This window comes from Pieris rapae, chromosome 3, assembly GCF_905147795.1.
Source record: "Pieris rapae chromosome 3, ilPieRapa1.1, whole genome shotgun sequence".
In the NCBI taxonomy this organism is placed as follows: domain Eukaryota; kingdom Metazoa; phylum Arthropoda; class Insecta; order Lepidoptera; family Pieridae; genus Pieris; species Pieris rapae.
The window spans coordinates 6,110,090-6,178,254 of record NC_059511.1 but is presented as its reverse complement, the minus strand read 5'-3'; the positions used below and the strand labels follow the sequence as shown (position 1 = coordinate 6,178,254).

Below are 68,165 nucleotides of genomic sequence, written 5' to 3'. Positions count from 1 at the left end.
CACTGTGACTGACATTTTAAAAGGCTTGTTGATGTAGTCATGAATATCGACTAATGCAAACGTCAATAGTTCGGCCATTTTTACATCAATAATAAAACACTATCGCGGTCGAAAGTACACCACTTAACCCTACCGCAGCAACCCTTCATCTATAATTCTACAAACCCACGGGCGTTAATGTCACGCCTCTACTACTTATTAGAACAACGCTTAAGACTACCAAACAGACATAGGAAAATGCACTCTATCCTAAGGAAATAAGATTCATTTTTCAACAGCCAAAATATGGGGAGAATGGGGTAATATCGCACATGAAGAATGAGTCGTCAGGTGCAATGATTTTGTTTGTACTCTATTACAAGGTGGTAAGGTTCGCACGTTCCGATGTAAATTAAAAAAATGCCTAAGCATAGGTGACAATCGTGACGCCATGTTGTTTTAGTGAGAAGGGGGGGATGTGGGGTGTCTAAGAGGTTTAAGCCGCTAATTGGCTCGAGTTAGTTAAACTATAAATCGATACTTAGTTTTTATTCATGAACTCGACTAAGTTGACCGTTCCAGAATAGTTATTCGAGAGATTTACTGTTCTAGGTTTTAATTAACGCGGGCCTTAGTGCATTGGCGTAATTATATTTATGAAGCGAATTTATTGCGCACTTTCAGCTATTTATACTTTAAATAAATTTATGTGTCCTTTATATACAATATCCATAGTAATTGTACAGTGCCCGTCTAGTTAATTGAAGGTGTATTTTAAATGCAACTGGGACTAAAATTACAGGAGAGAGATATTCATTAAGCACCTACCTGTATAGGCGCCTTCATCTTAACTTCTTCTTATTTAACAAATTAATTCCTTTAAACAATTACTGTAAAGATTTTTTAATAATCAACTTCATTACCATATCATGTACCTAATCCAGGTGTCTGATTAACAAAGTCACAGATCATGCATATATTTATTAAAGTTAAAGAAAGTTAAAGTATGATATAAAAAAGTAATATGGATGCGAAGTATTTCGAGTACTAATTTGAAGCTCAAGTTGGGTCGGCACTTAAAGGCAATCGGCTGTGCAAGCCTCTATATTAGGCTATGTTAGCCCGCCTCACTCTCTCGACTCCGTCGCCATGACACCTTTGCTGTCCAGTCCATACTACGAATTCTCGATTTGAATATATGGCTATTCCATATTCAAAAATAGCAAAATACTAGAACTCTGAGATTTTGAATATAGAATGTAGACGAAGATCGAAAATGTTGAGTCGCTTGTGCATAAGAATATTTTTAAACTGTGCAATTGACTGGAGAAAAAAATGTACGTGAGTCTTTGTGGTATGTGCCATAGATATTGAATAAAATTAAAAACTGTCGTTTTTAATTCGTCTTATTGTAGTTTAAACGCCGAGCGCGTCTAATCGACTAATTCATAAAATGCTTAAAAAAATAACAATGTTAAATTCATAACTGGTAAAGGTTTAAGTTGTATCTAAATTTAAGCGTAATTTTTTTACGTCTATGGCATATAGAGGATTATGAATTGATTTTTCAAAGGACTTCAGAAACAGAACCCTTTTAGTGGGATTTGTTGTAGTTCAAAAAATAATGTATACTGCAATGTTTTGTTGTAGTTCAAAAAATAATGTATGCGATAGAAATGTTGAAATTCACTTAAGTGATTTTCTGTAGTTATTAAACACGGGTCAGCAGGGGGTAAGACGGGGGTGGGTAGGGGTGAGTTGTGACCCAAGGCACGGCGTTTGACAGTCCGCATTGCTGCAGAGCCCTCGGAGTTTATTGGAATTGTACCGTTAATCTTAGGTGCTATTGCTGTTATTCGCTCTTGAAGAAATCCCTATTATTTAGTGGTAATGAAACCAGTACAAGTAGTCCTTCTTTTTGCAGTTGGAATAGTGAAATTAACAAAGATATTTTAGATAAAAGAATTAAAATGTTGAATATTTCACAGTATCAATGCCTTCTTTAGCAAAGGCTAAATAAAGTGCCATCTTTCTGTTTTTTATAACTTCTTGTCTTTGTCATTTAAAGATCTTGGTGTAGGTATGTGTAATATGGGCTCATGTGTACGCCAATATTTTCAATCACCAACAACTTTACACCAATATTTTCAATCACCAACGGCTTTTGAGATTTTCAGGTTTTTAACCCAACAATAGATTTTCGGTTTCCTTCTCTTTTTATAGCATAACATTGTTTATAAATTGTTTAATAGTGACACAAAAATTTATAAGACAATTAATTATTATATGGACATATAATCAATAGGTACTTAAAGAATGTCTTTAGTCACGTTTATTCAGTTTCAATGTCTATTAGACATGTATAACATAAGCTATCAAAAAATAAGCTATATCAAAAATTGCTCTGATCACTAACTTAGGCATCCTACATAAATATATGGTATAGTTAATTTTTCAGTTAACTGATCACGGGAGCTTAGTCAAAATATCTTAACAGTATTGTATGTAGAAAATTAAAAACTAAATTTTTATGAGAATAACAGTTCGTGTCGATAAATTTTCAACGAAATTTAGTTTTCGACTTTCTACATACACTACTGTGAAGATATCTTGACTAAGCGCTCTGATTTCACATTAAAATATTGTCTTAAATCGACAAGAAGAAACGGGTATAAGTGTGTTGTGTGCTTGTAACAATTTGTTTCCATTTTTTATATATATTGGTAGGTATACTGTGTATATATATATATATATAAACCTGTACTATTCAAAGTCATTGCAAAATGCGCAATTCTGCACATTCACACAGTGCGGACCGTTTGACCTGTTAATTGTGGCAGTCAACTAGTAATTGACCGCATCGCTTCCTATTTAGCGTGGACCACCCATCCCGTCATACGTCACTCAATGCCAGATATGACATGCACTTAGAGAATACCAATAGAATAACCTAACCCGCAGATACCTAAGCTTTCACTAGAGACTTGAAATACTAATTTTGAATTGAAAAAAATCATAACAATATTTCCTACTCTGTTGCTTTTTGCGACATTTTGTATGTCTAACTAAAAAAATAAAAATAGTTTCATGGTCGTTCCAATTTTCAATGTAATAGTCAGGTTCCTGATCAGCTTCCTATGCCTGACACTTGCTGTCGACTTTTTGAGTAAGGAAAACATCACAATGTATTCCTTCTTTGTTCGAGCGAATGTTTAATGCGCACATAGAAAGGAAGTTCATTGCAGTACAGCTGGGGAACGTACCTAGGACCTCAAGGATGCCAGTCGCACGCTGAAACCCCTCGGCCAACACTGCTATATTTAATTAACTGATCTGAAATTATCGTGATTTCTATGCTCTTTTTCTTTTTCTCTGTTCGTCTATTCTATTACTTTTGTCCAAGTGATTTTGTGTTACCTATATGTAGTTTTGCACTTCTTGCGCTCACTTTATCTTATTTTTCTCGATATCGCAATTTATTAGATATCGCTCGAAATCGTTTTATTAATTTTAATTGTACTGTATGCGTGCATTACTGCATTAAAGTAAAGTACAATATACTTATTAATAAATAAAGTACATTTTAAGCTGTGTTGTTTATAAGAGAATTCATTTTTGAACTAAAACTTTGCACTAACGAAAAAATCATCGAAGAAAATAATGAAAAAATGAATAAACGTGAAAATATTATACTGAAACAATGTTCGGAAGTAATTTTACATTTAAATTAATTTACTAGAAAATTAAATTTCAAAACGACTAGTTAGTTATAAAGAACACATATCGAGCTTTTTTCTTAATTTCAAGGCCTAAGAACATAGATTTCTCATAAACTATAGAATATCACTGAATATTTTTGAATCACCGAACTGTCATTTCCCATCAGAAGTATATCAAGAACAAGATAAAATGTCAATCAAATAACCAAGTCGGCTACCAATTAAAGATAACCGGTATAGTTTACACAATCGAACATTTTGTAATAGGAAACTGTTTATGATATCCGTGATGATACAACCTTTTTTTTGGTATCTTAAGAAGCTGGAAAGATTTGGTTGACGTTTTGACAAACCAATTAACTATATATTTTTTTCCTTTTTAGATATAACCCATGTTTATCAGAGTTTATGAATTTCAGTCACTGTCAATAAATGTCGGACTGTTTTCAGCTAGACTTTATTAATGCAGTGATAATATAGGATTATAATTATTAGTTTTGAGCTAATAAGAGCAAAGATTTGTTGTGTTGTGTGTGTGTTGTTGAGGGGTCAACAACGATCGTGTTGTACCAGCAGAGAGCAGACTGTAGAGTGTTACACCAGGCATAGTCCTAAGAACTATAACTTTCCCCAAAAATGCATCAATGTAGCAAACACATTCTTATTCTACGAGTGTAATGACGTCGTACAAAGTATAACTAAACTAGCGTGTAATCACAATAATATACTATATTATTATTAAATAAACAACATGTTTTTCTAGTTAACCCATTTCGTGATATAAAATTTAACATATTTCCTTACGGTTTTGTCATTCAAAATTTGTTGTGCCTAAATGAGGACGACGTTACAGTGTTTAAAATACGTTAAAACTAAAGTAAAAAACAACGTTTGATCCATTAAAAAATTTAACATCGAAGTTAAAAAGCAATTAAAACAAACAACAGATGTATCAAAACAATGATCTATCTACAGATTAGGTTACGTCAAACGTCACCGCATCGAAAAAAAAGTATCTATATCATTGAAAGCGAACAAGCGTAAAGAGTACAAGTTTTGGTGAAAGGACCTACGTTTGTTAACAGTCGACTTGATAATCCGAACATCTACAAGATGCCGCCCTTTGATTTATTAATGAGGTTTGGGCGCCGCTTGGCGCCATAAAAGACTTCAAACTGGGAATGTCCAAATGTAAAAGATAATTTTAATTATCAAGATTTTGCTATAACGTTATTAGCGATTTCTTGCTGATCATATACCTTTAAGCTATTCATATTACTTTTTAAACTCTACATTTATGGAGTCTCAGCTCACACGGGTCACATTATTCATAATTTGTTACAAAAAGGTTAAGGTTTTAGTTGTTGTTACAGTCAAAAATAGAAAAAAAAATTAGATCTTAAATATTTTCTGTATTTAGAGTTGTATTTTTAGCAGTTTTCGTAGGAAATTTACATTTAATTATTTATGCATGTATGCAATAAAAGTAATTAGAACCTTAAACTATGAATAAGGTTTGAGAATCTCAATCAGGAACAAGATAAAGGAGATAGTTGCATTGATTCGGCTGGATCTTTTTAACAAATAAACGCCGACAAACGGTAACATTCCTACTGAGCCACGGAATGGCCGACATATTCATTAGTTCCAGCTCAAATTTGTCAAGCAAAAAGTAGTATTAGTTTAAATTCGTGTTTTCGGAAATACCTATTGTTTAAAAGAATTTACATGTTTTAGTTAAACGTTCAGTTTCCAGGAATAGAGTTAATTTAGTACGAATTCCGTTTTCCGCCTTATCTAACCAATAGATTAAGTTCTAGAAATACCTATGTACAGGTGAGGTTTCCTGTAGGGCTGTATTATGATTGAGTAATCAGTTTTAGATTATGATATATTTATATTAATCTAACGAATCTGAAAAAAAGGGAAAAAAACTGATCCAGGTTTTTTGCAATTTTATAAATAGAAAAATGTACACTCACATGCACCCTATATATGATTTAGGAGCAAATTAACAAAGGCAGGTGAGACCAAAAGTCAAATGTTCAATTTACTGTATAATTTTCTCTTACATTTCATATTATTTCAGATTAAGTCACTTAAAAGTAGCAATGTAATCATTTCGCATACAAAATATCGCTTATTCATCGGCTACAACCCAATAAATTCCATCGAAATATTCCTTCGAAAGCCTTACCATATCGGCGATGTGAGCGAGACAAATAATTTCCCCCATACAAACAAAAGAGATAGATTACATTAAATTTACCCACGCGAAAGTAGACTAAGATAGCGTTATATGGAAATTGAGGTGTGCGAATGAAATAGTGTAAACCTGGGTGGCCACCCCCCATGGCTGGCCGATGACCATAAAAATGAGTTTAAAATTGAAACATCAATATAATAAGCAATCAACGGACTCTGAGCGGACCTAATTATAGGTACAGGGCGAATATAAATTACTTGAAAAGATACATATTGATTTGTATTGTTGCGATATTTGTTTTCACTAATACGGAAGAAGTAGTAATTTTTATTATGACTTTGAATGTTATTTTTTTTCATAGCTCCAGTCTCCTGGCATATTATTACTAGATCGTACGTACGACATTAATTAAAGGCGAAATAAAAGTTATTTTGGATTATTAAGATTTCAAGAACGTTTTAAGACAAAGAAAAATATATATCTCTCATTCATAGTAATTACGATGGAGGTTGTTAGTACGACCTAATGTAGTAATACAATATGACTTATATGTTTTATAGTACAAAAAGTTTGTATATGTGATTGATTAGTGGTTCAAGTGATGAAAAACACTGTACTGTGAAGGTATCTCAAACATGGAAAACATGGATTTCAACGAAGAAAAACTATCTATACAAAAATCTTAATTAATTCAGAAGGCATAAGTGCAGGTTATCTTAACTTAACTAGAGTTAAGTGATCAACGCCGCCCATAGACGCTGGTACTCTCATCTATCTCTCTTAATAGATCGAAAGTGCCAGAGTGGCAACTGGTATTAAGGCGGTGCACGGCAAGAGGTCTCTTACTGAGCGTTCTCTCACAAATGTAAGGTAGCGCCAAATTATTTACACAGTAGATAGATAATTAATGAATATAAAACTAACAACTGCTCATAATAGCGATCTTAACCTACATTTATCCCTAAAGTTGCCAAACGTATAATCAAATTAAGAAACACCCTATAAAGTGTGGCCGTCATAACATAATCTGTATGATTTGTAACCCAGACAGTAGGTGATGTCTTTTTTCACCTTTTTGACTTAACGAACACAGAATATTGTTTGAGGTATGATTTATTGTCTTATTTCCTATTTGAAAAAACCTTTTTGGGTGGTTCAGTTGTGTAAATATTTATGCGAACTATTAATTGGTATTATAAAGGTATAACGCATTGAGGCATAACTCTGATTTAGCTAAAACGTTAACAAGCTGAGATTATTAGTTTAGATTTTATAAAAACCAAACTAGTCTCTTTGGACTTTCAACTGCAATATTATTTCACCTCTTTATGCTATTTCATTTTTTATCTGTAATAAAAGACCAATATGTTTACTATTATTATTTAATTATTTGATATATCTAACCTAAATATTAACATTCTTATTCATAGTCAAGTGAGGTAGATAATGTTTTGTTAAGTTGTGATACAAAAATTTAGTAAAATTATTAACTAATATTGTCTTATAATACGTAAATAAAACAAATATGATGAGGTAAGAGTTGCTTGGTATTTTCCGAATTATTTTAGAATTTTAAATTTCGAAATTTAATGTTGTTCAAATGTTAAAATGAGTACAATATATGCACTTATTTTATTTCGGTAAAATTTTACAATGGTTCTTTGATAGTGCCATAAACACTGATGTTAGCCATGACTTCGTTTTGGTTATGTTTCAGCGACCAACCTTGACTTCGCACTGGCAACCCATAAACATACATACATACCTTTAAAAACTATACCTAAATCTCCTCATAATATCATTTCAGGAATTCGCAAAATCGGTGGAGTAGATCCATATGATCTCACAAACGTTACCTCTTTATAATATTAGTACAGATTTGTGCCCTCACTTTAAAACATGGATAATCCTGCGCTTAATTGCGCTGGGAATAGTTCTAAATGTTAGGATTCCCATAATTTATATTATCAGTGATAATAGCACGCTTAGACCACCTCTGACTTTGAGATAAGATGCTTGATATCCTGGGTGGCGGAGCAAATAGTCTAAGAGTACTGAACAATTTCCCTATTAAATTTGTTGACAGTTTTTTTTATATTTTCTTCTTCCTTGTTGTTCCTCGGTTGAGAAGAAATGAAGAATTGTATTTTTTAACATACTTTAATAGAAGCAACAGACTGTATTTTTATGGCAAGTATTATATAGTGTATATATAACTCTTATTTATTGTAGTATCCATGAATGTCTTGAAAGTGGATGCAGTGATAGAAAAATGTCAGGACTATAGCAAGTGGAGATCCTCGATCTCTTCCTATCCAATCATTATAAAATAAGGATAACCTATAACCTTATAAAATAAGGACCTAAGGATTCAATTTATATGTCATGTTATTGGCGTGAAATATTGTATGGTGTCTGAATACTGTTTTGAGAGACTGTAGGAGACTTCGGTAGAACAAAAGACTTGCCTCTCTGCAAGTACTTGATGGAGGAAGCTTACGTCCAGATAATGATTCATCAGCCTCTTGTTTGGTCCATTTCATCCAGCCCTAGTCATCATCAGATGACTTAACCTCGAACCTCTTGTGACAAATTAAATTATTTTCGATAGTTATAGCAATCCTACTCAACCCGATCGATAAAAACGTTACAAGATAACACAAAAACCACAAAAACACCGTAGTAAAATAACATTGTCTTTGTCTCTTATGCTATCAATGAGTACCAATGTATGTCGATGGATATCAAAATTGCCGACTCGTGACTTAACCAATAGTAATGTCTCTTTTTGTATCGCGTTTACAGAGCTTCGTTTCGCTATGAGCATTCGTTATGGTTAACGGCCAATTCGAAGGTATGTGATGATGTCATTAATGAAATCATCAGATAAGGATTTTCAACGATTGTTCTAAATCGATTTGAGGTAATGATTAAAATATATTAATGAAAATTATATCTAGTACTAAAAATGTAACTGTATAATAATTTTGCACACGTTGCATCCTTCCGCCATGTTCTTACGAGCTCAGGGTTCAGAGTCGCATAACTTGTAGGCCAACACTTGGTCTTCAAGCTTGTGCGTATATAACAAGGGTGCATTTATATACCATTCACACAGTTTCAAAACTTAAATTAACTCATTCCATTCAAATTCATAGCAATATCAATTAAGTTCTTATCCCATAACCAGCTTTCTCAAGCAATAAGAGTGAATATAAAATAATATGTATATAATTAGTGCACATAAATCACGTAAATAGACGTCGATAGAGCCCACAGCGGTGGCTGGGAGTAATCAGCGTATTATCACCTGCGGGTAGAACAGGAAACATTAGGAGAGGCTAAAAGCCAAATTCATATTTATTGTGAAGACTTTACTAAGTCTACTGCTTTAATATATCATTGATGAAATAGTAATTGGGGGTTTAAGCCTGTCGAACACTATATGATATATTTATATATTATTTTAATCCTTATTTACATAATACTACGTACCTTTTAACAATAATATTGAAGTATGTAGGTATGTCGGTACCTAATAGAAATACGTTTTAGTTAATTAGAATACGAATGGTAATGCACAAGTATTTGGTGTCGATACAGAGCTTTAATCGAAGCGAAATCAAGTCCAGAGTAGAATGGAAACCCAAGATATAGACGACTCTTTAGATCAATTCGATCATATTTTACTTTTATATACTGCAGAGTGAATAGAAATTTTTAGCTTATGATGACCAAGACTGAATTATTTTTGTCTTCTCTAACATTGTCTGACAAAAAAAATTTCAAAGCTTTAGAAACGATAAAGTCGTTCATACGTAATATGATTATTAATTTGTAATAGATGCACATTATACATTACCTTTAATCATAATAAATATATTACATTTGTTCAAGGAAGTCTCCATTACTCTGTCCGCTTAAACAAACTCTCGTTCGTGACTCAAATCTCATCTCATTATAGTTTGGTGCGCGTTTTAAAAGAATAAATAATTTGTGGAGCGCGGCAAATTGACGTGTAATCATAGTGTTAGGATTGTTAGCGGGGAATACAGATATTAGAGCTTGCTAGCTGGGTGTTCGTGTGATTTGTTGTCAATTGTCGAAGATGAGATTTCACAGCTGTCATTTGTTTTTTGGATTAAGAATACCTATTACGTGAACATTTCTTTTGCTATTACAAATATGTTTAGAATAAATTATTCTATTAAACTGGACTGGAAATAATAAAAAAAGTGCCGGCAAAAGTGATAACTTGAGTATTAACGTTGTGCATTTTTGATATTTTGGAATGATTAGGGAATAATTTTGCACGAATTGCTTTAATTATCTGTATAAAAGTACTATCATTTATGTGGTAGAATACAATATTTATTTATTGCGCTATCGTACACAAACATGACAATATATATTACATTAAATACGCCGCACCAGCTCTACTCTCCATCCGTCTTACGAATTTTCGATCAGGTCACGTGTCCTGACGCGAGTTTAACATTTCTTATCCATTCCAAAAGAAGTGTACAACGCCACCAAAGAAGCTTTCACTTCAAAAAAACATTTTTATGTAAAATAGAAAGTGCCCCACAAAATTCCCTATGTCGTGGGCTAGTCTTACATTTGACATATTAATATTTTTAGTTTCAGTTAACGTAAAAAATTCTACATAACATACAATTAAATATTTAAACTACTGTTGCACAAGATGAATACTTTCAGTTTTAGCATAGGACTGGTTGAGAACATGTTGTTTATGTTTGTTAGTGAATTTTGTTTTCAAGAAAGTGGTTAGAGATGAAAAGGCTTCTGAAAGAGGAAAGCGCGTTGTTTGGGTAATTTTAATGTACGATTCCGTTGTGTATGGTGTGGTATGGTTGTCTTAACAAAATTTTATATATATTTAGTTAGAAATGCTAAATTATTAATTTTAAAGGAAAAAACTAAATATTTCAGCACTAAGTATGTTTTTGCAATGTAAAATCTACGATCTGATTTATTGTTAACTTCCTTTACTTTTTCTCAGTAGATATATAATATGCCTATATATGGCCAAGTGTAAGGTGCAAGGAGAACTAGCCGCAGGTGGACGTCTTGGTTAAAGAATCTAAGACAATAGTTTAGTCAAAGTACCAAGCCGTTATACCGTTCAGAAGCACGGTATCCCAAATTAAAGTAGTCTCGATGATCGATAACCTTTGATGATCGATAAGAAGAAGAAATATTTTTAATACAGGACGTAGGTATATCTCTTGTCCCGACTAGGAGTATAATGTGCTCCTCAATGTAAGTTTGCGAGGTCAGGGGTGGGCACTGGGCACATTGTTCGCACGACACGCACTGACGGACCATTACGCACTACTTTATGTATGGACAGCAAAACAAGCGGTTAGTTAAACATTACTAATGGGTATGAGTGAGCTCTGTACGAATATATAATTAATGACATAATTTGTAACTTTTACTAAATATGTATGTCTTGTATGCAAATATGTATGTAATGCTATTAACTTATGAATTTATAAACCTTACTTCACATTCTGTATACAATATTTAATTCAATTGACCAGTTGTACTTTGTAGGTATTATACAAAGTTATAAAAATATTTAAGATAATGAACATATTATAAACATATTACACAAATTAAACTTAAATTAGATGTAATTAAAACTAAAGGAAAAATATGTATTTTTACCAAAAACAATGATAAACTTGTTTTGCTAACGTTACCCTGCAATCGCCGCTTATTTTCACTTACATTAGTTTAGTGAAGGATAGTATAAATGAAATATGTGCGCTGTTCGCGTGACGTCTCCATCCCTTTGACGTGAGGGCCGAACCCATTTAGGTGATTGGATTTTTTTATTATCTAGTCTCTGGTGCATATGGAGCGTTCTCTATTTAAAATATTGAGGTAAAAGGTTAAAGAGGTTTTATATGTTTTATAATCTTTGGTGTCGTAATGGTGGCGCGTTTTACTTATTGACGGTTTAACGGATAAATTAAATACATATTAATAAGTTAGCCTTTCTTGGTACTAAACCTATAATTATAATATAAATTCAATATTAATAACATAACGCATGATCACTTTTCTTGTAAATTCACCTAAATTTGAACAAGTCTTTTTATTTTATCACTTTCAAATTAATATATTGTTATTCTTATTTCAAACCAAACTTCAAAACTAATATATGGTTGTTATTATTATCATATATTACATTATATTCTTTACGTCAATATACTAAACTTCGATAAAAAAGCAACATGGCGCGTAACCGAATAACGTGATGATTTTCTTACAAAATTTCTCCCATACGTCGATAAAGAAGTTTCACTTCAAAAAGATAAATTCTCTATTAACACATTTATATCAAAATTTCGCACATTAAGCTTCTCCCTAAGGTCCAATGTTTTCAAAATTATACGAAAACTAACAATAAATTATATCCAATTGTCGCAAATCCAGTTTTCATTTGTAAATATTTATTGCGTTTACAAAATGAAAGGGTGTCTGACACGTGACGCGCAAGCCCTTACCACCAGAATCACTTGACCCCTACGACCCCAAGCAAATAGTCCCAAGAACAAAGTCTACCTATGACTATCCATCAGAATATTCGAAATACCGCGATTATTTAATTATAATCTCTTGTAATCCGTTAGAATTGCGTGATTTAAAAAGGTTTGTAAAAAACATTTTTTAAATCTCTATACAAATCACAGACAATTTGCAAAATTGCAAAACTTTTGTATTAGGTCAATTTACACTGGACGGCGTTAGGATAGATTTGCTTTAATTCGTTTAAAATTTATCACTGCTTGTTTGGTTTTGGTGGTCTTTATGACAGGATAATAAAGTTTATGATTTCTGGTCGTTATAAATCGTCAATTATCGTGTTCTTGTACGACATGAAATATCCATTTGACAAATGCTTTTAAAATGTTAATTTTATTACTTTAAGTACTAATTAGTACAAGTTTAAGAAGTTGGTATGTCAAACTATCTGCTCTCTCGTCAGACACTTTATTTGGTGATTTTGATCATATTTATAATATTTCCAGGATAGTGATGTCGATAGCTATGGAGAAAAGAAGCTACCTACTGCTCTTCCACTATAAGGTCCTCAACCAGTCTGTCTTCACTGAAGGCCTTAGCCAGGGGCTGGAAGTTGTTTGATTATATACTTAGGGGTCGAAATAACTTCGATAGCGTGTTTCAGGGTATGACGTCACTGTAGTAAATGTACCTGTGGTTTGCTACGGTAGGCATAAGATCTTGATTTGATTGCTTCAGAAAGTAAGTGATCGATAAATGAGATAAAAGTAATTATCGTCTGATCTATTTCCTGTTTGCCCAGTTTTGTTTATCAGTTATTTTAACCTTATAGGTAACAAACTATTTTGACTTCTCTCTCTAAGAAACCAGATGACATAAAATCAGTAAAATCATAAAAAAGGGCCTTGTTAGAAAAAAATATATTACTTGATACGAAATTTTTTATTTTTTATTTTTTTGTTATGTGTGTTTTTGTATAAGGCAATAAAGGATTAATAAATAAATAAATAAATATCTACTAAAGACTACAAGGAATAACTCCCACAATTTATTGATTTATTCATTAATAGCGATATTGCAATTCATATTCCATAAAAAGTTGGGGAATGACAAGTCGAGGGGAGACTAGACAAATTATTTTTCATAATAACATCAGCGTCAACGGCGCGTGACCGTGTATTATTTTTTGCACGTCCACCCTTAGGCGCTGTCTGCAAGGAACTGAGATACCGGAAGTTGTAAAATAGTGATTTGTTACGCACGCGCCGCGGCGTCTGACGGTACATCCGGTGTGGCTGTAATGATGCTAGATGCGAATTGCCGCCAAATTTTTAGCAATGTCACCCTTCTATCACAGATTACTTACAATTGCAGTTATTCCAGTTATTGTGGAATGATAATAAGTAATCGTGTATTCACTGGTGTAGTTCTGACGGTGTTAATTGAATAAAAATGACACTAATATAATATATTTTTTTGGATATATAAAAAAATCAAGACTTCCAAGATTTCGCCTATAAATAAATGCCATAAGTACTGAGCACTGAGCTACGGAGGTGGTATGACAACTAAATCATGCATCTTTAATAACGTGGACTAATTATAGTTCTTTGAAATATTTTTGATAGATTAGATTGTTTCTAAAAATTTATTGTTATTGATATAACCTGACCTTTCAGTATGTATCTACCGTATTGTTTATAAAGCGGATATGTTTCAACCATCAGGCCCCTCTCACACATTCACTGAATGCTAGAAATGGTAACAAAAACGAGTGCCTTCAAAACGAGAAAGATTTCAGCGCTTGCAGCCAATTCCTGGCTTTGAGTTGCTTCAGATCGTCCTCCACTTTATCGATCAAGCGGTATGTGAGCCGACCTACTGGACCAGCTGACTGAAGTAAAATGTGGTGGTAGCAAGTTGCAAGTACCCTGTCCACGTAAAAAACTTTATCGTTACATGACCATGTAGAATATCATTAAATTGAAAGTAATCTTGAAAAATAAAAAGTTCATTTCAGGCTAGTGTTAGTAAAAAACATTCTTATTTGAACGCTTTTCGTATAGTCTATTATTTTCGTTTGACGTCTGCACCAGTGATTATGTTATCTTTTGTATGTATTTTTGAAAGTATTTTTGAAAGTATTTTTGAGGCACTAAAAAAAAAGACTTTTTTCAATCTATACACAGTTAGAACAGCTACGTACACTGTTCTCCTAATATGGTTATTTATAAGCTGAAGAGGTCCCCACCACAACCAACCAAATGTAATTGACAATGGATACATAGTGTAAAAATAAAAATCTATATACTATATAATCTAGATACATAATGATAATAATACCATATCAATAATCCTATGCTTGGAGCATTGCATTACATTCTCCAATTTTAATATTTGGACTGACGTATACCTATCATCTATTTATACTATTCCGATCGGAAGTATTGGTGGCTTCTAGTTATTAGAAATGTTAGAAATAACTTCTCCGTTAATTAAACTTTACCGTAACTATTGTTTATAAGTAATTCGAAATCTATTAATTCGTTTAACGGCCTAATAGCTTTTATTACCCGATTCAAAGATTCCGAACTTGTGCTGCCGGCCCATCAATCTAAGCATTTATAGGATAAAACCGGTGGACCTCGCCTCCATTCAATGAGTATTTAAAACTTCTTATAATTAAATAATTGCTAGAAAATCAAGAATTCCTTTTATCCGCTTCCTATTTACCCTTAGGTTGACGTAAGTAGGATAAGAAATTAAAATGCCTCCAATTCATACCAACTATAGGAAAATACATTCATGATTCAAAGTGTACAGACCTACAACCAATATTCGACTCAGTTTGTCATCGATCTTTTCTGTTCATCCATTGACTCTGTGCGACGCACACTCACATCCAACTGTTTCCATTAGAATAGTTGTAAATTTAAATCTTCTGCTTCTTAAAACTTAATTTCAATCTTTAAATTGATCCGTAGTTTTATAAATAACAATACATCATTGTTAATTTTATTGTTCCTATCTCCCTAAGTTATTAATGGTTTATCTATAGGTGGAATTTGTAATAAGTACCTACTGTTTTTATTTTATTGTAATCATAATTTACATTCTGTTAAAATACTGTAAATGTTCCTAAAATTAAAAAAATAAATAGTTACGTTCAATTTGTTGAATTAATGAAAAAGAGATATTTTCGTAATCCACATAGTAAGATAACAATTATGAGTTCTGTTTGTGGTGGGACCCAGTTGAATCCTGGATAAAAGTTCTAACACTAGTTACCGAGTCCAAATAAAGGATACATGTCACAATTAAAAAGTTTCCCTCCATTTGCCCATAACAAATAAGCAAGTGATGTCAGGGTTGCGCAAATAGACGAAAACAGGGGTTTATTCACATAATTCTATGTTAATCTCTGATTCTAGAACCTGCGTACGAATTCTGCGTGCACTGATTCCATAAACTTAATAAATTTCTTAAGATTTTATTTATAGAAATTAAGGATATTTATAATAATTCCGTCGTATCCTCCTATTAGACAGCATTCGGCCTACAATTTATAATACTTTATCCGGAAATTTCCTTCATTTTATCTTCAAATAGACAAGAAGGAGGCTAAAAGACTGTAATTGTGTTTTTTTGATTCTGTGATGATAAAAAAGTAATCACTACATAATAATACAATTGACACATAACAATATGTATGTGTGCCTGACATTTCCACACACATATTTACGATGAATTAATAAAGCAATATTTCACTACTGTTTTTTATTGACATGATTTAAAACTAAATCAAAATATATAGCACGTTGTTTCAAATTGTTTCAAATGTATAAAAATATACGATTGTATTTTCGTTCTGTTGTGCGAATAAAGGTGCTTTGTGTTTACGTTAGCGGTTGGGCAAATAGCAAAAATGTTGGGTCAGTAACGAACCAGTAATCCGATTCGGAATGGTCAGTTGTGAAGTTTCGATCGGCAATCAACTGAGACAACAGATCTGTTTCGTGGGCAAACAAACACACACTTGTTTGTTCTACGTATTGTTACTGATTTACCAGTTTTTCGTATAAAGGGAATTGTTTGGTGAACAACTTTTTGATAAGAGTTTATGCTGCAATACATTGTTTTAGCATTGTACAATGTTACAATACTCTTCGTAGAATTAGTATGATATGGCGTTCTTTACATAAAAAAATATTAAACCGGTTTATCTTTTAGAAGGTAAAAGTGTATTAATATCTCTTATTAGTTATAGCTTTTTGTTGTTATGATCAGGCGAATATATTACCTAATAGAAAGCAAATAAGTATTAGGTAAATAAGTATTTTTAAATAACTTAAAAACGTTAAACCTAAAGTTTGTATCATGTTATGATGTCACCGTAATTGTAATGTAGGTATACCAACAATAATTTTAGTAAATAAAAAAGTTTAGCTTGCGGCAATAATGCGGCTTATAATAAGTTTAATAAGGCTAAATTTATAGGACCCTACACCGAGATAGTACCTCTAAATAAATCAACAAATTTGACAAGCACTTTGAAGCATCTTAAAAACAGCATTCGTTTACAATTTTTTTTCTCCGTACACAAAACATTGCGTATTAACTATTCATTGGGCGGTACAGCAAAGAGACGCAGGCAAAAACACAAATACACCGATTGATATATCCGCCTAATTTGACTATAAGAACCGCGGGAATGTCATATCGCATTCACTAAACAAGCCTTTGAGGCAACGACGCGTATCCGGTAATTCATCGCAGACAAAACGAGGATTTTTTTAAGATCATTCCAATTAAATGCGAACTAAAGAGCTTAAGTGATGGGGGTCTGGAGTGGCAGTAAATCAGTTTAGTGGGTTTTAATTATCGTAATCAGGATGCTCGTTTTACTCTTTTGTTGTTTAATTTGCGTGCTCTGGAATTTTACAAACTTTTTTTTTCTTTAGAATACAGCCTTTTTCTATGATAATTAGCACGGCGGTGATGCGCGAATTTACTGGTAGATCTTAATAAATATCCTTTTAGCTACACAAGTTAAACAGAGTGTGAGGTTGAAATCCTTCTGTAAATTCTAGTTTAAATACTAATAGAATAGGTATCTGCCTGCCACCAACACCCAAATTCATTATTCACCCAGACTTTTTTTTAAATTGAAGTTTTACCCGGCTCTACAAAAAAATACAATTTTGCAATTGCCAAATGACATAGTGGTATAAGGATTAGTAAAAGGACCTAGAAGTCGATTAAGAGCAATGAGTATGCTATTTTTGGTCGTGAGTTAATGATGAACGACATAGGAAAATACAGCATGTTCAAAAAGCTGCGACTAGCAACTGGTCATCTAGTGCTGGAATGTTAGTACCTAACAGGATAATTGTAAAGTTCGCTCGTAAATTATAAAACTATGTTTGCTCTCTCTGAAAAAAAAACGTAAAATTAAATAAAACACTTTTTTACGGATTATAGTTATGTATTATTGTATTTAAACTTATAATTATTTGGACATAATTTTAAATTTAAACCGACGTTTCGCGTGCTTTACAGCGTGCGTGGTCACGGTGACTGAAGACAAAGGTGTTAAATGTCAAAAAGTATTACAGCTGCAGAAAATGTTGTGTTATCTGTATTTATTTCCCCGGAGTTGGTATCGACTAAAAGATGTAGGGTTTTTGCAGAAATTGCTCACGGTGTCCTCCATTTTCGCGGATTGTTTATTTTGAGATTTTAATTTGGATATTATTGGATCCCAGGTGTTTGATAATTTTAGGCCGTCCTCTCTATTGAAAATTATGTCCAAATAATTATAAGTTTAAATACAATAATACATAACTATAATCCGTAAAAAAGTGTTTTATTAAATGTGTAAAAGTTATGTTAATAAAAGACAATACTACGTAAAATTAAAGTCAACAATGAGTATAAATGTATTCTAACAATAGACCTCCATAGCATTCATTACAAGCAAATTATCACTAAACGAGAACAAAAGCATTATAACACCACAATTATGCACAATTTACTTGTTTTTCTAGTTATAAATTAGCATTAGCGTTAAAGCTATACTAAACTTGAAAATTATTTCTCATCATAACTGTTAACATTTGTACAAACTTACTTTTAATAACCTCAGATATTTAAAGAAAAACACTTTTTAACGGATTATAGTTATGTATTATTGTATTTAAACTTATAATTATTTGTACATAATTTTAAATTTAAACCGACGTTTCGCGTGCTTTACAGCGTGCGTGGTCACGGTGACTGAAGACAAAGGTGTTAAATGTCAAAAAGTATTACAGCTGCAGAAAATGTTGTGTTATCTGTATTTATTTCCCCGGAGTTGGTATCGACTAAAAGATGTAGGGTACCAACAAGGATAATACATAACTATAATCCGTTAAAAAGTGTTTTTCTTTAAATGTGTAAAAGTTATTTTAATAAAAGACAATACAACCTCAGATATCTCAATTCTGGTAGGATTAAGTTATGTAAAATTCAAACGTACGTAATTCTAACATTGTTTTTTTCTTTTAGGCTGTTGTATTCTGGTGATCAAGACAACAAATTACATGATTAGTATAATAAACTATAGATGAACCAATCTAACAGCCAATATGTAGTTGCTGCAGTTAAGTTGCTCTAGTTAAGTATACGTTTTTCTTGGATGTTCGTTCAGTTTTGTTTGAACTGTTTTGGAAAAATCGTTTCATCAAATCTATTCCAACGACATCATGTGTTTATCAAAGAAAACCAGTAATTGTATTGTATTATCTATATCACGTCATCAATCTATAGATGATGATCGTGCAATCATGTTTCATTTCACCTGTTTCCTGTGGACTTTGATGTTCTCAAGACTAGGTAAGAACATTTGATATAATCTAATAAGTAATGTAATTCACGAATCGCTATTCAGTATTAACAAAAAAATGGTATTTTTAATTTATTATCAGTATTTCCTTATGTATTTCAAATTCGATTAGACGCTTGGCGAGTTTCACTTTAACTGCTTCCTTAATATTTTAGTATTGTCAAGACTAATTCACAATACGCATAAAACTAAAAAGATACATCAAGCTTTTATCTTAGCCCTGGTTTGCGAGCGCCTTAACGTGTTCTCTCACGTGCGACTAATATACTTTCAGAAGTGACGGTTATGGCTCAAACAGAATGTATGATGTTTTTACTTGTTCAAGTCGTTTCTTTGAATCGACCTGTTTTTATACCTACTTGGAATAAGTAACTGGTGTAGTGTAGGCTAATGGTTTGTGATACGTAAAATAGTTCAATCGTATTCAATATCTAAAATGTGTCACTTTAAAAATTAACCGTGCAGTAATAAATTTCGGGGTCCCAATTAATTAAAATTTATGCTGGCAGCGTGTTATGGATGTGGTGAGGTGTCTCCAGTATCATTCGACGTGTTAATAATTTTCATCTCTTTAACACTAGGTAAACCTCAAAATTCCTCGCCGGAATAATCTCTTCTTCTGCCATTTCTAGACTACGATTTTTGCTCTTACAATCTTGGAACTGGACCGTCTCCAAATGTATATTATTTAAATTCTGTATACGTGTTATATTCGGTCTCGAAATAATTCGGTCTGGTTATCCATTCGACAGCGACGTGATACTCATGTTCTCCATCTCTTAAATTCCAACTCCTTTCTTGGGGAATCCTTAAAGGTCTCTGCAGTGACGATATGGAAATCACTTCCCGTCCCTGAATTTCCCTAGCTTTGATCGTAAAATATAAGGTTAAGATATTTAGCATGTTTTTTTCTAAAAAAAAAACATAATAGTTCTGTGTAAAGGTGTAAAAGTAAGCATTTGCATAAATCATAACCCCTGTCGCTGTTATATTAGATTTTACTACATGTATATTTACAATTTTAAATGACACTTAGGTAGGTATCTACTATATGTATAGAAACTTATGTAGTAGAGTAGACTAAAGACTAAGGCATAGGGGTGTAAGTGCACAGGCGCTATTTAAGGTTTTAATAAAACAATAATAAAATAATAAAACTTTTATTATAATATATACACTGAATTACCGGCGTGAAAAATAATTGTCACTCGTGAGAACATCAAGTGATTGTACAAAAGCAAACAATTCATCCCCCAAGATAATTTATACGAAGCACCCTAGCGGAAGTAGCCGGCCGCCATTTTGGCTGCACGCGGCAGGATGTGAGCGCACGCGCATCGGACGCCATATCCGGTTGACATCTAGCTGTTGTGAAAGATTTTGAAAAATCACAAATGTGTCATTAAATTTAGTGTTAAATTAATGGATATTAGGGATAAGTGGCTCTGCGATATTATCTCTGTCTGTCTGGTTAATTTATTATTGAAAATTAAAGTGGACTAGGTTAAGCTATGGTTAATTATCAATTGCTTTATCAATCTACAAATCTGGTATTAATAATATCCATTTTGTTTATCTATATCAAAATTGAGAATAACTCAATCACAATTGAATCATTATTTACGATGATATACAATCGAATGTAGTAGAATAAATTAGATCGTTAGCGAATCAGCAATCATTCTCTCGAATATTGCATTATCATTATTGTGGTATTACGATATCCTGATTGAATTCCATCTGTTGCTTGGCTAAGGAGATTAGGTGTAAGGTAACAATAATATGAAATACAGCTTTACCAATTACTTATATTTTGTTCGCTTATTTATCAAAGAGACATACCGGAAATGATATCTACAACTCCCAACGTTTCTTACACATTGATGTAAACTTAGAATAAAAGAATGACTAAAAAGCTTTCCTCCTGAACCCTCGCACTTTCAGTTGAGAGCAGTTTATCACAGTATCTACTATCCACAAATTGCGACGCTGTACATTCCAATATAAATCTTCTATTGAAAGAAACCTACCCTCACATTCAGAGGTCCTTTCAACGGGGACAAACATACAGACGCTAAACAAACACTCAACAGTGAAGAGATCAAAGCGCGATATCATAGAGAACACGGTTTAATTTGGTGCCAATGACAACTGTCAGGACGCCATTTTGTAAGTTTTCGCGGTATTTTTACATAGATAATTTTGGATGTCGCAAGTAAATTCGTGTAAAGAACTGTGATTTTGTATTAATTGATCATTACATTTTCAGATTAAAGTGACCAATATCATCATTTTAGGTATAAGATGTGTATGGATTGATAATATTCTGGATTACTATGGTTTTATACATTACCGCTAACATTAAGCTAAATGCTTCTGGCTTTACACAGTTTTTAATATTAAAAGGAGGGTTTTTTATGGATTTTGTAATTTAAGAATACGTGCAAAAGCATGACTTCGTCCTCACGAAGTATACTAAAATATTCAGTATCCAGAATGAGGCTGCAATTCACTGTTAGTGTGAATGTGTGCTTTTCACACAAAAGCTGACACAAGGAAGTGCTAAGTGTTCATTGACTGTAGTGTTAATGAGTTTTAACTATTTAACACTAGGGAGACAAAATTAGGGATGAATACTGTGCTTTTAAAATACCGAGGTAGTTTTTCATACTTTAGACACAAAGATATCAGAGACATTGTTTATGGATAGATATTATAGATTTCATTCAAAAATAACTCCATACCATATCCAAAGGATGAGTTATGAAAAGACTGCACATCAAGGTGAAATAATACTAGATAATTTTACTCAAATTACACCAAAAATCTCTAATTTCATAATATGAAATTATAAGAATTCAGAAAAATGGACTAACGAATGACACTGGGTAAATTAGATTTGCGTGCACTATCTATGTATTACATTTATAAGGTATCGGAAGTAAAACCATAGAAGAACTAACACCTATGTAGCCATTCTTTAAACTGTATATGCATAATGTTAAACTTCAAAATATGACGTCACTAAATTAAACTGAACCATTTAGCCCTTTCGTACCTTAATTCCTAGTTAAATTAAACATGAAACATGAAAATAACCTCAAAACTTGAGAACTATGTATTTATATAACGGAAGATAAATGATTCGCGCCAAATTCTGTTTTTGTCTTCACTCAAAAATCACATTTTAATTACATACGATGATTCGATGTAACAAAAGAACCCATTTATAAGATTATCTATAAACAATTGTAAAACAAGAAAATGAAAAAAAAATATAAAATGATTTTGTTTATAAGAACGATGGCCTTGTTAGAGACAAAGGCATTCTTTTCTTTCTTTTGTATCTGTAACTATAAAATATTCAAAAAGTACCAATTTGTTCGTCTTACATTGTAAAATATGTTTTAGAACTAACAACTACGAACAATTTCTATGTCTTTTGTGACTCGATTCAAGTTTTCAGCTAAAAATAGTGTCATTTTCTATTGTCTATGAGTATTCTTGAAAAAGTCGTTTTTAGTTCACCCCTAGGGCGCTGCCCGTGGCTTTTTAGTTTCCGTAAAATTTCTAGGCATTTTAGAATTTATTAAACTTTAATTGAATGAATTTATTTACTTAAAAAATCGCTTGGTAGATCTAATCACACTTATACGAATCGCAAATGTTATTATTGAAAAACGTAATTTAAAATACGTAATTTTTTTTTGTTTTACATTTATTTATTTTTAACTTATATTTATAACATTTTCTGTTAGTTTTCATGATAAAAATAATCGTCTGTTATATAGACTTGTTTTTAAGTACACATTGAAAAGCTGCAGAATTACTACACCGTTAATTGTAGGAAGCGTTTTCCCTCCAATTAACTTTCTTTTTAATAGCGCCATCTAGTGGACCACTTCAACTGCAATCTCATTTCAAAATCCAATTTTCGAAAACATTCTATTGAATTTGGAGATGTTAAAATTGTCGAAGCTACTCCTTGAGAGACAATATCCCTTTTAAAATTCACAAATTCACCGAGTTAAGAGGCAATTAGTTAGGAAATGTTACTCTTTTTAAAACCCCAACTTGAATGCATCTTCCAAAATACCGAGACGCTTGACATAAGTGTCATTCTGTCATTCTGACAATGGAAGCCATCCAAAAATTCTGCGCCTCAATTCATAACCAACCCTTTTTCTTAGACAAGTGTTTATTAGGGAGTATACATTATCAGTAATTGGTTTTTCGATGGGTTTGCTTTTGTGTCTCAAAAAAATTAAGCATGTCATACATTTGTCTATGAATCGCCGCTTTATCATTGAATGCGCTGCGTCAAGTTGCGTGAGTGTTTTATCTGTGGAGATTTTAATGAAGGCTCCATTATATATGGTATTTAAATTGCAACACAAATTCTAAATTACCAATTAGGATAAAACTCTAAAGCTGACTGAAAACTATCTATTTGCGTCAAGTGGTAGTAGTGCAAAACATGTTATGAAGTGCTACTTAGGTGCAGGCTATTGAGATGGCTTCCATAGAATTTTTGTAGCTTATGTATGTTTACATTATGTTCGTTGATAGTTATAGTAAATATATTGTTACTCAGCAATCAAATAAGTAGGTTTTAAGCGCTGAGAGTATGACAACACTTGAGAGGAATAAAAACCAATTATTACGTTGTTATTTTAAAGTATATATCTAAATGCATCAATTGTGACTCTCCTATTCATTACAAGTACTAATTACAATAAAAAAAGACAAGACCATAAATGTATGAATTAATTTGTACTTCACTATTATATACCAATTTAAGCGGTCAACCAACTATATATACAACAGAATATATTAAGTAATATACAATACTACTACAGCCACAGAACATAAGATATAACATAGTTACACACAAAGAATGTATATATTTTTATTCCAAAAGAAGCCGTGTTTTATTACGTAAAACCAAATTTTTAAATTTCTCATTTACATTTTTCCCAATTTACATATGATCTTGTATCGATTGCTTTCTTGTTACTTGTAAATTTCAAAAACAACTTGCAACAATTTCGCATGTGCCAGGAAAAAAAACTGGTATAAATTAAAATAAATAATTCTTCGTACGACCGAAAAAAAATTTGTTATAATTAAAATCGTTCAGCGACATTAACCTGGTTACTCGCGTAATTAAAAAGTGTCTAGGGTTGTCGAAACTTATTAAATAGGGTATGATATTTCGTTATGAAATAATATAATGAAATACCATTTAGATATTTAAACAAATAAGAGATTATTTATGTCTTTACAATAAATTTGCTTTTATAGTAAATATAAATTATAGTAGAAATGAATAATAATATTCGCTTGAATTAAAAAGTACTCGATATAACGGAAATGCTAAGTATTTTTGTTACGATGAGCACAATGCACAGGATAATCGATTCTCATGCTTTTATTTTTGGACTTTCGCCTGTAGATAAACCTGCTAAGATTTTCAAAGGCGACAACCCTAAGCATTGCCCAAGTACACATGTCGAGTTAATAAATACCGTGGAGCAGAGATAAGAATCCGTGTTGAACTGACATGTGGTATTTATCAGAATTATTGCCACTAATTGCGTTTGTATGAATGTATGGAGCGGTGGTATGTGTAACGACTAACAAACCCATACGATTTGTCTAGCCATTGATTTCACAACCCTGCGACCATCTTATTTGTTAATACATTTGTCTTTCAGTATTGCGACTTTAATGAAATGTAATCTAGGAAATCTTAAAAGTTTGAACTGAGAATTTACAATTCAAATTGAGTAACTCAGTTTGTGAGTTCACTGTAATAGATGAATTATTTTTATGACAATCGAGTCGTTGTAAAATATCAATAGTAGTGGCTATGCTCCAGACCACACACACAGCGCCTAAACTATGGTTAAATATGTGTATTGGAATTTTATTCTACAAATCGGTAATAAATTAAATCTATTAGTTAAAGAACTCTTCTTTTTCTAGTTTTCTCACGTTAAATGACACTCAGGTGGCCAAATACGTAACTTCATATATCTAATAAAACAGTTAGAAAAGTTATATATTCTTCCATATATAGCAAAGTATAAACATTTTGAGTAACAAATATTTTAATTGATTTATACAACATTTAGTTAAATTATCGTATTATATGCCTAAAACATGCTAAACACGAAGTATTATTACTAACACACAACTAATCAGTTATTACAATATTCTTATCATACTAATAATATTGATAGTTAAAAATGTATGAATAGAAAAAAAAGTTTGGTCCCCGTAGCAGTGTACCTGTATGTATGCTGGCAGAAATTCCTCGCTGTATTGCGATATTTGTTCGTTGAGCGAGGAAAGCACCAGCTTTGGGATCTCCGGTTCTATCTACCAGGCCCCAACTTAATCATTTATGCCTGTGTATTTGATGGCCCGATTCTCCAGTACAAAAGGAACAAAATATATGCTAAAGTAGTTTAATTTGACCACGATGTCAAATTAAATGTTAATGGTGTGTCCAGTTATTACACAATAAGCCCGGGAAAATAGTGATATCTTTGGCATGCAAATTAGAAGAGACGTATATAACATAAAATAGTTTAAGCGTTCTAAATATGTATTAGGCTTTATGATTTTTTTTACATTACCGAGGGCGTAAGTGCCTCCTCACCTGATGTCAAGAGATACCGCCACTCACACTGCCAAAGGGCTCGTAGGTGCGTTAACGCCATTTTAAGAATTGATATTGTTTTTAAGTCGAATTGGATCAGAAATACTTCAGTGGTGGGTTTTCTTCAAGGTATTTATTGCGCACAAAAATCCATTAACACAGCTGAGGTTCGAAGACACCTCTGGATTGAGAATCGCACGATCAACCACTAATCGTACACTGTATACAATATTAACAGGATATATGAAAAATATAAATTTGTTGGACACTCTTTCCGGAAAGCTATATTGGTGAAACAAGAGCAACTTTCGAAACTTTGGTGATGAATACTAGAAATGAGTTTCAATATATAAAATACGAAATTACAAAATATAAAATAAATACATAATCTACAATTGCATGTGATTTATGACTTCTGCTATATAAAAAGGTGCTTTAAGCTTGTAGGCATTTAAGTCATTGTGAAGTTCCTTTTAAGCGTTATTACTTTGACCTACTAAAATTATATAAAGTTAAAAGCTCGTGTAACTAAGTTATGGCTATGTTACAGCGCGATCGTACAATCGATCACTTTATGCCATGAAACAAATATTTTATAAACAAAGTATAAAAATGTGGGTCTAACACGTGTATGGGTCACATATTAGATTCAAATACATATCATTAAACAGGAAGGAGGTTTAGAAATGGTAACATCAGGCAAACCCCCTGTTCTAAATAAGAATAAAAATTTTCAATTGAAATGATCTGGGCATTTCATGACATAGCCAATATTTTCGCTCTTTAAAAACGATTTTCTTTTCATTTTTGTAAAATTGTATTGTTTAATATTTGCATTGTCTCTTCGTATAGATATGTCATGCCTATAAGTGCTTCTTACATTAAAAAGTGATTGGGTACAAAGTACGCATGTCAGAAGTCGAACTTCTTTGTAAATTAATTATTACTAAGGTTAAATCTCTAATAGATGATCATGTACCAGTATATGATCACTGCATATATTTGTATATCTATATTCATACTGTTTACTCACTATATACCTACAAGCTAATGATAATATAAATAAATAAAAATGTGCGTTTACTTTCTTAAGAACTTTCACTTCAAAAATGCTATATTGTGTTTTTTAACAATGGATCGGTGAGCAAACCATTGGCAATTTTTCCAATCAATAAAAACAAATTAATTTTCATTTAGAAGTTGTACGGCCACGACCGCTATATTTACATAAAGTTTTCATGTACGTTTATGGCAATGTGTTGTTACTTTAAAAAGTGTGCTATCTCATTCTCGCTTTTATACAATTATTATAATTTGGATTCATACAAAAAGTTATTGCAAAGACGTCATACTTCATTATAAATTCCACGAGAAGAGTATAAAATTTTAAGGCGAAGGAGGTTTAATAATTTTTAATTAGAACACTATTTAGTATTGACCTGCGAAGCCGCGAACTTCGTTTCGCCTTTATATATTTTTTTTGCTATCCTAGCAACGTATATAACATTTTTATACTCGCTACCCTAGATAGACTGTTTGCGTGTATGGAATTAAATTCTAAGTATTAAATAAAACTATGGCCTTTGTGTCACAGAACACGCTGATTACCCAAAAGCGGGTCAAGTGCTGTATTACAATTTTTTTTTATGTAATTTTACCAATTTTCCTATAATACAAAACTTAGATCAGAATTAAAATACCATGAATTATTTTTTAAAGTAAGTCACGTGATTAACAACTGCACCAAGAAATTATAAAAATGTAAACATATTATTCATATTTTTTTATATAATAATGGTATACCATTATGAATTTACCGTAAAATATATGTATTATAATTCATGCTTAGTTTTTGTTATCTATAATCGCTTTTATAGCTGTAAAATACTTAACTTACATATATGGTAAACTATTTCATGTTTATGGTGTATCCAGTTATTACAAAAGAAACCTGTCAAAATTGCGATATTTGTGGCATGCAAATTTATTTAGAAGCAGAGACCTATATAAATTACCAAAGTTTAAATGTCCTGAAATGTATAAGGCCCTATGATAAAAATATAAAGATGTGTACTTCTGTTTTACAGCTTATCCTTGGACAAAGAATTCCTCTAAGAGCTTCCACTCTTCTTGGTGGCTAGCTTGACGTAGCCAGCTGCTCTACTTATACCATATTTTTATTTGTCTTTCTCGTATTCTTTTGTCATAGCGCGGAAGCTATTCGGTCACTTTTTTAGTACATTTATCATTATTATGTATTCTCTAATAATTTTGTTATCTATATAAGGCCAAATAAATTAATTTAACGACTATGTATGCATATATGCATAAATGTATGCCGCCAGGTGGAAATTCAAATAAATAATTATCATCTTGGTTTATCTTGTTTATCTATCGCTTTTATCAAAGTTAATAATTAATATATTTTAAGGCACTGCCGGTCCTTAACACCGCGATCGGCCATGTCGTCCAGCAAGTCATGTCCCACTCTGAATCGTCTGAAAAGAGGGCGTGTCCCGCACGCGATATGAAAAATTACATAAATCATATTGCTACAGCTACCGTGATTCAAGAATATTAATAGCTTTCCTTTATTATTTCTAAGATATCAAAGGTAATAAAGGACTATAAGATTATACAATACTTTATAACCACATAGTGTATTTAAAACATATTTTATAGCATAGACTGAATAAAGGCCACAATCTAGAATGATTTTTGTTTTGTATGATTACTGATAAAAATGCATAGGTAATGCGTTAATGCGTTAATGTAGATATATCATATAAATGAATAATCGATTGAAAAATAATTATGATAACATATTTTCAAGAACAGAAATACATGTTAAATAAATGTAAATACTGTATTCTGTCTTCAATTGATAAATTTAAATATTTACTAAAAAATAACTACAATAAAATAAAAATATATACTACAAAAAGAGTTAAATATAATATTTTAGTAACAGAGAGAGATTTTGTTGTACTTATATGTAACCTAAATGCCACATCAATTTGACATATTTCTCAATTCCAATATTAAACCACACAATGAGGCGACAACTTTTAACAATAACTCGACGAAATGTAACTGAAACCGCATCCTGATATGAATAGCAGATTGCAAGCGGTACTCTTAAGAAATTTATCTGGCATAAAAATTATTTTATATATAATAAAGACGTACAATAATTATTTGAATTCAGTAGGGATGTTTTCTATTACAGTTAGAATAAAAAATGACGTCGTAATTACCTATTAGTGGTATTTAACAAAATTGACACAAAAATGTGTAAAAAATCGTACCCAAAAAAAAACGTTAACTGCAACTCAACTGCACATCCTCTAAGACTTTTGGATTTTAAAATAGTAACATTTAATATTAATTTTGGCGCCTGGTACCGGTTTCCTGATGATGTTTTGCTGATGCTGATTTTCTCCCAGCTCAACGAATAAGGATTGCAATACAGCGAGGACATGCAGCCAGCATTAAAAGTACACTACCACAGGGACCAAAATGTTAAATATGTTTTAATTTTTATTTGATTGTATTATTACTATGTAGTTTAAGAATATTGGAAATAAATCGATTCCCTACTTCAACGAACTAAAATAGAAATCTAGGGCCCAAACCAAAAATATTATAGCGCATTTAAATACATATAATCCACTTTAAAGTTACAGACAGTATACAGATAACAAAGATCTCTCAAACGTGACCGCTTTCTAAGTTTGTGGTTTGCACTAATCCTGCTGAAACAACAAGAGTCATAATAATACACTTCTGTTAATTTAGACGTCCTGTAGGAATATTTGCGGAATATAACGCTAGAGAAAAATATTGCTCAGCAACGATATAAGAAAAGACGTTTAGGAAAGTATCCTCTCCTAATCGTAATATACTATCCTCAATATGTGTTCAAATAACACCACAATAGCAAATCATAGAAACTGTTACTGCTCGAGCACGAGACAATAAAAATTGATAAATCGTTAGATAAAAATAATTTAGACCCTCGTAACACAGAAGTAAAGAGCTGAAACTAGATACGGCATGAGCGCCCAAATAACGTTTTCTTCCTTTTGACCACATTGAGCGAAGGGCTTGTCGAATTGTCAATCTTCAATGTATTACTCGGCTTGATTACCACTCCACGCATATTGCGTCTCTTTGAGTTTTGTAGAAAGTGTACTATCGTGAATGTTGAAGAATTGTTTGAGTATATTCCTCAAGCCTCGTTTCAAGACCGTACTATTTAAAATTTCATTAACATCACCTTGATGGCTAGAAGTCTTCCACACTTCGTATCACAAGGCACGTTCTCTTGCGAACTTGTGAACTGTGAAATCGTAGACCGGTTGAAGTCTTTCCTGATAGGTATGACCTTCAACTATTCAAATTTAAGGCGTACTCAAAGGCTGGAAACGCACCCACTAAAAATGGGTGTCCATGGGCTAAGATGACTTACTTTAAATTAAAAACACACAGACGACAAGCACCTACATATTTCTAGAAAATTAGCATACCTTAATCAATAAAAATGCTCAATGGAATGACCGTCATTTGTTAAAAAATTCAGTATTAACGAAAGCCGACACAAAATTCTACGATTCTTACGACTTCTGACTCGAACTACGATTCGGAGGAGAGATTTGGAATCAAACGAATGCACGAACATCGATATCGCTTAATTCGATTATAGTAAACTATAGAAATTGCATTGGCTTGCAAAATCATTGTGCTTTGTTTAAAACTCAATAGAAAGAAGAATTAATTAATTTGTCAAAATAGTCCCAAATGCAATGCTACATTTATAATTTAAAGAACCAAATATAAAGGAGTCTTCCAGCCGCCTTAAATCGTTGTATTTGGAAGATAATAGCCGAAGCAAACAGTGCAGTTAACAAACATACATAGAGCGAGCCGCGGATACACTCGCAAACCCAATAAGGGTTGATTCGCTTGATTGCAATCAACCCCGCGTATCGGACGTGATATGAAAGAATAAATTGCTTTATTTCGCTTAAATGTTACCAGATACAACAATTTACTGTTCAACGTCTGTTTTAATATAGCATATTATAAGCTGCATTGTTTTTTCTATATTTCGCCTTGAATATGGGTAATATCAAATTTCTAAGATTTCATATTGGTTAAAGATAAACAAATCTTTGTTTTTTATTTTGTCTTAATACAAATACACAAGACAAATAGGCCCCAAAGTAATATATTTCCTAAAATCTAAAATGCCAACGGATTCGATGCTGGAACGGACGAATTCGATATTGGACTGCCAAAGCTTGTATTTTCGATGGCATAATTCATAAATAATAACAGAAGGCTTTTAAAGGCTAAACTGCCAAAGATAATTTCACAATTATAGTTCAACTTTATCTCGCTTCCGTTTACTATGTAAAAAGTATAACTTACATATAAGGTTTAATGGCATATTAACAATTATTTCACGTGACGTATAAGGGACTAAAACACTCCGACGCAGCGGGTGTTCAATGTGTTTTAAATTTACGTTTCAGAAAATTACATCTAATTGTTATTATACAATACGGGATAATTGAAAAACGCCATGTTTAACTATCCATAACTAAATTTCTACGAATTGCGTAATACTTCGTGAAGGGAATATCAATAGTTCTTGGTAATTACATCTGACGAGAATTTTCTACTCTGCAGTGTATTAAAAACTTAGTAGGTACTACTGGAGACGGTTAATGCGTAAATAATAGCAAAGTAACCTACTAATCTTACCTACTTTAATTTGTTTGTTTAATTATTTTTCAATTCGATAGTCCATTTATTGAAGACATAAGAAAATTAATTAACACAATTAATTACCAAGTAACTTTGATACAAATAAATTGTTTTATTAGTAGTGTACTTACGTGCTATAGTAATGTACATACATACCTATATTTGTAGATATTATAAATAACGGTCAAGTGATTGTATTAATTTTATTCATGACTTTGTTTTAATATAAAAAAATGCCACTAACTACAGCAATCAAATGACATTTGTTCTATTCAACCTATAATTTGCTATTAATTCTTACAAATTACTGACTCTTTTACAGTTAATTGTTTTCGCAACTGTCTTTGATCGTATGTCGCAAGATAATTGTTATTGTCATTTTGTAAAAGATCTTGGGTGTGTTATTTATAGGTTTAGGGTTGTTTTTTAATAAACAACTGACACGAGACAAAGGTATTATTATCTTTAAGAATCTTTCCCTCGTATGCGACAACTTATTCACAATTGTTACGCTACGGCCTACGAACACGAATCTACGTATTTCACCAATATTTCGGGTTTTAGCTACAACACAAATTAAATTTGTTGACATTTCCATCTTACTAAAAGGGATATGGAAATATTTTCAGAAGCGGGGAGACTTTTCCTTTTTTAGGAAAATCCAAAAATCTTTAAAATATAAAGTTGTAGTTTGTTTAATGTTTTAGTTTCGTGATATTTATTGAAAAGAACCGGTTTGTATTACCACTATTCTTGTTTTCTAAAAAGTTAGAAGAAATAAAACTTGATAAATAAAGCATTCATCTGTATCAGATTTTCTTTTAAATATGTAAGTAGGCCGAAAATCGTGTTTATTGTCTAATTCATGTTATATTAAATGTTCGACTTCGATGCTTTATAAGATTTTCATTGCGTTAACTTCTAGCTATAAATTAGAGTGATTGCAACGAATCATACATTACCCTCAGAAGTTTTTATTCATACAGTTATTGTCCACGTCCACAAAACCTATCCGACCAACCAAGCGTATGACCGAAAACAAAATCAACCACGTAAAATTACACGCAATAAAATTATCAGCAAAAACTCCTCGGGGTAGTATTTTTTAGAGATAATAGGATATAATTAGTGATTGGCACGTCAGTGTGGTTAGGCATGATCGCCGTGCCTTGTGGTAACGTCAAATTGGTTGCATATGTCGTGTAACGGATTGCCTGCGCTATTGTCTGGGGTATTGTTAGAACTTGCCTTTACGCTTAAACGTCAAAGTATTTATTGATTAAGACAGTTAATACTATGATAGAAGGTAGGTTAGGTAGGTTAGGTAAGTAAGTTAGGAGTTGAAGTTTAAGTTCAAAACTTAATGCAAATAAATTAGAGAGAAACAAACATTGAACACGGACACAAAATTAAATTAGTAAAATATTTATTTATTCATTTACAAAATTACAAACAGTACCTACTTAACCAATACAATAATGTTATGTTATATGTAAAATATAAAAATATGGATAAATTACTGCTTTTAGTTTTTTTGTTATAGAACAGGGGGCAAACGGGCAGTAGGCTCACCTGATGTTAAGTGATACCGCCACCCATGGACACTCAGCGTCCAGAGGGCTCGTGAGTGCGTTGTCGGCCTTTAAGAATTGGTACTCAGGCTTTTTTATAATACCTAAATACAAGCCAGGGTAACTTTTGTAGCACCGTGGCTAAAAAACTACGTTTAATTTTGGCAAAACATGACTTAGGTTCCAATTTTAAAAGGCCGACAGCGCACTCGCAATTCCTCTGACATTAAAAATATCCCATGGTATCACTGTTATCACTTAAAATCAGGTGAGCGTTCTGTCCCGTGTTCTAAAAAAAATAAATAATTTTGAATCACATTTTCACAACTTTGGCGATTTTAAATAAAAATTACAGAAATATATTGTTTTACAGTGCAATCAATTAATTAGAAATCCAATATCCCCATACAATCATTTGGTCAATTTGACAATTCAAGACCCTATTTTGAAAACATTTGTCGACAGGACCGGACCAAACAATTTCATAAGTGGCTAATGTTGCTCCCCCAAAATAAACTCAATTGAATAATATGTAGAGCTATTATTCGGGATGTCTGTTGTTTGGGTCAATAGACAGTTGTTTAGATTCAAAAATAACAAATACACAACACTATTATTCATACACAACTACAGTCAAAATCTATTATAACGACATCGAAGGAACTATTAGTCGTAAATACCGATAGTCGTAACAACCGATGACGTTGTTATAAAGAACTTAATACAATAGAAATTAACCGGGACCTTCGATTTTGGTCAATATAACGGGTATGATGAACGTTGTCATTTATAATTAAGTACAAAAGTACATAATTTCAAAACTGTATAATTTTTCACTTTTAGAACAATAAATAGCTTAGTTACAAGACTTCCATTTTAATAACTCTTCAGCTAAGTAGTAATTTATCGTAATTAAAATATATAAATTGACGGAAAGAGATCGTTTTAAAGCGATAAGGCCACCGTTGCACACATTACATATTTTGTAAGTGGTTTTTGAAACCAATAGTACTTAAAGTCCTTCAGGAAAAGAGCGTACCAATATTTTATAAGACCGGCAAAGCACTTGCCAGCCCATGCAATCACTTATTAATATTAGGTGTCCTTCCAGCCTGTTTGCCCCTCCTATATAAAAAACTGTTAAAATCAAGAAATTATTTGGGGCAAACTTCGTGGTTACCACCTAAGCTCCTAATATATAAATAATATAAAGTCAAAATAATTCTTCCACTTCAAGTGGCTTGATGATAACACTTGTTAAAAAATACTGTAATCATCGAATATTTAAACTTTCATTCGTCATGTCTACATCCGTGACTGCCATATAGGTCAAAGTTCTTCGGAGGTCGCTCGGGTCTTGGCAATGGGTGAAGTAATGTCGTCTGTATCATCAGTTAGCCAAGGATACAGCCTGGAGGTATACGGTAATTATAAGCTGTAGAGGTTTCAGTTTGCTTTAGAATATAATTAAATAATATAATTGATGGTAATAAAAAGTCGTAAGCTTTTTAAAGAAATTCATGAAATAAACTGATTAACATGTTTCTTTGTTAAATATTGTATAGGTACTGTCAACCCTTAACACTTAAGACTAGACTTAAAGAAAAGGACCTAAAGGGGAACAATTTGCATTGCAAAATAACTCAATCATTGAAGATTAAAAAACGTTAGGTCTCAATCTATTCAATTTGTATCTGTTTAATATTCAAGTTCCTGCCTTCCTTGGACAGGGCACAGGGCGGCTCCTTTGATGCCATGGAACATGAAATGTATGGTACTAGATACCCAGAAATTTGAATATTCGTTTCAAATTGGTTAAATATAAAACTAGCATTTAAATAGTAATTTTACGTACTACGTTTACAGTTTTATAGTGTGCTTTTGATAATATATTTACTTGATTGCCTTTTTAAATTATTTATTAAAATTAAGGAAAATTTAACGTCAAAGTATTTTAGTAGAAGAATTTTTTATTAATTAGTGGTTTGATTTATTGTTTTAAATATAAAAATAGTATTTCATTAATAATGTAATTATACTTAATTCAGTTTAAGAGAGCATGAAATATTTTTGTTAGCTTTCAAATTAATTTAATATAAGATATTAAATATGGACCTGCCATAACATATTAATATAATGAAAGTCCTGTGCAATAAAGCGTATATTAAGCTTGCAACAAAGTAGTAATAAGCGTTTGAATAATAATTTACTACTAATTAGATATTAATAACAGAATTTCATATAGATTTGCATACCCCCTATTTCTTTTCCATACATGACATCCTGACATTACCACCTGTATAGGAAACTTTGTGGAAACCGCCTGACATCTCGATAGGTAATGAATGTATGGGAGTAAGAATGCTTGTTAATTCTATGTTTACATAAATTAATGTGCATCAATAGTGATTTATTCATTGACAATATTTTTGATTAGTTGACGTTAGGAATAATTTGTAATCTCGAAAGTAGGTAGATACCACAGATTAAAAATGCCATAGACCTCTTACGCCATAGTTTTTGTCAAGTGATATTATGTATATGTAGTTTATTTGTGAGCATTGCTTAGTCTGTATTTTTATATTCCATTTATAATCTTAGGATTTCTGCGAAAAATTTATCTAACAAATTTTGTTGTAGTTTTGACCCTTGGCCACAATGCACAAACCGGGCGGGCCATGAATAAAAAAAATATTGTTAACGAATCGTAGGTAAAGATTATTGCTTTAGTAATGAAATGTTCAATTAAATCATTCCTTATACTGATTTGTAGGCATAAATTTATTAATCAGGCTATTTCTGGATATTCTGCCTAATTTACTTTGAATTTATTGGTGATACGATATATTTAGTTTATATTAACACTGTTTGGTATGGCTTTGTTACATGAACGAATAAATTTAATATTCAGAGATGGTTTTAAGCGTGTCTTCATTTAAACATGTAGCACCCGTTCTTGGTGAGATCACGATCATTAACAGTATCTATTAGCAATCTAATATAGGCCTTAAGCAGTTATAATAGAGTTTCATATCATATGAAAAAATCCAGAGCGACTTACGGTGTTTTATATATATATGTCATCACGTTTTGACCTTAGGGTAATTTTTATAATCTGTGACGATATAATAATGCTTATCTGCGCAAGACACCAAAATCGTGAGAGATAATGGTCAGTGACCATTTTGAATATAATAAGTAGTGTTGGAACGTAGTGATCACGTACGTTTTCGAAATTAAAAACATCTATTATTACTAAAATCTACAGTAAGATTTACATGCGGGCTAAGTGGGAAATATTACTATGTATATCAAATTTCAATACATTGACATACAGAAGTCATTCTCAGTACGTTGTTTCACTGTAATAAAACTTAGCTTTAAAACATTCTTTTTTTAATTATGGGAAACATACTTTACTAGTTATCCATGTGACAGAGGACATGTGGAGAAATGTCTGGAAACTTACACGTTGCGGATCTCCAGCGTGTTGGACCGATTTAATAAGTGCAACCAGTCGAGATACGTAGGCTAGGCAAAGACCTATAGATGAGAGCCGTATTTAGATAAGCCGACCACGACTACTCCGAAAAATGTACGATTAAGAACCATATTGTATTATACCGACATGCGTATGAAGCAACAACACTAAGCTCTAACGACACTAACTCATGACACTAAGTTCGATAGCCGGCGTCTACCCGATACTTGATATACATACCTATAAATTAACAGAGTATACACAATCAGAGCAGCGTAGGCCTAGTGGTTTATGTAGTAGTAATATTAGAAGGGGCAGATGTGATGCGCTTCACGACGTTTCGCTATTGTTGTCTATTAAAGATCACCCTGCTACACTCATTGAGTGTACCTTCTACGGCAGCTTAATCTGGTCAGTTCTACGCGTAAACTTCCACCTTACCTTGGACTACAACGAGTTCTATGGACTAATCACCACATCGAGTTACAGTGAACTGATGGCACTTATCAACGTGTACCGAGCTAGTATGGCGTACGGTCGCATCGACAGAATTTTATCATATTCAACTACAAAACAAAACTCATTAAAATGCATTTTCAGCCGTTTTTTTAGACGCTTATCTTCATTCAATAACGATGCATCTTATACGGCGTCCGCTTTTTTCGAATATTCATAATGGCATAAAAGTTTGCAACAATATAAGTTATTATTATTGTGTATTTTGTTATCATATTCATGCTATACATAATTCTTTAACCTATATAAACTATGTATCGTATATTATGGAAAAATTACTCTAGAAAATCAAGTTTCAATCAACCAAACCAACTAAATTTAAAATAATAGTTTTTGCATACAAGGATCGCCTGTGTTTTTGTTGAATGTAATATAAATAACGTTAAAGCTGTAATTACACTAATAAAATAGCTTAAAGGAGGGAATCAATAAATCGATCGGTCAAAAATCCTGCAAGCGGCGACATCTATTGTTGAATAGATTTAAGATTAAGTGCTCTTTCAGTCCTGAATTTATTTTCTTTAGCTTCTCTAAGTAAACAATCAATCCCTTTTTAAATCGTGATGAAGATTTATTTTTTACTTTAAGAATATTAGTATATCTAAGGATATTTCTCAAAACCTTTTTTGTGAATTGGCATAGGTTCAATCCATATTTTTAATCAATAACCTGACACTTTTTGTACTTAATAGAAACAATACCTTATAAACAATATACCACACCATACAGCAAGTTTGTAAATGTTTGCTTGCAAGGCGAAACCTTATTTTTAGTTAGATAGATAGGTACGTATCTGGTTCAGCAGCTTTTTTCGCATGCGCGATGCAATACTGGGTGTTGATATAATCTTCCATAAAAGAAGATTATGTATTGTTGAAAAATGCACTTTTCCCAATATTTCATGTGTATACATGCATCCATACCACGGCGTGAGAGTTCATCTTCATTATATCACGTCTAAATTTAGTTATAGTAATCAAAGTTATAATGCAATTTATCGATTGAATGCAGCTGTAAATACTTCAGTAATTTTTTAAGTGAAATTATGATAAACCGCTACTAAATCACTAATATATTATTAAATATAGCGACATCTAGTGATGAATTAGAACAACGTTATTATATTGTAGAATAGCGCATGCGCTGATGCAAGACTAAGTGTAATTATGCCTGCCAGATGTCACTACTAAAAATGATATAAGATCGTTTACTAAGTCGTCAACAGATGTCTGTAGTATACACATATTTTTTTAATTTTACGCTTATTAGTTTTATTACTTTATATTTATTACTTAAGCTTGTTAACTATTTTTACATATTAAATTATACTGTTGTACTATAATGGGCATTTCACCATAATAAATCCACATTGAATTGGGAGGATGTCGTTTATTCGCTCTATTAAGTACTACATATATAATTGACTCGAGTTTGGCCAATTCAACTTCTTAAAACTTTATGGGGATTTATAACCAAACATTCCAAACATTTTACGTTTAATTTTACTTACCTAAAGTCTGCTGCTAAAAGAAGTCCATGCGCAAACTTTCTTTTCGACCACGCAAGTCAAGATTCCTGTCAAGATTCGTATTTTAACTTTCCGATAGTTTTCTATTGAAAAAAGACAAATTAGATATAAAAAATGCATCAGTAAGCTAAGGGTACTAATAATAATAAGAAAAATTACTTGTTTGAGTTCATTGCACAATATTGTTGGTAAAGTGTCATAATACAGTCACATTTTTTTACGTAATTATTACACATTCTAACTGACCAAATCATAGATAACCTTATGATCGATTTCACTATGAAAATGTTCTAGAAAAAGCATTAGAAATTAAGTCTTACTCGTACTTATGTGTTATCCCCTTAATCCGTTATAAATTTTGTAAGATTAAAATAGTAAATACAATTAGAATTAATTCAGTTAGTTAAATGAGCCATTTCATACTAATCAAAAAAGTACATATAATAAAAGTAGCTTTTGTTAAATATTACTCGGTTAAGGTACAACTGAAATAACATATTGCATACCTATTTTTGTACGAATAATTTAATATATTTATTAAAATAAACAAACAAACAAATATTTTAATAAATAAACAAATTAAACTGATATAAAATTAAAACTAACATAAAACACCAATAAAAAGTGCGAATTCGGCTCGAATGACGATGAAATTAGAAGAAATCTTAATTTTAGAATACACAATGAATGTATTACTGTGCTTACTTAAGCTGTATATTCTTGTTGCTTAAATATTAAAATATATCTAAATTTGTTTAATTGGTCGCCTTTGTTCTACAGCAAAAACATTTGGGTACGAATTGCATATTTACCTTTTAAACATATAGCGTTTTATATAATTTCCAGGTTTTTAAAAATTCTTTAAGGTTAAATTGATTCCAGATTCTAGGCTGACCGGATTTTAAAGTTGATTTTTGACCCTTTAACCAACAAAATTCTTAGGAAAACTTACATCTATATAAATATCAACAAATTGCACTAACAAGTCAGTATGAGAGTAGCAAAGGCCAGTGAGTGACCCCACGTAGTTATTATCTTCCATTAAAATGTTGCTCGTAATCTTTATATTGTGTGCCGTGTTCGGGCAAACTCTTGTCGCGCGTTCTCTTAACGATTTAAACTTCGAGAGACAAAATATTTTAGACGATGAGTTTGAAATGCAAGTTGGCGGACGCCTGCGTCTCACAGACGATGAAGTCACAGCAAACGAAATCCTCATGCATTGGAAACGGTTAGAAATATCCCAAGCATTCAATAATCCTCAAAACTCCAACTTCTCAGGACACTATTTCACCTATAAGCATCATATTGACAAGTCAAATGTCTATCAAATTATACGGAAAATGCCGAAGGGCGCCGCGCTTCATGTTCACAGCACCCTCATGCTGAGTACCGATCGTGTAATAGAGCTTACATACGAGGACCACTTATACGCTTGCTTCGCGAATTCAGAATTACACTTACAATTCTCCACAACTGTTCCCAAACGGCCTTGCCCAGTTGAGTGGCGTCTTTTGAGCGAATTAAGAAATGAATCGGGTGACGTCACTGCCTTTGATACGGAGCTAAGGAAATACTTTAGTTTGTTTACAAATGATGAGCATATCACGAATGCCGACATTAACTATACGTGGGATAAATTTAACAAAATCTGTCGCACTTTAAAGTATTTGCTATCATACAGACCTGTAAGGGAGAAACATTTCTATGCAGGCTTAAAAGAGTTTTACGATGACAACATAAGATACATCGAGATAAGAAGCGGATTAACAAGACTATATGAATTAAATGGCACCGAACACGATGCTACTTACTTGGCTCATCTATTTAATAGAGTCGCGAAGAAGTTTAAAGAAGATCATCCCGACTTCTATGGAATAAAACTGATTGTTACGCGATGGCGCGGTATCAACATGGAGCAAATGCAAGAAGTGATACACGTCGCTCGTCAAGTGAAAACAGAATTGCCCGATCTTTTTGCTGGATTCGATTTAGTGGGACAGGAAGATAAGGGCAAACCTCTGAAAGATTTTCTTCCCCTTCTAGCCGCTCAGGACGACTTGCAATACTTTTTCCATGGCGGTGAAACAAATTGGTTCGGAACTTCAACCGATGAGAATTTAGTGGATGCGATCCTGCTTGGTTCAAACAGAATAGGCCATGGTTACGCATTAATCAAGCACCCAGCTCTAATGGCAGCAGTGAAACAAAGAGACATAGCTATAGAAGTGAATGTGATATCCAATACTGTGTTATCTTTAGTAAGTGATGTCCGGAACCACCCACTGGCTGCCTATTTGGCTTTAGGCTTGCCTGTGATTATATCCAGCGATGATCCAGGGGTGTGGGAGGCAGATCCTATATCCCATGATTATTATGTTACATTCACACGTATCGCTAGCAAGAAAACGGACTTACGACTTTTAAAACAGTTAGCTATTAATTCTATAAGGTATAGTGCATTGGATGATGAAGGTAAAACGGCAATGTTTAGACTTTTTCACAAAAATTGGTTGGAGTTCATACAAAATGTAACAGCGGAGAATAGTTTAACAGACACGGCTAATTAGATACATAGCAACGATTGACGGAGACTTTAGCAGGACTTTAGGTGTCAAAGTGAATTTAAAATAGATAGATTACAGTTCATTAATACTCCGATCAAAAATGTTTATTTGTATGAATTCATTATAAATATATTAACGCAATTATAGTACAAATTATAAGCAATTGTTTACCAGTAAGTGGACTGATTTAAATTTATATATTATGAATGTCTGTATAGTCTGTAGTGTATATATTAGCAGGCTGCAGAAGATTACTAAAAATATGAGGGGATGAGGCCTAAGAAGGTAACCACCCTACGCCCTAGTGCAGGGTTAGAGCTAGGGTCCCAAAGTCCTCCAGATGTGTCAGCATTTGGTCAGTGTTCAAGTGATATCTGAGTGATATTACGTGGTTTTGGGAACGTTTAGGTATTGGATTCGATCCCAATCAAATCAAATCAAACCAAAAATCATTTATTCATATAGGTAACATAATGTTCACTTATAAACGTCAAAAAAAGTAAAAAAGAGAAATATGAATTGAAATGAGACCAATGAAAACTATATCTGGAATACAAGAAAACATTAAATAATAAACTATCACCGAACCCATTTCTTTTCCAACAAAAACTAACTTGAAATCTATCATTAATTATGGGAATAAAACGCAACTCCTTTTCACGGTAATAAAATACATGAATTAGTTACGGACTTCCTCAGGCATTTGATGACAGCTGAAGTTGCGGACTCAATATAATTAAGAGGTCTTTCCATAATTGGTCACACTTTGAGTATCTTCATTTAATTACATTCTACTGTCGGTCCTGGCTTCACTCATTAATAATTAAACGCTTTCGCAATGCAGTGAGATCCGCATTAACCGTCAAATACAAATCAATAACTTCTTCGGCTATGAGAATACATATTTCTATATTTTCCAAATTAATAACTTCGCTTAAAGCTGGCTTAGTAAGTTTTCTGTGTCAAAATGAACAATATCTGTAACAAATCGTATAATCATGGTAATAGAAGAGTAATGATAGATTTTTATTTTAAAAAATTTGAAAAGTCCTGCGTGAAGCTATATCAAAACACGAACATTGAACATGTTTCATTCCAATACGTTAAATTAGTTCTCTAAAATTGATCTTACCGTATTATGAAAAACTACATTTTGAAATATTAGTACGCAGTGGGTGACTTTAATGGATGTCAAAATACCTAAAATATTGTTGCGCAGATCATTTAAAAATATACGCATATGACTTTTAAAGTAATAACAAACATACAAAACATTTTTTGTGTTAATATCGGTGTCGGTAATACTGGTTAGATACAGCAATTAGTGAAGGCGCCGAATCGTCAACCTCAATTAATTTTTACTATAATTTGTCACAGCGTATCTTTGAAGATCAGCGGTGCGTGCGCATGTCAATATTTGAAGCGTGTAATGGAATTAAAACTGTTAACATGTATGCAACTAATTTACATATATACTTATAACAAAATAGTCTGACGTCCTATTTCAACAGCAAGAGTAAGGATAAAACGTGTTTTTATATGTTATTACTTTTTCTATTGTACCTCTATACGTCTAACTGTGTATATGGTTATTATTTTATTTCATGTGAACCCACCTCTATGTGAATCAAATTCCATTGAATTATACTTCTATTGCTTTTTAAATAATTATTCCATTGCTTTTATATAATGTCCTAAAATTAATTTCTTTGTACATATTATTATAATAGATTATGTACCTTCTAGGTTCAATGAAAAACTGTGATTATAGTTACAAAAAAGGTAAGAACTGCCATGTATCATTAGGTATAACATTTTAGTAAGTAGTTTATGTAACTTTCATACAATAAGGGTTATTAAAAATAGTGAAATTTTTACTTAATTTTTTATTTCTCATAAACGGATGGTTTTATTAGAATAAGTCGAGTGGATTTATACATTGAAAGTAACAGTTTCATTAACAACTTTATTTTAAGTTTGTCTTTGGCTTAGGCGAGTTTACTTCTACATTAAAAAAAACTTTTTTAATTAAACACTTTACATTATCTCGTAATTGGGATTGAACCTAATAATTAGTAAAAGGTCAATTTGATAATACAGAATAATAAATATATTTTTTTAAAGATAAAACATTAGAATGGCGCCAAACCTGCCACAGATTAGTAAAGATTTGAATGTGTCATTGACATTAGAAATGGCGCGTAGTCTAAATTAATAATTATAATGAAAACTGTATGATGATATAAATTTTTTGATTAAACAATAGATGAAATCTTGACTAAAATTTTATTTTTTAATGATGTTTGTGTTAATAAAAATAATTACCTAATGTTTTATATAAAATATAATGAAAAAATATAATCCTATAATCCAAAATATAATATAGGACTTGACTACAGATTTCTGAATCTGGTTCATGATAAATTTTTAAAGGTAAGTAGTTTTCACCGTTCGAGCAAATGTTAAATGCACACATAGAAACAAAGTCCATTGGTGCACAGCCGGGGATCGAACCTACGACTTCAGGTATGAGAGTCGCACGCTGGGGCCACTAGGCCAACACTGCTATGAAATACTATATAAGATAAGATTAAAAGTTATTAAATATTATTTATGCGTTCCTATTTAAAAAAATGATATCTTGACTTTCTTATCTAAAATATTATAGAATCATTGAAGTATAGTATGTAGATCTTTAACTTCAGGAATTCAGAATTCAGGAAAATCTATCGTTTCTTACTTATAGACTTAAAAGTAAAACTACAAATAATAACTATATATGTATATCGATTTGGTTAAGGGTTTCCATAGAACCAGTATTTGTGTTAACTCTTTAGTCAATATAAATACTTATAACATAAATTACTGTTAAGAAATATGGTTTGGTTATAATGAAAGTTTTCTTTGTTATAATTGTTCCATTGTAGACAGGTTGCTTAATATAAAATGGGTGAGATATTAACACAAATAATTTGAATTAGATTAATACATTATAATCTTTAAAAAACCCATCGCAACTGTTATCAGCTTATAATATTGTAAGATTATAATGGTAATAAATAAAAGAAGTATTTATCTATATTTAGCGGAATAACTGGCATATAAAATATAGAACAATTAATTCTGTATTATTCATATTGCATTTCAATTTTAGCGTATAGAATGAAACAAATAATGTTTATTATTTACTTTATTATTTAACTTTACAATCTCAATAATGCTTTAAATTTTATCTACCTACCCTCACAAATGATTTGTCTGAATGTTGTGAATAAATCTAGCCCATCGGATATCAAACTCGTGTACAATTTTATCTTTATTAGAGTATGTGCTATGATAAAGAGAATTCAAAGCTAACTGTTTGAGAAGTCGAAGATCTGCATGTCGACTGGCCACTCCTACAAAAGTAACGAAGAAATCCAGAGACAATGGATCGGCTCCCCATATCCCAGGGTCATCACTAGCTAACACCACAGGCAAGCCTTGAGCAATAAAACTAGCCAACGGGTGATTCCTCATATCTTCGACCAACTTTAAGACAACGTTAGAGATCACGTTACCTTCTATAGCTATGTTCCTTTTTTTAACTTCCTCTAAAAGAACCGGATGTTTGATCAAAGCAAATGCGTGCCCTATACGGCGAGCATTGAGGACTATAGCATCTACTAAATTCTCATCTGAACTCGTTCCGTACCAATTAGTTTCTCCTGCGTGAAAGAAAAAGTCAATGTCCTCTGCTGCAGTAATCAACTCTTTAAGAAAATCTTTTGTTGGCCTCCCTAAATCCTCCTGCCCCACTAAGTCGAATCCGGCAAAAATATCTGCGTACTCTCTCTTCATGATTTTAGCTTTCTGTAAATATTCTTTAACAGTTTCCGGTTGAACTGAACGTAAAGGAGCAAATATTATCTTTGCACCGAAAAAATCAGGATAGTCTTTGGAAAATCTGTCTATAACCCTCTTGTACGACGCAAGTGTTTCCATTTCATCATACACGTTGCCGTCCAAATCATAGAGGCCAGGCAGAACACTTCTAATTTCAAGGTACATGACATTGTCTTCTCTTAGAGCTTTTAATGTGTCGTAAAAATATTGCTCCCACACTGGTTCATATGTAAACAAATCAGTGGTGCGTATAAAGTAATTTTGAAATTGTTCCCAGACAATGTTTATATCAGTATATATATCACTGTGATCATCAATGACAAGAGTGAAATACTTTTTAAGATTATCATCGAATTTTTCAACATTCCCCGAAGAATATCTGGCATCTCTCATTAACTGCCATTGCGTTGAACAATCTGACGTCGGTAACTCCCTTGCAAATAAAAATTTTACCGACTCCTCTTCAAAGCAAACGTATAGATTTTCCAAATAAGTCAGTGTCAGGACGTAGTCGGGGCCTAGCATACCTGTATCGTGTGCATGAAGCAATGCACCTTTAGGCATTTGTTTTATAATTTTAAAAAGCTGTGTGTGCTGCACGTCATCCTTATATTCAAAAAAATGTTTTGAATAATTAAAATGTTGTGGGTGCGAAAAACCAAAGTCAACTTCATCTCGTTTTAACTCCATAATATATTCGTTTACCTGTTCTTCAGCATCACTTAATTGTAAATCATTTCCAAGCATCATATTTAACCCTCTTTCCAACAACTGTGTCCTTTGAAATAATGCACTTTCGTATTCATCGTGTGACTCCACCGTCATCAGTGCGGCAACCAAGAAAATAACTATTAAAGCACACATAGCTATAAATAAACTAATGTTTGTAAAATTACGTTCACTTTTTAACAACATTTATCTAGTGCAAGGTTGCCAGAACAAAGGTGCACCGTAGGGTATAAAAAATACGTTAATGTCAGCGTATCACTTACATAATTGATTGTCTTCGTAATTCAATTCCAAGATATGTAATCATTACGTACGGTAGATATACCTTTGATATATAATTTTAAAATTTGGTAAAAATATGCCACTGCCTCGGAACGTTTGCGTTATGTTTACTATTTGATTTGGCTTATCGACGTGCAACTAGTTCGTTCACAAAACAACTAGTACACCATTAGCTCGGACGTATGAATACCATAATAAAATTAACTTACTGGTGATTAACAGTTTGAGTCATCTCATTACTATTTATGGAGGATAAATACGACATTTGAAAAGGTAAATAAATAGTAAAGATCATGTTCAGATATGCTTATTCTTTAAAAAATTCTTTAAATAAGAAACATGATTTGTTGATTTTGGTATCTACTACGTTTTTGTGACAATCCTAAATTGGAAGGGACATGACAGCAGGCCTTGTCACTTTTAAAAAATCTTCAAATAAGATACCTCAAACGAAAACTAGTTTTGCATCAATATATTTCTATTCGGCTAGACATGATTTAAATAATATTATTGCACAAATAATATTGTTCTTGGTTCAACACTACTTTACAAAAGGTTCTTAAAAAAACCATACTAAACACAAGAAATTGATTATAAATAAGTACTTGATACATTATACATCACAATGTAAATTTTAATAACTTTAGTAGGTAGGTATGCTGAAGATTTAACTGTAAGAAAAATAAATCAAATAAAACTAATGAATACAATAATTAAGAAACTGGTATTTGCAATTAGTGAAGGGGTTTTGCCTATTTAAAAAATGTTTAAGTTAAACTTTGTTTTGAAACCTCTTTTAGTTAAAAAATATTTTATTACGTTTATTTCTAAACATTGACACGAGAGACTATCGAATACATATTTAATAGACTCTTTAGTGTTTTAACACTAGTTTAGAAAGTTAAGAAAAAACATAATTTTACTCAAAGACTGGTTGACTTTACTTTCACAGTCGTCTTTGGTTTATAATTCTACAGTCTATTGATATGAATTAGTACCTTGATAATGTTTGTATCACATATATCCAAGCACAGAAAACAAACTGTAACATATCTATAATTCGAGATAATAAAATCGCACTATATAATAAAAAATACTATGAATTCAATTAAAACCTTATACATAATGAATTACGTTAAAAACAAAGAAAAAAGATCAATTCATCTCCGGTGTGATTTGTATCAGTTGTAATCATTGTCAATTATACTTAATGCTTTAAATAATCTTATTCATTAATTTGTTTATGACGTACCTTCAATATATAGATGTACATATTAAGCACGTAGGTCACTTATGACTTCTCATAAGCGACTTATATTTCTCATAGTTATAACTTCTCTCAAGTTTGGCCAAGACAATTTTTTTTTAACTTTTGGAAAATCGCCGACCACGACTGCTGTGGTATAAGCAGCAGGTATATAATTGATAAGAATGTCGTGAAAATTAGTTTTGATATGTTTTATATGTATATAGTTTCATAATGTCTTTAAAAAAAACGTCTGACTTCTTAATACCGGATAGCAAAACTGTTTTCTTGTCCTTCTTTTGACGTTTTAGTATCTACTTATACTGACTAAGTAGGATGTATCCTAAAAATTCAAAAACATACATATATTATTTACTATCAGCGCAATCGCGACTAATATTTACGCACACATAAATTACACTCATCATAAAAAGCGTTCTGGAATACTCATACTCATTCATTAGGTAAAATTTATTTTAAATAGACTGCGTATAAAAGTGTCATATGCATTAGAGAATTCGTATCTTTCAAATGAGACCAAATGTTCCCTTGTTCACGTGAAAGGGGTGTCGCCCGGAGTCATTTGGAGATTAAAGTTTAGGTGCGAGTTCACATCGAAACATCCCAATATCATATATGAGTTGCAGGTCGCAGCCATATTTTTACTTTTTATAAATGCGTACAGCGGGGCGGTTCTATGCTAAAGTGGCACTTAAGCCTTCCCCAACCCTTTCGTTGCATAAAATCAGCATGGCGGATGAGACGGCCTTTATTTCTTTTCAGATTTATTTTTTAGTTTCTTTATAGCGTTGCTTTGAAAACGAAACCCCTTTTAGACGCCGCTAGCTGTAATTTACACCAGTACCGAGTGAGTTTTAGTAAATTTCATCGTTTAAAACGGCTATAGAAATTGCGGGCATTATGCGAGATCGTTTTGGCTGCTCTTAAAAAGATCTTTTTTTCATTTTTAATTACGTGGGTACTTAAAGTTGTTTAAATTTAGTCGTTTTACTGGAGCTGCAGTAAATTAGCTTTTGCCACATAGAATGCAAAATGCTGGTTCTTTTAACGAGAAATAAAGGATTTTTAAATGGCGAACTAACGAGTCGAAATTGTTATTTAAAAGGTAATTTAGATCCGACGCAGTTCTTGACTCAACTTAAAATTTGAATAAATATTATCTGTTTACTAAGTAAATAAAAATGCAACACTTTTAATTTTAGAATGAATTTATTAACAACCGGACCATTTTCATTGCTTTTATGAATGCAGTCAAAAACCAAAACTATATCTAATGATTTTCTAAAGACTAGGTTAACCAAAGTAAATGTAAAAGGACCGGGTTTTTATCTTCTTTTTCAAATGGCCGAGCGACGCACAATGCAATCCTTCATAATACTACATAACATGGTCACACAACAAGAGTGTTTTTTGCAGATAAATAACTTCCGAAACTGCTTATCGTATTTGAAACATGCATTGTCCGAACCCCCAATGATATCAGTATCCGGTTAACATTCAACTGAGCAACACTGAGTCCTAACCATGTGGTTATTGTTAGTAACTTCTTTGTTCCACATTTGCCTTGCATCAGACTATCAATCCAAACGAGCAAAAATATTATATGACGAGTCAATCCAAATGATAGGAGGAAAAATAATTCTTACCGATAAGGAAGCAGCGGTAAACAATTGCTTAATGCGACACAAGTTCGACGAGGTCGACTATGGCTTAGATAACCCCCAATATTATAATTTTTCAAGACATTTCTTTTCATACAAAGACAAGATACGGAATTCAAAAGTGTATAGAATAATACGGGACATGCCTAAAGGAGCCGCACTACACATTCACGACATGGGAATACTAGATCCAGATTATGTCCTAAATATCACTTATATGGATAACCTTTACGTTTGTTTTGGAGAATCAGATGTCAATTTAAAATTCGCCGACAAACCGCCGAACACCGACTGCAACTGGCAATTGATGAAAGAAGCGAGGGAATCCTCAGGAAATATCACAATGTTTGACGAGAATTTATCGAAATATTTCACAATATGTGTACAAGACCCCGATGTAATTTATCCGAGCATCAAAGAGGTGTGGGACGCATTCACTGGGTATTTCAAAAGGGTCGCCTCGATGATGTCCTACAGACCTGTGTGGGAACAATACTTTTACGACGTATTAAAGAAATTTAGGAACGATAACGTAATGTATGTGGAGGTGCGAAGTGTCCTTTTGAACTTATATGAATTAGACGGTACAGTCTACGACCCGTTAATAACAGCGAAAACTTATCAAAAATCTTATAAACGTTTTATGAAGGACCACCCCGATTTTATTGGTGCCAAACTTATTTATGCGCCTCCAAGGAATATAGACATATATAAATTAGATGAGTATTTAAAGTTAGCATACAAAATCAAGGCAAATATGCCTGAATTCTTTGCTGGTTTCGATTTAGTAGGCCAAGAAGCGACAGGAAGCCCGTTAGTTGAATTTATACCACAGTTAGAGTCGGCCGAAAACGATTTTAATTATTTTTTCCACGCGGGTGAAACAAATTGGTATGGTACATTAGTAGATCAGAATTTGGTTGATGCTGTGTTGCTTGGTGCAAAGAGAATTGGACACGCATACGCCTTAACGAAGCATCCGACAGTGATGAAGCTGGTGATAGAAAATGATATTGGTATAGAAGTGAATGTGATATCAAATGCAGTGTTAGGGCTTGTACGGGATGTGAGAAATCATCCTTTGAGTACGTTTATAGCTCAAGGACTTCCAGTGGTGTTGTCTAGTGATGACCCAGGAGTCTGGGAAGCGGATCCATTGTCTGATGACTTCTACGTGACATTCGTTGGCGTGGCTAGCCGTCTCGCAGATCTAAGGTTACTGAAACAGCTTGCTTTAAACTCTTTAAAATATAGCGTCTTAGATGCTGATGCCAAAAAGATCGCTATTAAAAAGTTCAACCGGCGTTGGAATGAATTTATTGATAATTTTAAGTGTACTAAATATTTAATGTAATTTTCAGGGTTATTATATTAATATACTATGTCAATATACTCAATTATTGCATCTTATTTATTCTTAACAAATCTGGTGGTATAAAGACAGTCTGCAATAAGTATTATCCTACCACATACCTATAATTTGCCTTTGCAGCCGATAAAAAAAATATTTTATATGATTGTCACCTAATCCAATTACTATTCACATTTTTTCCTTATTTAGTGAGCATACAGTACGATATTATGTCGAACCCAGGTTAGGTAGAATATCTTTCAAAATTTTAATAAATTTTTCCTACTTGCGACGTTCATCCCTATTCAAAAAGCCTACAAGTATTTAGGTACGTCCACTTCTAGGTTGTAATATATGCTAGAGAAAAATATCAACTGTATATAGACCACAAACGAATATAAACATACCGAGACAATGACTTCGTTACGAGGGAACGTTGAGAGCGTCACTTCACGATATCCTACACTTAAATATTTTATAATATACAATTTCGTACTTTACTACCTTGGAACAGAGACTTATATTGAATAAAATACACAAGTATACTTTCACAGAGTGCGTCTCTACTCTGAGAGCAATCTAGGCCTCTAATTCCTATGTGTCTTAAGGGTCTTGTGGATGTAAAATATACGCTATGTAATTCTCTTTGACTATCGCTATCCTGTTGAATCATAAGAGAATTTACAATATACATAATGTTATATAGTGTTCTTAAGGTTAAAGGGCCTTGATTGGATGTTCTTACCCATAGTTAACGTTAGAATAGAAAAAAATGTAGGTTTTCCTTTATATCAAGACTGAATATTTATCTAGATAAATGGCACCGCACAATTCTTATACCTATAAGTATATTTCTTTTCCTAGTAACTAAGAAAATACGTTTTATTTTGAACTAATTATAGCTACTAAAACACCTGTTTTAAACATTTTAGGTACCTACATATTGATGCGACTCAAAATTAACTTTTAAGTATAACGGCGGATTGATGCTTTGCACATTGAACGGCAATCATAATAATAAGGCCGATACCAAAAAAATATACTGACTTGAAACTCTAGACTGAACATATAAGAAAATAACACTAGAGTAAATGTAATTATTCTACAATTATTTTAAATATTAAAACTTCGTAACATTACTAATAAAAACAACATAAATTATCACGGATACAAAGGGCGGCTTTATCGCAAACCAGACTTCTGTTCCAGGAAACCCTAGTAAGAAAAAAAAAGAAAAAACTAAATCTAAATCCAGTAAAATAACTAATCTTCAGGGTCATGAATCACAAATGAAAATGCAATACAGAAGAATAAGTAAATACATGAATTAGTTACAATAGTCACGATTGAGCAGGATAGTATTTGGTTAATGTACTTAATACTGTAAAACACAAATATGTGTATGTGAAAATTTATAAATGACGAAAGGTAGGTCGTCGTCGTCGTCGTAAATCGTATGGAATCGTAGGTAGTGTGTAGGTATTCCACAACTTTATGGCGGAGATCCTAAACGATTTTCCCAAAAAGGATGAGCTGTGAGATGGATATCGTATCATATGTTTATAAAGACCTAAGAATTTGATTTTTAAATGAGTGGGAGGGGAGTTCTTCGATTGAGTATAGAAGATAAAGTATGAGTTTAACGCCTAAGCCTGTGGAGTTTAGATAGATATAAATAGCGCATTTTCTAGAACTAAAAGTTGATATACTGTTGGCGATCGATCTTATCAAGCAGCTGTTCATTCATATCAGAAGTTCATGAGTCCGCGTAATCGAGAATAGGAGGCAAAAGATATTGCGCTAACGTAGTTATAATGTACATAGAAAGGAAGAGAGAACCCTATGAGTATAATAATCTAAATAAGGTAAAAAAATTAAATTATATTTTAAAGCTACTTACTTATATTATTATTATGTACCTATAGGTAGGTACCTATAGCCTAACCGTAGTAGTATCATTATGTTATGATTCTTCGATTTTTTTTCTGTTTATTATTTATATTACGTAACCGGGATTCGTAGCACGTAGTATAGGTACATATTCTTTATAGTAGACGCGTGGGGCGTGGTGTAATTTACTAACATGATTTCTTAGTAAGCTTACACTATAAAATGCTGTCTCTGATCTCATATCATCTTTGTCGTAGTACACGTACCTTTCGAAATTGGTTATTCATTATACTTTAGATAATTGTGCTTTTGTTTCACTATGAGTAATACATAGGAGTCGACACTTAGTCCTTTTTGCTCTTTAAACTATTTTAATTTCAACCTACAGGTTTAAAGTTATAAGAGGTATTTTTTCTTCACTTAATCGGCTCTCGATAATCTGAGAGTGGCGTAATCATAAATATTAAGTACATAATTGGTAAGACATAAGCAACAGATACATTCATGTTTATCCTTAGAAAACATAGTCTAATACACTTTAACGAAGCACTTCTAGAAGTGCGTAGAAAGGACCTAGTGTGTACTCAATGTAAAACACTCCAATTTTCTTATCAATCAAGTCAAGGATAAGCTTATATAGCTTAATGTATGTAACCTATACTGCTTTTATTTGAATCAATTTATTTTACTAAGGAGATATTATCTATAATTTCTTTTATGAATATGTTACGAGCAATAATGGGCACCTAGAAGATATTTAAACTCCTATTTTTGCTTAATACTAGATTTTACATAACATCATCTTGCTTTGTTTTATTTAAAGATTCTGTGATTAGCTGATATTATTTATTTTTTTCTATAATAATGCAAACTTATTTTTAACAAATCTTTACACTATAAGAAACCACAGCAAAAAAACAATAATAACTAATTTTCGTTATGTATCTTAAAATAAATTAATATTATATAATATCTGATAATATTAACAGAAGATAAGACTATAGAAAGAATATGGTTTAAGACTATAGAAAGTCTTAAAATGTGCTAGTTCTTTAAAGTAAAACAATGAATAGCATAAAATATAATGTTACCAATTATGAAGTAATTCAATATAATACAAGTTTATGACTTAATTAATAATAATTAATCTTCTCCTGCTGGTACAGCATCTTCCAGTCTTTTTATATATTTTACTCGGAGCTCAGTCACCGCATCTCCTTTTAACTGATCCTGAAACATAATAAAGGTATTGCTAACATTTTAAATATATACCTGCCTATAGATTAAATTTGAATAAGTTGCCATAATGGTGATAGTACCTCAATAAAATATATATGATTAATTAAATTGCTTTGTTGTTATTTTGGTCTTGTGTCAACAATATTTATAACTCCTTCAAATAAAATGTGATCATTACTATTTATACCATATACCTGTAGCCTGCCAAGCTTTACTAAAGACATAACTATGGCGCCATAAGTCTAAAATATGTGTTATTGGAGAATAAGCTAAAAAGTTACTTTCTAAAACCTCATAACTTTCTGATTTGGTATAAGTTAAACTAAAATTTCTCAGATAAAATGTTTAAATGATAATAAAATATCTTTATTCATATTTTTAAAAAGGACACTTTTGTCAACAGAGAATTTGATTACCAGTTCACAAAAAGAACTGGCAAGAAACTCATTCAAATTGAATATAATAATCATCAATTTAATAAAAAGCTTTTTGATTCATCTTCTAGAGCCTGGTTGGTTGTACGCTTAAATTAATTCCAGTAGTATACTGGTGAAAGTCACTATTTTTTTATAGAACAGGGGGCAAACGGGCAGGAGGCTCACCTGATGTTAAGTGATACTGCTGCCCATGGACACTTTCAATGCCAGAGGGCTTGCAAGTGTGTTGACGGTCTTTAAAGAATTGGTACGCTCTCTTCTTGAAAGACCCTAAGTTGAATTGCTTCGGAAATACTTCAATTATAAATTTGTTTTATAATTGTTTATATTTTTTGTACATTCAACAAGGCTTTAAGAATATATTAACTAGGTAATGTCACAATATTTAATTCCTTAAATTTAGGGGAAACACAACAAATACTCTGAAGAGCCTGTTTTAGCAGCACAAATATGGATTAATACTCTGTAGAAGCACCCAACAGTAGATTACTATAGGACATAATGGTGGGACACTAACTAACCTAATTTTACCATTTCTACACCATTCAGTTACCTGTATAAACCAGCATTGAACATCAAGCTGAACCATTTGCAATGCACCTCTAATAGCCCCAGGAATAAGAGCACAGTATTTAAGACCATTATTTGGCATTTCAACCCATTCACTGAGTGGGCACTGGTCCCAGACTAGAGAAAATTCATCCCCAGAACTACTCCAGCTAGTAACTGTTGGCTGCATGTTAAGGTAAAGTCTGAAAATTATAATACATTATTGGGGTTAATATACTTTTTTATTGAGTTGGCTCGATCAAGATTACAAATTTCTCCGGAGTATGTGACTACAGCATTAACAAAACAAACTGAAAACTATCTACAACGAATGACACTTATAAAGACTCACCGAAACGCCTGTTGTATTTTGTCTGCTGTCTCTCTCATTTCCATGCACCTGTTAGATCCAGTTCTCGCTAAAAAATCTTCAATTAAACGTACTCCCATATTATAACCAATTCGTTCTAGCTGTTTATTAACATCATCTGGATTATCTATTTCTTTTAACATTTGTGACACGAGGGCGCCGTATGTAAGGGTTAATAGTTCTGAGTTCTAAAAGAAAGAATTAATAAGCTTACAGAAACATTAAAATAAAAATTTTTACACATTAATATAATACTTACAACTTTCTTAGCATCAAGCCTTGACGTTTGTCGGGACATTCTGATTTCAAGACAAAATTTACTAAAGACGTTTATTTAATAATGTAGTTATATATAGTAGTATATATTAAAATAATTTGATTTCATATAAGAATTAAGATTTAAGAATAAATGTTTATTGATCCGTACAGAATACAGCTTTTTTTGTGGCCACAAAAACTTAACACACAATACACATGTCAAAGTCAAACGACTACAAAAGGTCAAGTCATTACGTTTGGATAAGACTTTAGACTTGTCGTGACTTGTGGTAAAATAATATAGACTGTCAAGTATAAGTTGGCTTTCCAGTGGCGGCGCCTCCTACAACCCTCTGTGTTGCCACTTTTTTTGTTTAGTTTGGATTGATGGATATTCTTAGATATTACATTAAAGGTAAATAAAAAACTCAATAACAAAAAATTATTTTTTATAGTAATTATGGTCTGTTAGAGGCATTATTCCTTCCATGAATTCTTCAGAGTCATCTGTGTCAGAAGAATCTGAGTCGCTGCTATTCAAATCAATTAAAAATGGTTCCATTACTGTTTCAAGGCGGTTGTCTGTCATACGATAATTATTTTCAACATTTATAACGTGATTACAGTGTTTCTGCCTTGGACTGGAATTGTCATCACAAGCTGTGGATGTGGAAGGTCCTTGAGCTGCTTGATTAGGGACTTCAGTTCTCGCTGTAAAATTACTTTCCATGATTTTTCCCTCTGAAACTATACGGTTCACGGTTCTTTCAGAAACACCTTAAATAAAACAAAAAATATTTTAAGTTATCCATCAATCACATTTACTTTCAAAAGCAATTATTATTTTTCCCTAAATTTGGGGATATAAATATCACTTTTAACTGGCAATACTTTACCTGTCAAAGCCGCTGTTCGAGCATTCACTTGTTGAAATGGAATAATCGGCCCATTGTTACGTTTCTCCTCTTCACAAAAACGTTTTACAGCTAGAATAATTTCTCTAGCTGCACTCCGCACTACTTTTGGCATGTTTCGTAATGATTTTTACACTTTAAAACACAAATTATTAGCACCGACACACGTGAGGCTACCAAGCTGTTAGAACTGTCAACACAACTGTCAAAATTAGTACCTTTTTCTGCCACACGCCAACTTACACATGACAACCTCTACAATATATTTTGTCCAATATGCAGCAATCACTTCTTACAAATTCTACTAATCTGCATTATGCCCTTTTTTTTCCAATAAATAAAAACAGCCGCATCATTTTAAGTTATTCTGAAACTGTCTGTTTTAGTTTTAAAAAAATATTGTTTGAAATACTACAGATGACAACTGACTTTTAACGTCAATTCACAATTGAATTTGTGCACAGTCTGTAATAATATAATATTATTATAGTGTTACACAGAATACATTAGAATGTGTGTTCATTTAAAATAACTGTTATTAAACCATACTTGACGCTGGCTAATGCACAAACAGTGTTAGAGCCAAAGGGAAAAAAAAAAACTGTTATTAAACTATTTACCAAAATGTCTATGATTTGAAATTGCACTTTTTCAATATTTTAGAGCGTCTGTTGACTGACTAGATTGTACGTTAAAAAATATAATTTATTTGTTTTCAAACTCGTTTATAGACTTTCGGAAGTATTTTTTGTACTTTTTTGTGTTTATTAAATAAATAATGAATTAGACTTGAAAATGAATTTATGGTGATCTACATAAGTTGATTGTATCAACGATTAACGACGAAGTGATGGATGATAAACAAATTGTTGACGACGGGACCAATCACGATGATGTTAATTCTGAAGATCATAAAACTTCAGCAGTGAATAGCCTAATATTAGAGTACTACAAAAAATTTGGCAAGAAACGCGATTTAGAGCAGTTTTTTTCGTTATCAACAGCCCAAAGTGAAAAAAGGGATCCTAGCAGTTTATTTTGGAGAAAAATCAAGGCTCTGAGCGACTCCTCTGATTCTGGGGATAAAAGAAGTGAATCATCTACAGAGCTGTGTAAAATATCTATCAGATGCTCTGTTCCAGACAGTAGCTCAAAGCTTCAGGTATTAATAAAATCATTGTTTTCAAAAAAAGCAGTATGAAATTTCATTTTATGCATCTAATTTTTCTTTTTATAGAAAGAGTCAAGGAAGTTGAGCGATGCAGACTCCCCACCAATTATTTCAGAAGTTCTTGAATTTAGACATTCTGATAATGAATCAGTAAAATCTGAGGATGTACATTCTCTCAAATGTAAGTTACCTTTTGTATATGATAATTTCTTATCCAGTCAGGAAATAATTAACTTCAATTCTTCAGGAAATAATTAAATGCAAATAAAACTATTTAAATGTAGATTTTTTCAATCACCTTTCATTTTAATTTTGTCAGCCATAAAATTAGTATCAATAACAATTATTATTGAGGATAGGAAATATGTTTACTTAATTATTATATTTGTAGCTGTGGATGGTACCCTAGATTTATCTATGAATAAACCACACTCGCCAACAAGCAGTGTTACATCTCATAGGAGACTGGAATGGGACTCTTTAGCTGATGTTGGTTATGGAAATGAAAGTGAACAGAAAATGTCAGCATCATGTCTTAGTACATTAGAAAGATTAGCATTGCAACAACAGTATTGTATAAATGATACGCAACAGAGCAATTTAGGCCTTCCTACTGCACATTCCACTCCATTGGAACCAAATAATGGGGTAGACAACAGGTCTAAAAGTAAAAACAACTTAAGTAAAAAAACTACAAAAATGTCTAGTAAAGAAGTAGATTTTATTGAAATGACTTTACCACAAATTACTGAAACTAATCAAGCAATAAATTTAAACTTAACCAAACATATTACATTTAATGTTGATAAAAAAGGTAAAGTTAATATTGAAAAAATTTCAAAAGATGTTTCTAGTTCACCTGAAAAAGCATCTGTTGGAACTTATATAATACCAGAGGTTAAATTTGACAAAAAAATACAAACCACTTTAATCAAAAATAAGTCTCAGGAACATGACAACTATAGAAAAAATCCAGTTAGTGTTAATTTAAATACACTAAAAAAAAGAAATAGAAAGAAAAAATTAAGAAAAGTTAAAAGTAAATCCAGGCTTTCTAAGGAAATAAAAGTTCTCAATAAATCAATTGTTAAGGACAAAAGTGGGGAACAGATTTCAGCTGCAGAAAGTTTTGAATATATGCCAGGCCATATTTACAACCAAACTCATATCAACAATAACAAGGAGGTCAGAAGATCTATCCCAAAAAAAGATAATAAATCTAGTCTTGAATCAAGTACTGGACACACTACAGACTCAAGTAAAGATAAAAATTCATTTTCGAAGGATTTGGAAAAAAGTATTGATCTATTAAAAATAACACTAAAGAGAGGTAATGCAGATGATGAGATAAAGAAAAAACTTATCAAAGAAATTGTACAACGACTTTTAAAAACAAGATATAAAGATGATGATAGCTCAGACTTTCTTTCTGGTTTAAGTTTTGACAGTAAAAAGTTAGATTTAGGCTGCACCAGTACAAGTAGCACCTCAGATGGTAGAGAATATAAACCAAAGAAATCAATATTACGTGTTGAAAATTTTAATTCTAATTTACCATCAACCTCTCAAAGTACACCTAATTTACCATCAAGTATCAAATGTGAGGTAGCCAAGAAACACGGTGCTCCTAATACAGATTCTGATCAATCTAAAGAAGCCAAAACGTCTTCAGAAGAACTATACCAAAAATACCTCAAAGCACTTAAAAGAGAACAAGCCTACAAGGAACATTTAAAAATTAAAGAAGCACTACTTAAACAAAAAATAGTTGGCTCTGATACAAAAATTAACCAAGATGTCAAATCTTTGAATAGGATAAAAGATTTAATGAAAGACTTGGTTAGGAATAACTATGATGATGGTTCTGGTGATGCAAGCAAATTGGAAGGAGGCTCTCTTAATAATATAAACTTCAATCAGAGCAATTCTATAAGAAAACAAAAAAGCCATTCAGTATTCACTTTATCCTCTGGGACATCAATTCAACAGAAAACAAATACAAAAAAAGCAGATATAGGTACTATAACTACTAGAAGTAGTAAGAATGAAAACCATTACTGTTGTTGCCCACTTCATATTCATAAAGTTGGTGTAACAGATAGTTCTGTACAGGTAAATATTCTATCAAGCAATGAAATGCACACAGACTTTCATCGTCACAAACAAAAATGTGATAAATGTAGTGATCATAATAATAGTTTGGCAAACATTGAAAACAATACCAAAAGAAATGAAATAAAATATGTTTGTTTATGTAAAGAGACTAATTCACAAGGGGTACCTGATAATATTCTAATTTACAAATGTTCCCGATTGGATAATGATCAGAAGACAGAAAATATCTTACAGCAATCACCACATGCTACTAATACACAGTGTTCTCATAAAGAAGTTTCTGGAATGAATCAAAAAGTGTTGGACACCTCAAATGGAAGAGAACAAAATTTGCCAAAACAAGGTTTAAATATTCAAGAATGTTCAAGTTCAAAATCGTCACAAACTAATTTAGACTTAGACGTAATATTACGTCAAAAATGTAGTGACAAATGTGGATCTTCCTCATCAAGTGGTCAAGATCCTCTGCAAATAGAAACTAATCCAAAAGGAAAATTACCGATATTGAAACTTAAAAAAATTCATGAAGCAATTAGATGGACACAAACCGATATCAGTATTAATCCTAAAATCTCAGATCCATCCTTCTCTGACATTAATATCATTGACAAAAAAGACTGTGTGAAGCTTGTTAGTGAACAATATAAAGAAGTTTCGCTGGAGAATATTAAGACAAGTTCTGATGAAATGACTGATCTGGTCACTGATAGTTCATCAAAGGGGTTTAACAGAAACTCAACTATATTGAGTCCAGATGATAAATATAAGAAAGCTGATAAACAAATACAATCAGATATTTATAAAGGGGCCGTAAGTAATATTGGAAGTCAATGTGATTTACAGGAAAAACTTAATTATTCTATTCCAATAGAAGGTACTAACATGACATTGAAAGTAAGTTTGGGTGATAGAGAAACGCCTGTTGGAAATGCTCAAAGTAACCTTTATAAACGACCCATACTTAAAACAAAGGAGACTTTGACACATAAACCTACAACTTCAGGGAATTCAACTTGCCTATTGCAAGAATGTTCTGTGGGGGTACAATCTACAGAAAATAATCGTTTAGATGAATATTATAATCAGGCCGCTGCTTGTGCCTCTAAAGCTTGTAAAGATGTTTTGAAAAGAAAAGATAAAGAATCAAAATCTGAAATAACCACACAAATTCGTGTCCTAGATAAATATCACACTTACCCAAAAGGGGATAAACCCAATCCATTAAAACCTCTTCTACGTTCAAATACTGATACCAGTAGAATAGAGAAGGCATCCCATGTTACATTTGATAAACTAAAAATAAATTTTGACAATCCCAGAACAGATAATATAAATGATTCAGAAAAAGTTACTCAAGATATTCATTTTACAAGTTCCTCAGACAAAACATCAGAAAACTGTAAAGAGTCTCAGAGTTCAAAAACCATATCTGATAGTGAATGCCAAACTAAGTCAAAGAGTTCCGGTACTAGTTGTGAAGCTGACGAAATTAATGATCCTTTGATTGATTTAATACAAAATATTACCAAGAGATATTCTAAAAAAGAAACTCAAAAAAATAAAAGAAAAAAGTGTTTCAAAGAAATAATAACTGTTCTAAACTATTTATTAGACACTGAAGAAAGTTCCGACCAAAAAGTATGTACTGAGAATACTGAAACTAATAACCAAAAAGAATCTCAAAAGAAAGAATTCACCGACAAGGCCGTGCAATTATCAAACTCTAAAAAGGACATAGAACTACCTGATCCTACTTCATCTGACCTTCCTACAACTTCTTCTGATTCAACAGCATGTCATGTATTAAATAAGATAAAAAAAGAATGTGAAAAATATCATCAAAAGCGGTGCAAATCATACCATAGGAATGTTGAGGAATCCAGTAGCACATCTATGAACTGCCATCATCGTCGAGACCACTGTTATTGTAAAGGATATAAGTGCAAGCAAAAACAATTTGAAAAAAACAAAAAAAAATGTCTTGCATATAACCTGATTGTGCAATCGGATAGTTTGGCCAGTGAAGAGACAATTTGCGAAAATAATAACCGCCCTCTTCGGAATATAATAGTAAAAGTGCCGAAGAAGAAATACGAAAAAATGCCACTAAAAGAAATGTGTGCTAAGTTGGAAAGAGAAGTTCCGCAATGCTCAAGAGTACATAGATCGAAAAGTCTTTCTAATGATAGTGAAGTTTCAAGTACAGAGGACATGATAAGGCAATCCCAAGCATTCTCAGTAAGAGAATATCTGGAGAGGAATCGACCAGACTTTGTTGAGAAATGCTCTCAACGCCAAAACTGCTTGAAGATGATCAACGAAACTAGGTAATTATTTCTATGTCACATAATATAATTATAAGAAGACGCTAAAATATCACAGATAACTTTTAAGGTTTTTACTATTTAAGTATATTTCCCACAAAAAGCTTTGCGACGATGTATTTTATTATTATTATTATTTCCAGCGGGTCAAAAGATACGTCTCCTAGAATGAATATGATTATTGTGCACACACCCAAATGTAATACAAACCCATGTATAAGAAAATGTACCATGTATTGCAGAGGTAATTTTTATACAAATAACAATTTAAATTGATTAGCTATCGAAATTATAATAGATAGTATTTAGATTTTCTATTGAATAAATAGCAATCCTAGTTTGAATTTTCTAGGAGGATCCACTAATTGCAATAATTGTATCAATCAATATAAAAATCAACAATGGGTACAAAATACTATGTCTAAATTTGGTGAGTTGTTTGAATAAAGAATATCAGTAGAACTGTTTTACTCTTCACATATTTTTTTAGTTATTAGTATGTATTATACTTGGGTGTGTTAATAAGTTAGTCATTATTTTGTCCATTAGACGTCTTATTCATAACAATTCAAGCTAATCTATAGTAGAATGTCACATATTAACTTATGTGCAGGTTTCGTCGATTATTTTTCACTAGGCGATTAAACATTGCCTATGTTTAATACGTGGTCGATTTTTAAGTATTGTCGGGTTCCTCAAGAATTTCATATAGATGTTAGTGTTGTATTGAGCCCATAGAAATACAAATCCAGGGGTGCGAAGCTAGGATTCGAACACGACGTTAAGTTTATCCACTAGTCTTTACGCAATGTAACCTGTTTTTCAAAATAACAATGCATTTACATTCAGTTTCAAATTTGTTTATATTATTTTTTCTGGGTAATGTGATTTTTAGTAAGACTCAATTAAACCATATAAAAGAAATGACGTTTTTATTCTTACTTGATTCGCATTCTTAAGAAGCATCAAACAAACTCTGATCTCAGAGGTAGTTGTGGTTTTGTTGTTATTTATTTATAATAATGTTAAAATGTGTTTTTTTTTCTATTACTTCAACGTAATTGTGTTCCAGAGCCAACGAACGGGCAGCCAAGCGTAAGTTGCTGTCAATGCAGGTGGGCCAGCAACAAACACTGAGTGAGATGTCTGATGCAGGATTAAAAGTTTTTGCGGCGCAACTTGGCAAACAGCTGCGAACTAAGAAACGTATGTTTTTTTTACTTTAAATAATGAATTTAGTAGCCGTATTCATAAATTTACTCAATCATTGAATATGTTTAGTTATAATCTGTTATTACCATTAATGTATATGTCACCGTAAGATTGTAAACATCGTTATATTACAATCTATCTAGTAAGATTGTAAACTATCGATAGATTGTGAATCGTATCATTATGATTGCAATTTAACGCATCATTTTTCGCTATATTGTAATCTACCGAAGTGAAACCGTTAAATTACAATCTGTCCCGCGTTAAATTATCAACTGTCTGCAAGTTCTTCCTGATTGGTCGGTCTCATTTCATTTAGAAATGAAATAGACGTGTCACTTAAATAAAATAAATTTATTATTTAATAGGAAATAAGAATTTTTTTTTTTTTTTTTTTTTTTTTTTTTTTGTTTGGGCTGTCATACTGTAAGCATCGTAATTGTGTAGCTCCGTATTATTGAGTGCTAAAAAATAATTTCGTACACTGTTCTTGAGACTGCGACGTCACAAAACACAAATTGAAGTGTCGTCCGTGTAGTGGAACTACCGATTTCACACAATATCACGTAAGTTCTTGAATTTCAACAAAAGTATCTCCAAAAAGTGATAATTAGAGGTTAGAAATCCACCAATCATATTGAGCATAGACAAAAGATCAATGACATTGACACTTGTCACAGTAACAGCTAACTAGTGTTGCCAGAGCAAGTAAATAAAAACTACCACTAATTACGTTCCATAACACGCAGATTTAGTTTACAAGAATGGAGGATCAGTTTCAACTATTGTTTGATAAAATGAAGAATGAAATCTTGAACCAAACAATAGAATTGAAAGATTCGATAACAAATAATATAATGGAGAGATTAGACGAAAAACTTCAACCTATTATAACAGAAAATAGAAACTTAAAAATAAAAGTAGAAAATCTCGAAAAGGAAGTAGAAAGTTTAAAAAGAGGAAAGAAGCAAAACAATTTGATAATGTTTGGAGTAAATGAAGGCGAAAGGTCTACACAAGAATTAATACAAAATACAATACATATTTTCAAAACTGACCTTGACATACAATTACAAGAACATGAGATAAACAAAATATATCGTCTAGGAAAGGGAAAGTCTTCTGGAAAACCAAGACCAATTCTGATTTCCTTTACGAGCGAATGGAAGAAGAATGAAGTTATGGGAAAGAAGAAAAACTTCAAAAATGTATATGTTACAGAAGACTACACAAAGGAAGTAATAGAGAAAAGGAAAACGTTGCAGGCGCAGCTAAAAGAGGAGAGAGAAAAGGGAAATATCGCGTACCTGAAATTTGACAAACTAGTAGTAAAAGGAAAAAATACTAACATAAATAAGGAAAAGCGCAAAAGAGAAACATCATCATCCCCACAAAACAATGCTCAACCAAGGAAACAACAAACTCTAATGCCGCCGATTAACAATAGACCAAATGCTTTCGACGTAATGAGGATTAGAGCTAATTCTCTTTCGTCTCTTCCCGCTAAGACAACAACTAACAAAGAATAACAATTAACTGTCGGTAAACGGAAAAATAAACAGCTCAACATGAACCAACATAAAATAACAAAACAAAATACTTCCCCAAGCCGACTGGTCATCGTGGGGAAAAATGACCACGACCCTCTAAAGGAAAAAAATAACACTAACATGAAAAACAAAGTAAATGACATCCACATAGCAACTATTAACTGTCGATCTCTTAGAACACCTGAAAAACTCCAAGAACTAGAGCTGGCAATAGAAGAGTTAAAGTGGGATATTATAGGTATTAGCGAAATGCGCAGATCTGGAGAAGGTATAGAAAACCATGGCAAATACGTACTACATTATAAAGGGGAGACGCCCGGGCTGTATGGAGTTGGATTCATGGTGAAAGTAAATCTAGTCAACAACATAGAAGAACTTAGTGGATTCTCGGAACGTATTGCAATCCTTAATATAAAACTGCCCGTGAACGGAGATAAAGAAGAGAGATGGTCTATTATACAGGCATATTCACCAACTGAATCTGATAAAAAAGAGGACGTAAAAACAATTGAGGAATTCTATGAAAATCTCCAAAACGCTATTGATAACGCACACAAAAACGTCATCGTGATGGGAGACTTTAATGGACAAATTGGGATTCAAAATAGTGGGGAAGAAAATACCATAGGAAACTATGGGTATGGAAATAGAAGCAAAAACGGAACAAGACTAGTAAACTTTGCACTGGAAAACAGATTAAGTATTCTAAACAGTTTTTATAAAAGGAAACCATCAAAAAAATGGACATGGATCTCACCCAATGGACAATATAAGAATGAAATCGATTTTATTATGTCTAATAATAGAAAAGCCTTCAAGAACATTTCGATCATAAACAATTTAAACTTCCACACAGACCATAGGATGGTTCGAGTTGCGATGTCAGGAATGTTCAAGAAAACAAGACGATTTCAAAATAAAGGGACAGTTAATATCTACTGAGGAATGTATGCAAAAAGAAATAGAAAGAAGAATAACTAATACTTGGAAGAGATATTGGTCACTCAGTGAAGTCATGAAGAACCAGGATATGTCTATGAGGAACAAGAGGAGAATATACAATATGTGTATCTTACCATGCTTACTATATGGGTGCCAAACATGGGCATTGACAGAAGAACAAGCAAGGAAAATAAAAGTTTGTCAGAATGGAATGGAGAGAAGCACAATAGGAATTAAAAGAAAAGACCGAGTTAAACTAAAATGTATCAAAAACAAAACAAAATTTAAGAATGCATACACAACATACAGGTGCTTAAAGTGGAGGTGGGCTGGGCATATGATAAGAGAGAAGAAGGAGAAATGGACGAGAATAATAACTGAATGGCAACCACGAGATAGTAAAAGAAACAGAGGCAGACAGACTAGAAGATGGGAGGACGACATCAAAAAAGTGGCGGGCCCAATATGGACGCGCATAGCGAAAAATAGAACAGAGTGGAAATCTTTAGAGGAGGCCTATGTCGAGAGACAAGCTGAAATGTAGAAACGACCGTTTACCGATACCTGATTTATGAAAAGAAAAGAAACTGTTAAAAGTTATAAACGTATTTGTAAGAAAAATTACTGTAAAAATAAGTTCAGCAATAAAGGCTATTTTATTTTATTTTATTTTATTTTATTTTATTTTTTTATTAAGAAATCCTGACATATGTTAGAAACAAATTGTAACGAAATATTTATTCTACAAACACAAATTCTAATTAAAAATTTCAAAAAAATCAACAATTATTATGTCTTTAAGCACAAATTATAAAAATAGAAATAACAAACAAATATGACGTGTGGCCGGGGTGGCGGGGCACATACCGTTCAACCAATCAGAGCGCGAGTTGCATTCCGTCCTACGCCGGTTCACAATTTGACCGCTTCCCAATCGATAGATTACAATCAAGCGAAAAATAATGCGTTAAATTGCAATCATAATGGTACGGTTCACAATCTATCGATAGTTTACAATCTTACTGGATAGATTGTAATATAACGATGTTTACAATCTTACGGTGACATATATATATAAATATACCATACTATACATACCATATAAATATTTTATAAGTATAAGCATACATAAAATATTTTGTGTTTACAGTCGCACCAAAATTTATAAGTGAACGAGATATGAAGAAACATTCTGAGAAAATTTACAAGACGCTGCCGGAAGTTGTAAATAAAAAAGAACAAATGAAAAAAGAATGCGTCAAGAAAACTAATTTGCTACTGGCAAGCATTTTTAAAAAGGTATGATAAAATTTGCATTAAACTTTAGTTGATTTATATCGCATATATATAACATGCGCAGTTGAAACACTTATGTAAGTTTCATATCTCTAACATTCCAAAGCAAGTGTTTTTCAATCGGCAAAATTTCATATTATGTAGCGGATATAAGTGCGCTTCACAGCTCTCTAGGTTACCCCGCAAGGCCCATCCCATATGAAAAAAAATAATTAATTTGTAAAATGAAACATAGACACCAATGAAAATGTCCCCGTTGGCAACACCGAACCAAGTAAAATATACATACATATAAAATATACCGAATCAAAAATTTCCAACCGCGACTTTAATGTTCTGCTTCTGATAGTACAATTGTTTTATCCGTTTCCACGTTTGTCAATTTTGTCGCTTTCCTAGCACTCTGAAAGTGTTATTAGATTTATTGTTTATAACTAATTCAGTTTTTCATTACAGAATCTACAAAAGAAGACACTGCAGGGTGCTGTAAATTTGTCAAATTATAGTACAATAATTAAAATTTAATGTGATGTTGTATTAAGTTCGTTTGACTCAGTTTTTCTGTTTAATAAAATTTATTTTTCCACTACTATGTATTTATATTTAACACGCGACAAAACAAGTATTTTATTCTTAAAAAACTTTAAAAAATCATATTAAACGTTACAATAATATGTTGGAAATGATTTATAGTTTATATCTTGTAAACTTGTGTTTTTTAAATTGAAAATAAATAATAATTCAAATCAAAGGTTCGACGTATGGCCAGACCTGAGCTGGGAGTGGACGAGGGCATTGCGAGTGTGATGAACGTGCCAACATTTCGAAATTATAAAGAAGAAATGATAAAGATGTTAAAGGATAGAGACATAAAAACAAGCATATTTTTTATAATTTTAACTAAATATATTTGCGAGAAAAGAATACACAAATATTAATACTTAACGTTTTATATACAATTTTTAATCTTTTCCGTCAAAGAGGAAAGAAAATTCGTGTTGTGTTCGCTTTCAGTGATATATCGTCTCTAAACATTGCACATTATTTTTATTACATAAAATTCGTTTGGCATTAAAATGCTATCGAATTCTTCCGAATCTGTGTTATCATACAAATCGTGGATTTTTTTGGTAGTGCATTCTGATGCGATTTTATGCGTGTACATTAACGCTTTGTTCATCTGACTGTATTCGCCTTGTGATCGCGCTCGTATGTTGTTCTCATGTTTACTCTTTGTTTAGAAGCACACACTTAATTAAATTGATGTGACTTC

At 32.1% G+C, this 68,165-nt stretch overlaps 5 protein-coding genes across 7 annotated transcripts; 3 read left to right on the top strand and 2 right to left on the bottom strand.

Annotated features, from left to right (window-relative positions):
- The first annotated feature begins 39,483 nt into the window (after positions 1-39,483).
- Positions 39,484-43,617, top strand: LOC110993332 (adenosine deaminase 2-like). The gene has a single exon (XM_045634487.1). The coding sequence runs from the start codon at positions 39,930-39,932 to the stop codon at positions 41,451-41,453; it is 1,524 nt and encodes a 507-aa protein (XP_045490443.1). The 5' UTR covers positions 39,484-39,929; the 3' UTR covers positions 41,454-43,617.
- A 1,008-nt stretch (positions 43,618-44,625) lies between these two features.
- Positions 44,626-46,379, bottom strand: LOC110993200 (adenosine deaminase 2-like). The gene has a single exon (XM_045634485.1). The coding sequence runs from the start codon at positions 46,248-46,250 to the stop codon at positions 44,694-44,696; it is 1,557 nt and encodes a 518-aa protein (XP_045490441.1). The 5' UTR covers positions 46,251-46,379; the 3' UTR covers positions 44,626-44,693.
- A 147-nt stretch (positions 46,380-46,526) lies between these two features.
- LOC110993201 (adenosine deaminase AGSA) lies at positions 46,527-50,663 on the top strand. Its single transcript, XM_022259353.2, has 2 exons — positions 46,527-46,619; positions 49,030-50,663. Exon 2 carries the CDS (start codon positions 49,138-49,140, stop codon positions 50,626-50,628), a length of 1,491 nt encoding a protein of 496 aa, XP_022115045.2. The 5' UTR covers positions 46,527-46,619; positions 49,030-49,137; the 3' UTR covers positions 50,629-50,663.
- A 2,917-nt stretch (positions 50,664-53,580) lies between these two features.
- LOC110993215 (trafficking protein particle complex subunit 3) lies at positions 53,581-55,626 on the bottom strand. 2 transcript variants are annotated; one of them, XM_022259374.2, is made up of 4 exons: positions 55,370-55,626; positions 55,093-55,298; positions 54,745-54,943; positions 53,581-53,745 (listed from the first exon to the last, which is right to left on the bottom strand). In XM_022259374.2, exons 1-4 carry the CDS (start codon positions 55,406-55,408, stop codon positions 53,659-53,661), a joined length of 531 nt encoding a protein of 176 aa, XP_022115066.1. In that variant the 5' UTR covers positions 55,409-55,626; the 3' UTR covers positions 53,581-53,658. The 2 variants fall into 2 exon arrangements, with proteins under 2 accessions (XP_022115066.1, XP_045490645.1); XM_045634689.1 differs by having other exon boundaries at positions 55,093-55,319; positions 55,370-55,623.
- Positions 55,627-56,958: 1,332 nt separating this feature from the next.
- LOC110993221 lies at positions 56,959-67,482 on the top strand. 2 transcript variants are annotated; one of them, XR_002600178.2, is made up of 7 exons: positions 56,959-57,444; positions 57,520-57,634; positions 57,845-61,895; positions 62,036-62,136; positions 62,245-62,322; positions 62,965-63,098; positions 66,747-66,886. XR_002600178.2 is itself a non-coding variant. In XM_022259381.2 (6 exons), the coding sequence occupies exons 1-6, from the start codon at positions 57,133-57,135 to the stop codon at positions 67,415-67,417; spliced, it is 4,830 nt and encodes a 1,609-aa protein (XP_022115073.2). In that variant the 5' UTR covers positions 56,966-57,132; the 3' UTR covers positions 67,418-67,482. The 2 variants fall into 2 exon arrangements, 1 of the variants encoding a protein (XP_022115073.2); XM_022259381.2 differs by lacking the exons at positions 62,036-62,136; positions 62,245-62,322 and adding an exon at positions 67,349-67,482 and having other exon boundaries at positions 56,966-57,444; positions 66,747-66,895.
- Positions 67,483-68,165: the final 683 nt, after the last annotated feature.

What these genes read in the sequence shown, in the direction of transcription:
- LOC110993200 (XM_045634485.1), bottom strand. Translation starts at nt 46,250, where the DNA reads ATGTTGTTAAAAAGTGAACGTAATTTTACAAACATTAGTTTATTTATA.
- LOC110993215 (XM_022259374.2), bottom strand. Translation starts at nt 55,408, where the DNA reads ATGTCCCGACAAACGTCAAGGCTTGATGCTAAGAAAGTT. An exon ending in GGCTTGATGCTAAGAAAGTT is followed by an intron (nt 55,299 to 55,369) that starts GTAAGTATTATA and finishes TCTTTCTTTTAG; the next exon opens with AACTCAGAACTATTAACCCT. An exon ending in TTCAATGCTGGTTTATACAG is followed by an intron (nt 53,746 to 54,744) that starts GTAACTGAATGG and finishes ATTATGTTTCAG; the next exon opens with GATCAGTTAAAAGGAGATGC.
- LOC110993221 (XM_022259381.2), top strand. Translation starts at nt 57,133, where the DNA reads ATGGATGATAAACAAATTGTTGACGACGGGACCAATCACGATGATGTT. An exon ending in GGATGTACATTCTCTCAAAT is followed by an intron (nt 57,635 to 57,844) that starts GTAAGTTACCTT and finishes TTATATTTGTAG; the next exon opens with CTGTGGATGGTACCCTAGAT. An exon ending in AAGATGATCAACGAAACTAG is followed by an intron (nt 61,896 to 62,964) that starts GTAATTATTTCT and finishes ATTGTGTTCCAG; the next exon opens with AGCCAACGAACGGGCAGCCA.
- LOC110993332 (XM_045634487.1), top strand. Translation starts at nt 39,930, where the DNA reads ATGTTGCTCGTAATCTTTATATTGTGTGCCGTGTTCGGGCAAACTCTT.
- LOC110993201 (XM_022259353.2), top strand. Translation starts at nt 49,138, where the DNA reads ATGTGGTTATTGTTAGTAACTTCTTTGTTCCACATTTGCCTTGCATCA.